Source organism: Lytechinus pictus, chromosome 16 (assembly GCF_037042905.1).
Source record: "Lytechinus pictus isolate F3 Inbred chromosome 16, Lp3.0, whole genome shotgun sequence".
NCBI lineage: Eukaryota > Metazoa > Echinodermata > Echinoidea > Temnopleuroida > Toxopneustidae > Lytechinus > Lytechinus pictus.
The window spans coordinates 11,962,614-12,034,702 of record NC_087260.1 but is presented as its reverse complement, the minus strand read 5'-3'; the positions used below and the strand labels follow the sequence as shown (position 1 = coordinate 12,034,702).

The 72,089-nt window shown below is 36.0% G+C and overlaps 2 protein-coding genes and 1 long non-coding RNA gene across 3 annotated transcripts; 2 read left to right on the top strand and 1 right to left on the bottom strand.

The window, feature by feature from the left end:
• Positions 1-24,195: 24,195 nt before the first annotated feature.
• Positions 24,196-26,067, top strand: LOC135157112 (uncharacterized). The gene is made up of 3 exons (XR_010296148.1): positions 24,196-24,273; positions 24,966-25,104; positions 26,009-26,067. It is a non-coding gene; the product is annotated as an uncharacterized LOC135157112 (long non-coding RNA).
• A 21,112-nt stretch (positions 26,068-47,179) lies between these two features.
• LOC135157122 (G-protein coupled receptor GRL101-like) lies at positions 47,180-57,664 on the top strand. Its single transcript, XM_064111682.1, has 4 exons — positions 47,180-48,035; positions 54,027-54,165; positions 56,577-56,800; positions 57,509-57,664. The coding sequence occupies exons 1-4, from the start codon at positions 47,229-47,231 to the stop codon at positions 57,662-57,664; spliced, it is 1,326 nt and encodes a 441-aa protein (XP_063967752.1). The 5' UTR covers positions 47,180-47,228.
• Positions 57,665-64,913: 7,249 nt separating this feature from the next.
• LOC129278813 (echinoidin-like) lies at positions 64,914-68,880 on the bottom strand. The gene is made up of 3 exons (XM_064111476.1): positions 68,728-68,880; positions 67,924-68,101; positions 64,914-65,154 (listed from the first exon to the last, which is right to left on the bottom strand). The coding sequence occupies exons 1-3, from the start codon at positions 68,856-68,858 to the stop codon at positions 64,924-64,926; spliced, it is 540 nt and encodes a 179-aa protein (XP_063967546.1). The 5' UTR covers positions 68,859-68,880; the 3' UTR covers positions 64,914-64,923.
• Positions 68,881-72,089: the final 3,209 nt, after the last annotated feature.

Here is a 72,089-nt window from a genome sequence, read left to right as displayed (position 1 = left end):
GAAATTCATTACACCTATGCCTGCGAATCGGCTAGAAAGTACACATTCAATATTATTTTGGATATCATTCTTTAAAGGTTTTGCTTCCGAGATTTCATGAAACACACTGCCTTTTTTTCATTTGGATAATGTGCGGGGTCTTTCTAACCGACCCAATCTTCATCTTATCTTTTCCCTCAGCATGTTCTGACCATTCGTAAGTCACACTTCATCTAATGAATATCTTATATTGTTTGCCGTCCTGAGCAACTGCGTTTGGTGAATATTGCATTCCACTTTGATTCGTGGCTTTTCATAATGTTATGTTTCAATACTATAATTCACCTTTATAAATCCTAACAAAGACTTTCATTGATAGGAATGTGTGGTGTGTCGGATGGCACGGAGGTTGGGATATTTAATCAACGGTTATGAGCTGTAATGAATAGCTTATATAGCTAGAATATATCATTTAGAATTTATTCCGCATATTAATAAGAATCTTCCTTTGATTGCGGAAGAGTAGGTAAATCACGTGATGGAACATAGTGTCACCCATCAATCTGAGAAGTGCTCTGTGTCTCATAGAGGCTGTTCTCACTCAGTTCCTTAAACTAGTTTAGTGGAAACTAGTTTAGTGGAAACTAGTTTAACGCTAAGTGAGAACGGTCGAAGCGCTCTTGGAAGCGCTCTTCCAAACCAGTTTGGAAGACCACCTCGCGATGTAGTTTTCAAGATCGCTTCGCATCGGAAAAGTGGTTTTAGCGTAAGTGAGGACACAACCGTTCTTCGGGAAGCGATCTTCGCACATTTTGAGCGCGCTACTCCACACGACAGGTGTAGAATGCCTATGCTGCGGTTTCGAATTTCGCGCGAAACGTGTCTCCCCACTGAGAGCGTTTCCATAGCAACAAGAGCGCTATACGTGAAGTGATTTTGAAAACCACTTTCGTGTGATCAAGTGAGAACGCTAGCAAAGCGATCTTCCAAACTGGCTTTCTGAACCGGTTCCCAGTAAACTAGTTTTAGGAACGTAGTGAGAACAGCCTCTTTGTACTATCTCGGCAGACAAAAAAGTGCGTTGAACCATGCACCATCGTACAGATTGATTTAATGTGCATTTATACACACGAGTCCACGACTCAATTTTTTTGTATGTATGCCTGTTTTCTTATTTTTATTTATAAAGAGAAATGTTACCCTTTCGCCTTTGAAGTGAAAGTTTCTTATGCGTAACACTAATACTAGTAAATCACACCCAGGCGATGATATGAAAATTAGTCAAAATATGATTACTTTTTCATCCCATTTCGATAATTGAGTTTAAACACACTATCCTTCCAAAGAGGTACATTTATATTCAGGAATTACATGAAAATGATATGTATCACCTGGTTCGAAAATAATCTTTTGCTTTAAGTCCATCTCAACAATAAGTTCATTGTAATCATTGGAAGAATATCAACGAAGTATAACCTTGGAAATTTAATCGAAATCGGATAAAAATAATGAAAGCTATATGGCATCGGAAAGTTTTGTTTATTTTTACAAAGGAGTAACATGCTCATCCTTGAGCTTTGCCACATGAAAGAGGCAATGATATCACATACTCACTATCTATTATCTATTAATTTCATGGTAATTCAACTAGAGTTAGTGATGACTTTATTTCTTCCGTGAGAAATCGAACCAATTTTGACATTATCGAGGAAAGTGAAATATTTGATATTTATTTTAAAGGGGGGGGGGGGTAATATCTATGTATATTTTGTATTTTGCCATTTTGGGTTCCCTCAGTTCCATACTGCCCTTGATGCGTTACGTCACTATTTGTTGAAAATATACGTTAAAGTTGGCATTGTCTTACCTTTCTTAATAATTTGCATCCGATGTTGATGATATCAAAAGTGCTTGCTTGCTTGCTGTTTCTATACTTTATTCAGCTTATTGTTGTTGGGATAGACTTGACCCTTTATCTATTTCCCATGCAAGGACTTTCTCCTTTTCTACACTCGACAATGTGTTAACCATGACCTTTTCTCCATTTTCATCTCTTCTAGTGGAGATGGTAGATTTTCTTCCCGAAGAAATACGGAATCAAACAAATGGACGTTTGTTTTTACAATCACCCAACTACCCAGACCATTATTTACCCAATACGCTGGTTTCCTATGTCATCGAAGCGCCAGAAGATTATTACATTCTCGTCCGTGTGTTGACACTTGATACTCAAAGGGGGTAAGTATTTTGTATATTATAGGAATAGCAATAGAGGAGATAACATCTATTTAATCATAATTATAAAAGCCGGAATCATAAAGCGCCTTTGTCTGAGGAACCAAAGCGCTGCTATCACTACCCGGACTTTAGCTGCGTTGCCTATATAGGCGCTCAAGCATTCGAGGAAATTCCTTCCTACCGCGGGTACTCATTCACATCACCTAAGCTGAGTGCAGCATAATGTCTTGCTGAAGGAAATCACTCCATGGCTGGGAATCGAACCCACGTCCCTCAGACTAAACGACGAGAGTCATAACCACTAGACCACGACGCCTCAACATTCAGTATTTGGTACTTTAAATACCCATGTAACTGGACATAATATAATGTTCTTTAAATTTTATTTCGGCATTGCTGAAATCAGCGTTTGTGTCGAAACCTACATCGTATATTATCAACCAATTGAAAGTTGATTACTTATATTCCGCTTTCCCTTCCTACAGATAGTTACGATTCTTAAAATACTCAAAATATATTGTAAGATTTGTGACGTTCTCTTTGCAGTTCTGGATGAACTTTAATACCGCTTTATTCATGTATAATTTGATTGCCTTTTTGGACTAAGACTACATTTATCCAATTAGCATTTAAATGTATTGTATATTTGTTGTGGCTTAAAGTCATTGAGCCATAGCAAATGGTGCATTTGCTTGTCAGTATTATCATGTTTTACTCATCCTTAAATCTATTCATGAATTTACTTGGGAACACGATGCATAATATATTCAGGAATCTAAAATAAATTCTCTACTCTGCTTCTACAACGTTAATTATTATTAATTTATTCCGTCTCACTGAGTGTCAGCATGTCTAGTTAGAATCAAATAGAATCAAATATGTACGATCATCTGACCCTTGAATAGTTTAATGACAGAGGCTCCTGTAAATACCACCACACCCCTTCGAAACACAAATAAATGTGTGTATTTTCATTGTGATTCTAATCACGCTTCCCCAAACTTAATTTTATTTGCTTGCATAGATATACTGAGTAGGCCAATACTTTTTTTATACTATTCCTCGTGACATCATACTTATCTAATTTCTATTTCTGGTTCTTTGTATATAATTATTTTCAAGCAGGTTCCTACCAAAATCATGCAGAAATTCGTAAATACCAAAAGGGAATCTCTAAAATAGCTTTATCCATACACAAGCAGGGGTTAACCATCGTCGTTTCGCTCTATTATCATGATTATCATTTTTCGTGCATTATATTCTTTCCAGGTTATTTTGTATATTTTTTCTCCTTTTATACACATCATTGAATCCAGTTTGCTTGAGTCCACGATGGCATATGTTCTACCTACGTTCAGCAGCACCCATCCATCTTCTCAGGGCATTCTCCCCTTTTTTCTTCTCTTTTTTTTTGGGGGGGGGATGGGGTGGGGAAGGGTGGATATATTTTAGGACGGGTTGTTTTGTCCTATATCAAACTATATTTTTTGATAACTTCGTATTTATTTTGTGAGTATTATTTCTCTCTCATTTATTTATTTTTTTTCTCATTTGATTACATATATCGGTATTTGTACTTTGTTATTTTGTTATTTGTTGTGTTATCTATTCTTTGAGGGGCCCACATTGTACAAGCATTGCTTTTTAGTGGGTCCCTCCATATCCATCTTAATTTAATTTCTTTTGAAAAATAGTATACATATTTAAAACCTACAATGTGTTGCCCAAATTGTCTAAGTGTTTTTTTTTTCTCAACATATGTATTGTTAATTTTTTTTTAATATTTATGTTTATATATGATATACAATTTATTTTTGTTTGATGGAAGTGAAATAAATAAATTTGAATTTGAATTTGAATTTTGAATTTGAATTTGAATTTGATTATCTCCAACATGGTCTATTTAAATGTTATGTTTTCATTTCATGTCATGTTTTCTTTTATTTCTTTTTCTCATATCATTGTCTCCTTCTCATCACTTAGTTACATCCCACTACACACATGCATTGCACTAGCTTGTCCCCATTTCCAAATATTAGGATCGTTATCTGGCTTGGTTAATTGGAATTTGAAAGTATTTAATACTAAAAATATTTATGAAGTATTGGGATTCTTTCCTCAGTCTCCCTTGCGTTAGCAACGGAATTTCCTTTCAACTCTATTGATGATGACGAGTTTTTGTTCCAGTTTCATGCAGATAGGTAAATTACTAGAGCTATAAATAATCCCGAATACGACAACAGTATCTCTTATGATTTAAAAACAAATTCAGAAGAGTTGCCCCTTAACTTTGATGACAATGACCCAGTACAACAGTTTGCATCATCTAAATACTACACGGTAAATGAATACAAATCAAATAGTTTGAACAATATCAATGAAAACACGTTTCTTTTACATTTAAATATAAGGAGCCTAAACAAGAATTTTGATCAGCTTGATCGACTTCTAGAACATTTTAATTCACATAATAGCCCTATTATTGGTCTGACTGAAACGTGGCTCCAACACTCTAGTAACTCTCTTTTGAATATTGATGATTATTATTTACTAACAAACAACAGACATGACAGACCAGGAGGTGGTGTTGGTATGTATATACCGAACCGACTAGATTACTCTTGTTTAAAAAATCTTACCCACATGACTGAAAGTCTTGAATCACTTTTTATAGAGGTTAAGAATAAACACATTAGGAATGTAATAATAGGGGTGATTTACCGCCCTCCTCAATGTCCCCATGATGATTTCTTAAGAGATATCCAAAACATTTTACAAAGTTCAATAATTCAAAATAAACACTGCTTCTTAATGGGTGATTTAAACGCCAATCTGTTGCAGTCTAATGCTCAAGGACTTCCTCACGATTTTCTTGAAATAATTCTTTCGGCTTCTTTTTTACCTACCATAACTAAACCTACGAGAGAAACAGACCGATCTGCCACATTAATTGATAATATTTTTACTAATATGCAAGATATGCCTTTAGAATCAGGAATCGTTATTTCTGATATATCTGACCATTACCCTATTTTTTGTATAACTACTCTTTTAAACACACGATATGATAGTCGTAATTCAAAAATAAAAACTCGAAGTTTAAATACCAGAAATTTAGAACGCCTCAATGAAAATTTAAGTACAGTTGACTGGCAACAAATTTATAATTCTGAACATGTGAATGAGGCTTACGATAATTTTATTGATATTTTAAAGGATAAATTTGATATTTGTATACCATTTAGAGAACGAGTGAGTAACTATTAAAAATACCCAAGATCTCCATGGGTAACTAAATCTATCTTAAGATCGATAAACCGAAAAAATAATCTGTTTTATAAATACAAAACTAATCCAAATAATAAGACTCGTGAAAAATACACTCGATATAAAAATATTTTGACCAATTTACTGCGACAAGCGAAAAAACATTATTATGCTTTGCAATTTGAGCTTAATAAAAATAATATGAGAAACACGTGGAAAATAATTAACAGAACATTAAACAGAATCAGTAAAACGCAAAAAAAATATTAAAATTAAATCAGAGACTAACGATTTTATTGAAGAACCTCAAGCAATAGCTGATACTTTTAACGCGTACTTCTCTCAAATTGGAGAAAAACTTGCAGAAATTATACCGACAACTGAAAGTAAATTTGATAATTATCTGGGTAATAACAACTCATCTTCCTTGTTTTTTGTCCCTACCAACCGTGAGGAAATTATCGGTATAGTGAATAGGTTAGAAGGAAAGAAAAGTTCAGGACACGACGAGATTGATAACCGTCTCCTCAAATCCATAACCTTAACAATAGCGACTCCGCTGGCCCACATTTTTAACTTATCACTAACTAGTGGCAATGTACCTAATAACATTAAAATTGCGAAAGTAATCCCAATATTTAAAAAAGGAGACACATCTGAAACAAAAAATTACAGACCAATATCACTATTTCCATCATTATCCATAGTTTTGGAAAGGATCGTATTTATTAGAGTTACAGACTATTTAAACAAACATAATATTTTTTGCGAATCACAGTTCGGTTTTCGATCTAATCGTGACACTACTCAAGCAATATTGAAATGCATTGATACATTATCACATGCAATTGATCAACATTTACACACTATTGGAATATTCCCGGACTTTCCAAGGCTTTTGATACAATTAATCATAACATCCTTTTAGTAAAGTTGTCACACTATGGTGTTAGATGGAAAGCCTTGGAATGGTTCAGGAATTACTTATCAAATAGAAAACAATATGTACAAATAGATAATCATAATTCAGCGTTACGACCAATAAATTGTGGAGTTTCGCAGGGAAGCATCCTTGGCCCCTTGTTATTTATCATATACATAAACGACTTTTATAAATCTTCAGACGTTCTATCTTTCGTTTTATTTGCAGACGATTCAAACTTATTTTATTCTCATGCAAACCCAATTACTCTTCTTTCTACTATAAATCTTGAACTAAAACGGGTAGTTCAGTGGGTTTAAGCCAACAAATTATCTCTAAACATCGTTAAGACAAATTTTATGTTAATTAGTAACACTTTGCGAAATCTACCCGAAGACATCATTTTGGACAACACGCCTCTCAATAGGGTCACATCAACCAAATTCTTAGGGCTCACAATTGACGATAAATTAAAATGGGACATTCATATTCAAAATATTTCCAAAACTGTATCGCGGAATGTTGGAATAATGAACAAACTTCGACATTTCTTTCCAAAATCAACACTATTTACACTTTATTTCTCACTTATACTTCCGTATTTTAATTATGGAATACTGGCTTGGGGTAACGCCTACTTGTAAGAGTCTCACCGACAAAATGCTTATTCTACAAAAGAAGGTTATAAGGATTATACATAATGCTCCTTTTCGATGTAATACTGATGATTTGTTCTACAAGTCGAATCTCCTCAAATTTCCGAATTTATTTCCTTTTCATACAGGACAATTTATGTACAAACTCAACACAATGAACTACCAAACATTTTGATGATCATGTTTACAAAAAATAACGCTATTCACAATTATCCTACCCGACAATCCCGACGCTTTCACCTTCCCCGTACCCGTACTCTCTTCGCACAAAAAAACAATTACCTTCTATGGCCCGAAATACTGGAACTCACTCAGCAATGACATTATAAATGCTGCCAGTTTGAACTGTTTTAAGATTAAATTGAAGAAACAAATTCTTGAATCATATAAAGCAAATTCCAATTGAACAGTCGGTAACCGATCCCCTGTACCCTCCTCTTTCTCTCTCCCCCTCCCCCTCCCTGACCGTCTCTCTACCTCGCTCTCGTCCGCTCATTCTCCTTCATCGGTCTTATCCCCTTCACTCTTTTGATTTTTTGTTACTCATTTATTCTTCTCTTCCTCTTTCAACCACACATGTGCACCACCTTATCCTCTTCTTCCATTATCTCGGTATTTCTTCATCAATCATCACATCAACCTTATTCTTTCTTTTTCTCTCATTCTCATTTTCGTTTTATACCTGTACCTACAAATCTTTATTTCATCCTTTGAGGGGTCCACACTTAACAAGCCCTGCTTTTTAGTGGATCCCTCCATTTACTCAACTTTATTTATTGAAAAAAGGGAGTTATAAAAGTAGCCTTGCAAATTATTTTATTGAGAATGGTATACATTCTGTTCTATTTCCATTGCATAAATTGTTATTGGTTAATATGATTATAACGTTGTTTAGTGTTTTCCATAAACATTTTACTTTTCTTGTATAGTCATATTGCTTGCATTGTATATTCATTTGTATTGATTTGTATGGTTATCATTTTATATCTGTGTAATTATTTCTTATGTTGTATTGAGTTGAGAAATGAAATAAACTTGAAACTTGAAACTTGAAAACTTGAAACTTGAAAAGTATGGAGTCGAAATGGGATAGAGTGTACATTGATCTTGAAGAACTAATCGTGACTAGTTGACGAAAGAGTTGCAATTAAATACAACTCCGAAATTCAATCGCAACTTGATTTTTGATCAATCAAAGCTCGCATGTGAGACTTGCATGTATCTGATTTCTTTCTGTGTTTGAACCATACCGTTTATCCATTGGTTTCATAGGTAGCCTATAGGCCTATATTAATATAATAGTCAATGATAGGCCTATTTGACCTTCTAACTACAATTTGATTATACACAATATTTGATTTTAGTGTACTGTTAGGTGTTATTTGGTGACTTCGGAATGTTAATATTATGCAGTGGTGGCACACATCTAAAACATGACCTCAAGTCACCAAAACATCAATAACTTGAGGTGATATTAATGTTAATTAATATCACTTCAATATGAATAAGAAATGCGCCTATTTTATGTTTTATACTCTTAATTCATAATCCCAAAGCAACTTTTCGCCTCGTATGAATGCTTTTTGTAATTCTGATTCTTGGTAATGGTATCATCATCAGTTAATGGCACAAACGTCTTCGAATTACAATATCTTTCCATCTGTCTATAATACGATTGCTTTTCGTTTAAAATTATAAAGGTTCGACATCCTATACATCGGCGAGGGGAAGGAGGTAGGTCGACGGGATACGATCCGGGTGACGCTGACCGGAGATAAACGACACATAACAGCTTACCATGAGTCTGAATCAAGATGGCTCTGGATATTGTTTGTCAGTGACTACACCAATGTTCTGTCGGGATACACCATGCAGATATCATTCGTCACACGTAATTAGTTGTCTCTGCTAATCTTGCGTATATTTTCCAATGTATAATGATATGTTGATATTCTAAGCCTCTGATTGGATAAAGCGCAGGCGTGCACATGCCTGCTGGGTGATATGGTGAAATTATCGCACGTTTAACAGCGCGCAAAAATGCACGTATACAATGTATGAACGCAGTGCGCGCACATGCCTGGTACATGTATCCATTTCCCGTTTTTGTTCTTTTTAGTAATTGTGCTTACTTATTCAAAATCGCAAAGTGCGATGGAATAAAAAACAAGTGCACACATAGAAAACAAGTGTCGCCAAGAATGGATATAGCATTTACATTTATTTGAATGCAGGATATAAGAGCAATGTCGATTAAATGCCTTGCTTACGGACTTTCAAAATTAATGTCTAGTCAGACGGTATTATGATGACACTTCCATATTTCCCAATCATGACAAATTGTGTTTTCTTGTAATAGCTAATTATCGACTATCACTGGACGAACCGATGCTCTTTCATCCTCTCATTGTTTACACATCCACCTGGAGATTTTACTTATCAGCCAACTGGACCTTCGAGGGACCCAAGGACTCCGTCTTCAGAATTCGATTCATAGACATGAACTTCCACGTGGGGCTGCAGTACTTCATGGTTGGAATCGGCCTGGATTTCTTTGATCTGGAGGCCTGGAGGTTCGGAATAAGCGGCCACGAAGAGCCCCTGGACATGATATCAGATTCCCACCGAATGACTATTCTAGTTGCTAGTTATACCGATGCGGTGAACGGTAGTATTTTGGCTGAGGTCACGGCTATTCCTAAACCTGGTAATATATATTTTTTTCAATTTAAATGGAAATGGACAATACATTACTACTTATACTACTACTACTACTACTACTACTACTACTACTATACAACTATACTACTAGGTTATATTTAGAATACAAAATTCAATTCAAAGTTAATTACTGTAATTACCTTCCATTATTCAGTTTCAAATTATAACTCATATTAACGATTTTTCTTAAATCTTACTAACTCTAATACATGTATTTTTGTGAACTATTATAAATTATATATGAATATATATATAGTGTCATTATATAAATATATGAATTATAATTATATGAAACTTCGTAAACACTTGTTTTTTAGCCGTTGGCTGCCGCATGTGTATTGTTGTTACTGAAATAAATAAACCATGAATATACTACTATTACTACTACTACTACTATTATTAAAACCGATACTACTACCGACTACTACTACTACTAGTAGTAGTAGTAGTAGTAGTAGTAGTAATGGCATTTTTATATAATAGCGACCTGTAAAGGCTTTTGGTACGCCTCACGGACATAATATTAACAGAAATGAAATCATACATCATAAATCTGAAACTGTGGAAATAGGTTAATTCTACCCTTAAAAGTCAACAACATTAATTAATTATGGATGACCAATCTACAAGATATTAAAAGCTTGGTTAAAAACCTTTGCCTTAAGTGGGTTTTGAAGAGTTTATGGTTATTAATATATCGAAATTGTTTCTATTCTCGTATGTTTGATAAAAATGTTGCTTGACCGTATATATTAATGCAGGATTCGTATTATTGCTATTTCAGAGAACATTGCTCCCCTCTTCGTACCGGCCGAAAAATCAGTGATCCTCACCTCCTCGCATTACCCTCATTCGTACCCTAACAACTATCAACAAGTCTGGTACGTTGCAGCTCCAAAGGGCTACGTCATCCGCAACCGCTTTCTGGATTTCGATATGCCTTATGACGCCGATCGCCTTTCAGTGGGAAGTGGTCTTTCTTACTATCAAGGTAATGGCAATAACATAGGCCCGTATTCTGAACTCGGGTGTAAATTCTGTGGTTCAACTACGGAAAGCCAATTGTGACATAAATCTCTAGAGCAGTGGGTGTATATGTTGAATTGTTAGCTCATCAGATACTTCAATATCTAATACCTGTCAGGCCTGTAGGGAATATTAACTGAAATGATATGCAGTTTCTTATCCATTAATACACGAGCAAAGAGCACAGTCAACATGATAATAATATTGATGATAATAATAATGATTATAATAATAATTTGTTATCTTACATTTTTCCTTGTCCTGTCATACCCGGCGAATGAATTCAATAAATCAACCACCCAATTAACCCATCAAGAGAATGGCGGAAGGGATCTCTTGTGATATATAATATTTAAAAAAAAATAATAATGAAAGTTAGATTCAGGTAGAAAAGCCAAATTAAAAGTTTTAAGTGATTCATGAGGGTGTATGGTGTGGCAGATTGATATTATTTTAATGAAGGTATCTGTTTATAATTATCGATCTACATAAAATACTTATATGTTGCATTTTTTTTTATCATTGTTGAGGAGAAATTTTAGTGTCTTTTCATCTCATTTAGTATTCCTTTTCATATAATACTGTAAAACATGATATATCTTGTGTCTTTTTTGAATTAAATATACTAGCATCATTTTACTACATTTTACTACTCCACATTAAAACGCTTTTGATAGGTATGAAACCATCCGAGAAAAGCCTAAATAGTGGGTTTTCGCCCAGCGTCGTACGACGTAGAACGTACGTGTGCAAAAATCGCCAACTTTCATGGAAACAGAGGCCCGAGCGTTCTTGAGCTCAAATCACGGACGGTTCTTCCGCAAATTAGCGGGCGTCCGCATTAGAACGTAGGATTTGTCAACAGCCGTCAACAGCCAATCAGATCGCTTGTAGAGCGAGCAAGCTGAGCCGATCGATGTAAACACATTCGCCCATCGCGTGCATGCACATGTTGTACTCTACTCTGACTACACTGATAGCTGAAAGCTTCAAAACATGGACTCGAATGCGAGTTTTTCGGTGAGTACCATTTCAATTATACTAAAATCAAGCTAAGTATAATTTCAAAATGTTACAGTAGAAGTTTAAACGAGTATGATTATTGAAATATGATTGAAAAGCCGTTGCATGGCTCGGTCGACGACGCGACTGCAAGACACATGGCACTGCCAGTTGTGTGCACATAGTAGGAACATATACAATGCACATGTTGGCGTGTCAACATTACATGCCAACCATGCCAGCCGGTCGATCCGGCCGCGTTCAGCGATTTGCGAAACTGCTTACAAGCGAGAGTTGAGCGCGACGGACGCACGAACAAAGAGATCGTTCTACGTCGTAGATAGCGTCGTACGACGCTGGGCGAAAACCCACTATTATCTAGGCACCGCGGGATGGAGATGCCCTTTGATACCGAATCTGATACCAATAATCTAAAGTGCTTTGACTTGATCAAACATGGATGTAATAAAAGTTTATTAGCAAAAGTTGTTTTTTAATCACTAATTGATAGCACGTTGCCTGTGAGCATATTTAGCTTTTTCAACATTGGTACAGAATCAATTACTTACTGACATACCAAAGTGCAAGGCCATATTGATATGATAGCATTCTTTTTCCATTTATTATCTGCAACAAACAAACAAAATAATAATAAAAAAAAACAAAATGAACAGGTTATAACCAAATATATTGATTGGGGAGCACCGATCGTTGCACCCTTTTTATTCATTAGGGATCAGAAAGATGAATAAATAGTTTTATTGTAATGGATCGCGTGTTTAACATAGATTTAAAGAATAGATCACAGATTGAGGTCTAATTAAAAAGAATTGAAGTACAAACCCTTTATCAGACCAATCACGTTAAGTTACTTTTCCTTCCTGTCTTTCCCACCGAATTTCAAATGCTCACTTTAATTATTAAGGAGTGGTCTGGCACCCTATAGAATTTACTCTATATGTCTGATGGCACTTGCATGGATGTGTGTGTATGTAGGGGTGTATGTAAGTTTGTGTGGGGTGTACATAGGGGTGTATTCATAGGTTGTGCGTGTCTGCAAGCGCGTGTGTGTGGTTTAAATACCTTTGGATGCTAATGAAATATATGGGATGTATATTATATCCTTTGCTACATGATTGTATATGCACCCCTTTGAATACCATAATACTTTTACATCTACCGAAGATCCATATCAATTTATCATAGAGGAGGTGTGCGGGTATGTACGAGGGTGTGTGTGCGTGTAAAGATTTTAAGTGTGTGTGTGTGTTTTAAGAACCTTTTCATGTGTGTGGAAGGGATGCTTGTGTGTGGGGGTGTGTGTATGTGTGTGTGGGTGAGAGAGAGAGAGATAGAGGATGTTTGTGTGTGTGCATTAAAAACTTTTTTTTTTTTAATGAATAATATGGTTTTTATACATCTATTAGTGCACATCCGTTCTCAACCCACATATCTCGCACAAACGTGTATTTATATACCATACTACTTCTATTAAAGATCCATGTCATTTTACAATAATGTTTGTGAGTGCGGGTGGGATGTGTGTGTGTGTTGCGTTTGTACCTTCAATCTCTTTTATGTTAATATCTAAGCATTCATAAATCCCTTGGTACCTATCCGTTAGCATGTGAGCCCTTGTACACCATACTACTTCTACATCTAACACAAATCCTCTCATTTTCAAAAAAAGTATTTGTGTGTCTGTAAGTGTGGGGTGGTTATGTGTATGTGTGTTGCCGTGCTTTCCGGTTGCTAATGAAATATAAGGCATTTATACATTCCTTAGTACATGTACATATCCAATTTCAACTCATTAAAATGCACACACGTAAAAATGCATATGATATACTACCTTTAATACATTTACCATAGATCCCTGCCATTTTACATTATTGTTTGTGTGTGTATGTACGTTGGGTACTTGTGCTTATTGATGCTAACGAATAATAAGCAAAATAAATAGTATCCCTCTTTTCAAGGTCACGGTTTCAATCACGTTAAGACAATACTTATCTCGCTAAATGTACCTCTTTGTTTTTTAAGAATTTACCGGTTTAGGAAGATGGAGTGGTCGAGTTTCATCAAATACTCTTCCAGTCTTTACGAGTACCACCAATGCCATGTATGTGTTCTTCGGAACCGATCCAAGTGATTCGGGACGAGGGTTTAAGATGGAATTGACAGCTATAACAAGTAAGTACTATTCACCTGAACCCAAAGTTTAAGTTCAAGTCTAAGTCACGGTAGAAGTATAAGGTTCTGATGACCTAAAAAAGTAATTATTAATACGAATAAAAATATAAGTACAAGTCCAAGTATGATTTCAGCTAGAATATAATGCGTTTTAAAATATGTACAAGTCATGCATAGATGAAAATTAAAACACATGTATAAAGCCGAATAAGAATAAGACAATAATTGTGTTGACAATTTTGCCCATTCTTATGTAATTGCTGCTTATTTTTTAACCTTACTGGACAATATGCTTCCCGCATTGGGTAAAATACTGTCTCAACTTGGTTGGACACATACTTACCCTCATGGAGCATTTTTACAGCGTAGGCACAAGTTTAGGTTCTTGAGCGTAAGTATATTATTAACAAAGAGAGCCTCTTCTACTTTATATGTTCCATCATGCAACTTTTCAGATATAATCCTAAAAGCATTGATACAATGATAACTTAAAGCATAAGCATATCGCCTATAAAAATCCAAGTATAACCATAAACATAATATACGAATCAGTATACATACCTTAATTGAGTTCCGCAAACACAGACTGATTAATTTAAACTATTTTCAAGTCAACTGTGGAAAAAAATTTCCACAAAATTAAAGTATACATATTTCTCTTTTTCCCCTTTTCTCAAAAAAAAAATCAAGAACCAATTATTTTGGAAGAGCCCGACGTCTACACGTTGACCTCTCTAAACTACCCCATGCCGCATGAGAACAACGCCTTCATCCTCTGGCATATAACGGTTCCTTCGGGTTTTGGCGTTCTTCTCCATTTCATCGAGTTCGACCTCGTTGACGAGGGCGACATCCTCGTCGTAGGTAATGGGGCATTTCCCAACGACACAGACAGTGTCGTCCAGGCGATCAACGGCCGTGTCGTACCGTCCGACTTTACGGTTTGGTCGGAGAGAGCATGGATTCGGTTTACCACTGATGGGAATGGAATCGCATATGGATTTAAGCTTGAACTGCGAACCGCCCTGGGAGATGGTGAGTGCGACTTTAATCAGCAAAATAATGAAGAATTTTGAAAATTCAATTTTCAATATACCTTAAAGACACTTCTTATTTTCTGGCAGGCGCCTGTTGCATGAAATGTGGCGGAATTAAACGCAAAAGAACACAGAAATCAGAATGCTCAAATCAGGTTTTGGTAGGACATTACACTGCAAAAACTCCGGTGTTGATTTAGCACCAGCCCGGAATATATATATGTCCACACCAGAGAAGTGTTAAACAACACCAGTTTCGTTTTGGTCTAACACCAGAAAGGTGTTTATACAACACCAATTAGTATTAAAACAGTATCGGTTTGATTCCAAACTGGTGTTGTTTCAATACTTCTCTGGTGTGGACATTCCGGGCTGGTGTTAAATCAACACCGGGGTTTTTGCAGTGTAGATGAAGTTAGGAGGTGAAAGTGTTTTCCATTCTCTTGGCCTGCTTGAGCCCGAATGCGTTTCTTATGTTATGGAAAACTTACTAAATATCGTACATTTTTCTTCTTCTTCTTCTTTTTTTTCTTCTTCTTCTTCATCATCATCATATTCTTCTTCTTCTTCTTCTTCATCATCAACATCAACATCATCTTCTTCTTCTTCTTCCGGGTCACTACACGTGTCCTGACCATGCAACGGAGGGTACAAGCAGGCGCGCCGGAACACTTTCAGTTTTTTTTTGGGGGGGGCAAAATCCCGAAGGGGGCACAATATTTTTGACAGCGTGAGATACCGAAGCAATCGAGCGGGTGAGGGTGTGGGACCCCCATTGTAAGGACTTTGTGTAAAAATGGAGTATAAAAGTTGCGTTTCTAAGAGCATTCAGCATTCAAAAAATAAATTTCTTGAGAATTAAACATAGAATTCACTACGAAAGACTATACTCATAATTTATGAAAACCTATGAAATCTACGCGCAAAGCAGTCGCTTCGGAATGTGGTTTTCATGTCTGATCAATTAAATTACGTATTACCCTTTTTTTTTATATTGACTCACAATACCAGAAATTACATTTTTCATGCAATATCCTTTCAGAAACATTTATTTATGTACATTTACATACACGGACGACGCGAGAGAGCACAATATAAGTTTCAAGTAATTCCTGTCAGAACAAGAAGCGTAACAACAGAAACACATGAAAGAAATTCTAATGACTGTCTTTTCAAATTCAAAATGTCATACTGTTCTGACGTGACAGATGTCGATAAGCACTTAATCCCCATTCTATGCAAATCATTTCTGACATCAGCATTGTAGATAGTCCCAGATTATCCATGCATGGGCAATACGTTTCATATTTTGTAACTGGAGGAAAAAGAAATATGACAAGCTTAATTGTCTAACAATTTAACACTTTTCTGAAAATCATTGAAGTTTAAAACGTTTCGATGTGTTTCCTTTTGCACGTTTCATATGGCCGGGAAGCACTTTTGGATGACTCCTTCAAAATGTTCATTTTTCTTTACATATTTTCTGGGGAAAATGTGACCATAACTAGGAAATGATGAATATCAAATTCCAGGAAATATTCATTTGTAAACAATCATGAACTGATTAAGAAACTACCGCAGTTCATAATGTACATTATGTAACATAATTTAGAAGAAAACAATTACATTCCAATAGCGGATGTAGTTGACGGTACACCATGTGGAGTTTTCGAAAAAGTGGATAGAGGAAGAAGTGAAATTGATAGAGGAGGAAGTAAACAGTTGGGAGTCGAGTATTTTTTTTAAATGAGCATAGTCCTGAAAAAGACAGTAAACCAGAAAAGGTTGAAGAGTTGAAGAGGCTTGAGTAGTTGATAGATGAGTACTCCTGCTCTGCACTCCATTCGCCGACTCAAGCTAGCATCTTCTCCCCGGGATCTCCAATAATCCAACTCAAGCCTCTTTAAATCTTTAACTCTTTTCTGTTTTACAGTCATTTTCAGAACTACACACATTTTCAAGAAATATTACTCTAGGACCTACTTTCAAACTTCGAATTTTTCGCCTATCAATTTTACTTCTTCCGAAGAAAAAATGGAAGATTGAGAGTATGTCCTAGAGTAATATATGACAACCTCAAGATGTTATGGTTTCTGGGCTTGACAGCTATGACATAGATTCCATATGTTGCTCGAGTAACTAGCGTTCACGCGCGTTAGTGACATCGGGTCCGGTTTGAGCGATTCTGGGCGACCGCGCGTTTGTTAGCCGACACAGCCAGCATGCATTGGTGAACCACTTTCAATTCGCCATTCGGTTTTAGTCTGAAATGTATTAATTAAAAGGTTAAACGTTATCAGAATGTAATAAGATGGAAAAGGGGCTTCTCAAAGGTATGTTTTACAGAGGGACATGTTCGTCAAAAGACGCGAGGCTTACTCTGATATGCAATTGCCCCGTCAGGGGCGAAATTTTTTCATTTTTGACAATGGAAATGACAATTTTTAGGCAGAAATGTGCCTTCATCGTTTACTTTTGTCTTTAAATATTTATCATTTTTCTACTTTAAGGGGGTACATGGGGGGGGGGGCAAAATCTCGTTTTGCCCCCAAAAAATTTTCTTTGGGGGGGGGCAAGTGCCCCCCCCCCCCCCGCTTCCGGCGCCCTTGGGTACAGATCTAGCTTTGGGGTTGAAGGACTCCAAATCTTTGGCAGTGCATGGCTCTGGGGGGAGCGGGCAGAGTAAGAGGTGTTGCACCGTCTGGTCCTCTTACATACCGTACATTATGGCACGCCTTTATCGGTTTTTTAAATCTTATTTCTTTAAAAATCACTTTGATGTAACCAAATCTCGTAGACATTTATATATTGCCTTCATCATCATGATGTTAAACAGGACATTGTCTGATACCCATGGGTCTTGAAGGTGGTTGGATTGATGATTCTAGTCTAACTGCGTCATCTCAGAAGGACAACCAACATGGTCCTAGCCAAGCTAGGTTACATGGACCGACATCTTGGATGCCTGACCCTGATAAAAGCGATTCGATCCTCCAGGTATCACCTTTCTCTAAAACCTAAATGATTCATGAAAATTTAAGTTAAGAGTGAAGAATAAGCAAGTAGATAAGATTGTATATTACTCTATATTTCGAGGTTAAGAGTTCGTTTCCAAACGTCGCTTGTATTCTCACCGGATAAAGAGGTCAGAGTACATCATAATAAGTATGCACGGATAATTCTTTAAAAAATAGTTCTCCCTGTATCAATAGCTATCCCCAGGAAAGAGGAAAATTTCCAAATTACAATTATTTAATTGAAACCATAATAACGATCAGTCAAAGTATTTTCATTATAGATGGAAATAGCAATTAATTGCAATACTCATTATTTCTTATCACATGAAGGTACATACGTATAAGATCTTTTTTTGTGGGGGGCGGAGTGGTTGTAAACAATTTTCTGAAAAACATTTGAAATAGATAATTGTAGTGAAAATACACTGTAAACAAACGGTAATATCTTATGTTAAATACATTAATAAATATTTTAATACTAAACACAGTGAGAGAGAGAGAGAGATGCCAAACATAAAAGAAAATTTTAAAATACATAATCAAGACAAAAAAGGCTAATATTTCCATAGAATCGATATCTGTATTCTTCATCTTTAAAATCCACCATCATTTTAAAAACATAGGTGTATTATTCTCTCGTTTATCTTTTGCGTTTCGTCCTTACAGGTAACATTTGGCCAATCATCCTATGTCACTGGGCTTCTTATCCAGGGAGGGCCAGAAAGCCAGGGAACTTGGATATCATCTCTCATTGTCGGATTCGATGACCTAACCGAAATCGTAATCGTAGTATATAATAACTTTGTCCTATATTCAATTGCTTATTTTATAAATAGAAACAAATGAGTTGATTGGTTAAAATCCCACAATAGTTATAGGGATGACACCTCTTTTCAATGATTATACACATTATGTGTTGTTCATGCTAACAACATACGACCTTCGTTGTCAGTTAATACGATTATGGAATATACGCGTCCCTCGTACGCCAATATTCTCTAGGATTTTTATTTATACATTCAGCCCTTCACTAATACGGAGTTCTCTTCAATCCATGTCAGAAAAGCTCACAATGTTTCCGATACAGATTTTATCATGATTATTGCTCATTTCTATATTTGACTGTTGAAATGATGTGCAATTGTTATTTAATGTTATTAATCGTTTTATTCCATAATTTTCTATGACTATGTACTAGATTTCGTGTTGTGCGTTTGCTGGGGAGAATAAGAAAGAAAATCATGCGGGGAGGGGGGGGGGGTGGCAAGCTTCTCCTTTTCAATATTTTATTTTCCTCTCTCTCATCAGTTGCAATCATAATGTCGTAAAGGAAAACACCGACAAATATTTCGTAAGGTATTGAGTATTGGAAATTATAAAGAGTCAAACTGTTTTTGTATTCTTAGTGGGAGTAAAACTCTGCTGTACTTGATATTTCTAAAGAAATTTGATCATCCCTGTCTTTTCCGTGAATTCTTCCATCATCTCACTGTCAGATTTGAGCTCGAATTTTCACTACGATTCTTTGGCTTTAATGATTGTGCAAAAGTGCGTGCAATATCCTTCCATTTATAGACCTATTCTTCTAATAACCATTGTGTCGACCAAATTATGCTGAATTATATTTTAATGGCACATTAATGATAAAATCTTGAATTAACTCCTCAGAGACGTCAAAAGGAGTGGAATCCGAGAGACATTTCAATGGTTCTATTTAATCGTCCTCGTTTAAGTGAATACTTAAAAATTCAACCTGTCTCAAAGAGCGCAGAACTGATCTCTCTTCGCTTGGAAGTAACTTGGTTGCAAGAATGGTAAATGAAGTTTAATTATCAATACTGCTTTTTGCGATTAATGACACCAACCCACTTTCTTCACAATGACTTGAAAAATGATTTTCAATTCATTGATGTGTTCTTATGAAATATTTTGTTAATCTGTTTAGAAACCAAACATTCATGAAGCACATAAGACATTTTATTGAGTCATCAAACAATGTATTAGATTGCATATTTCAGAAGCATTTCATTAAAAGTTCTTGAAATAAGTTAAATGTTCCATCATGAAGGAAGAGCTTTGGTGTGAATTAAAAATTCAATCTCACAACAAAAAAAGAGAAAATCTACTTTATGCAGAAGAGTAATGTCCAAGTAAATAAAATCTAATAGACTTCGAAATCATATTGAGTAGAGTCACAAACGAGAATGATAAAAAAACGAAAAATTTCAGACATTGCTTTATTTTTTCTTTAATGAATATTTGGGGCAAAATAATTATTTTCAAAGTTCCAATGATTCAAGAAAAGAAACTGCAGGCTGTCATACATAATCATTTCGCTTTCATTCTGACTACTGTAGATGTCTACAATGATTTATCAGAACAGTTTCTTTGTTGGATGTATCCAAAGTGCTTACTGAAGCAATTGCCATTTTATGATGAGAAAGTTATAAATGATTCAAACAAAAAAATACATCACAACCCTCAAGCGGTGAAATATGCAGACGGGCCAAGTGAATTTAAATTTGAGGCATTGTGTAAAAAGGGTCTGAAATGCATACAATTGAATATTGTTAGTCTGATAAAAAAATTTGATGAGTTGAAATCAATAATCTTGAAAAATGACGTTCATGTGTGTGCACTCAACGAAACCAGGTTAGACGAAGGAATTCAAGATGGTGAAGTACAAATCCCTGGTTATTCCATTGTAAGAAAAGACCGAAACCGAAATGGAGGCGGAGTGGCCGTTTATGTTCATAATAGTATATGTTTCAAAGTTTTGGAAAAGAGGTCCTTACTTGAGTTAGAAGCTATTCTCATTTCGATTGAATTAAAAAACTCACAACTCATTTTTTTCCTAAATTGGTACAGGCCACCTAGTTCTGGACGTGAAGTCTTAGATACATACGAAGATTTGCTGTTATTTATGGCAAACTTCAATCATCATTCAATTATTATGGGTGATACAAATTTTGATATCTACCGAAAACCCTTCCTTCTGCATACAAATAAATATGATCAAATAAATAACATTTATGGATTCCAGTATCTAAATACTACAAAATGCACCAGAGTTACAAATGAGACAGCCACTCTTATTGATCACATGCTGACAAATAATTGTTTGTATGTAAAAACATCAGGTGTTCTTGAAGTGTGTATGGGCATGGACCTACTTTGCTAGTAGGTCCACGGTATGGGTGATCATTTTATGAATTACTTAATTTGGAAAACAAACCATCCCCCCAACCATGATCATAATTATGTAACTTTTAGAAAGTCTAAGGATGTTGATTGGGATTCGCTTCATAAAGATCTCATTGAGCAAAACTGGAAAGAAATTGAGGCTATTGTTAATTTGGGTGATGCCGTTAAGAAATGGGAAGAAAAGGTGTTACTGGTTATTAACAAACACATGCCGATAAAGACAAAGCGCATGCGCAAAAAATACTCCCCCTGGCTGAACGAGTCAATCTATAGATTAATGAGAAAAAGAGATAAAGCAAAAAAGAAAGCGGTTTCTCAAAATGATGAACAGTTGTGGAAGGAGTATAGGCGGCTGAGAAATAAAGTCACTTATGTTATCAGGAAAACTAAGAAACAATATTATATTAATAAACTATCTGAGTGCATTGGTAGAAACCAAACGTGGAATGTTCTTAAATCTTTTTTGCCAAGTAATAGTGCAACATCCAATCTATCATGCGATGATTCCTTCAGTAAAGCTTCTGAATTTAATGAACACTTTGCTAATGTCACCACAAATTTGTTAAGTAAACATAAGCTTAGGGAGAATGAAGTGAATATTACTAGTTCAGAGTCAGTACCATGTCATAACATTATGTCCTCATTTACGGTTGTCTCTGAGGCTCAGGTAATGGATGTAATTAATAAATTGAAAAATAAAAAATCGGTCGGGGTCGATGGAATATCGGTTCAGGTTCTGAAAGCATGTGCTGATATATTGATTAAGTCTATAACTCATTTGATTAATAAATCTATTATAGAGGGCAATGTTCCAGAACGGTGGAAAATTGCCAAGATAATACCGCTACATAAAAAAGGAGATAAGTTAAACCCCGATAATTATAGGCCAATATCTTTACTGCCTTGTATCTCGAAAGTACTTGAACGTATAGTTTTGTTACAGTTATCACATCATCTTAACGCCAACAATGTATTAGTGCCAGTTCAATCGGGATTCAGGGCAAAACACTCTACTGTGACTGCCCTTGTTACGGTAACAGATGAATGGTTTTTGGCCATGGATAAAGGTGAATACACTGGGGCAATCTTCGTGGACTTACGAAAAGCCTTCGACACAGTCGATCACTATGTTATGTTGAACAAATTGTCTAATATTGGGATAAAAGGTGTAGTACTTCAGTGGTTCGGGAGTTATTTAACTGGGAGGAGGATATTGACTAAGGTCAACGATGCTTTGTCCAATGAACAATATTTAACCCATGGCGTGCCTCAGAGCTCACTTCTTGGCCCCTTGCTATTTTGTATTTTCATTAATGACTTACCTAACGTTTTTCAATCATGTCGTGTTCATCTTTATGCAGATGATACGGTTATATATTATTCCGACAAAGATGTTAAAGTTGTGGAATCCACTTTAAACACAGATATGCAAGTTTTAGATAAGTGGATGTCTCAAAACAAGTTATTGGTTAACTATACGAAGACTGTCAGTATGCTCTTTGGTACGAGATATATGTTGTCCAAGTGTAATGCACTAGATGTAAAAATAAACAATACCAACATCCAAAAAGTTAATACTACGAAATATCTCGGAATTCACATTGACGCTGAATTGAAATGGGATATTCATATACATAACATGTGTCAGAAAATCAGTAAACTGGTTAGTTTTCTTGGACGGTTCAGACATGTTGTTAACGAATCAAGCTTAAATTTGATATACAAATCCGCCATTTTGCCACATTTTGATTACGCAAACGTCATTTGGTATTCCGCTCCACAAGGTTCTCTGTCAGCACTTCAAAAACTCCAGAATAGAGATGGCCGTATAATTATGAAAATAAATCCCTACTCTTTTGTCTCCAATCAACATATTCATGAGACTTTGAATTGGGAATTTATTTAATGCCGCTATAAAAAGCATATATGTACAATGATTTATAAAATATTGCACAATCTTTTTCCAAACTATATGTCTGATAACATTTCTAGAAGAACTTTAAATTATTCGCTTCGTTCGAACCAAAACCTTAATTTACCCAAACCAAATTCTAACAATTGTAAAAAGACATTTTTCTATAGGGGCATATCAATTTATAATCAATTGCCCAATGAAATTCGTAATGCACCAACTTTAAGTTCCTTTCATACTCTATTATATGATTATTTAGATTGAGCATTTGTATTTCTTTTTTCTTTTTGTCTTAGTAATTTTTTTTTTTTTTTTTTTTCTGTCAATGTATTTTACTCTGAAATGTTTTTTTTTTTTTTTATGGTGTATATTACTTTGTATGGTAAATGTAGGACCCCAAGGAAGAACAGCAGTATTTTGAAAATACAGCTGAATTGGGTGATCCTCCGTTATTGTATGTATCTCTCTTGTATATTGTATATTTTTTTTATCTGATTCGGAAATAAAAACAAACAAAACAAACAAACAAACTCTATTTCACTCATTTCTTTAATTATGTTCATCAGGAAAAAAAAAGCTAAATATTAAGTATTTCAACAAGAGCATCTTTGACTTTCAAATATATGTTTCAAAGTGCAAAAATGGAAGCACATCTAACCATTTCTAATAAAGCTCTCAACAGCGATATTTTTGTTTTAGATATGAGATTCTAATAAATTACATGAATGATTATATACAATTTGACATATACCATGTTTATTGACGATGGAATTGCGAACAATATTGTGAAATCTTTACAGACTGCCATTTTGATTTGGGCGTGTCATCTGGACACCTACCATCCTCCAATATACGGGTCCCATACCATTTCAACCAATCAGGAGTTCAGAGCGACGACGTCAGAATGGAACCATCCAATCGCTACCCGCCAAATGAATGGCTAGGTCAATTACCCGAGGACGATGATAACTTTATCGAAGTGATTTTCCAAGAAGACGTTTTGGTCCGTAACGCTATTATCCAACAGTGCAATGGATCTAGGATCATATCATTCAGTGTTGATGTTTTCCAAGGCAATGTCACAATTTCGGCCGATTTTGTAAGTTTAAGATTATTGCTTTTCATCGTATCGCCAAAAACCTGTTTTGCAACGATCCTGGTGATACATTCAAATCAGTTTTATTGTTAGACCTCGTTCCTACTTTCGCGACTCGCCCCACGATTGAAACGGTGATCTTAATCGTGTAATAATCGTCGTGATCCTATCAGATCGTATCAGATCAGTGGTGGCAATCGTACTGAATCTACAAGCTTCATTCTTAAAATGTTTTTTTCTTAAAAGTTCAAGCTTAAGAATGGCCGTATCAAATTTGTGAAATGACACCATCCAGCCTGAACATCTAGCGTTCTGTATACGTGAAATCAGCTTAAAACATGAAGAATTCAGTAGTGCTGAGGACCTGTTGTTCAAAAGGAAAGACTCAACAAAAGATTGCGTAATCGAAATGTTCCTTAGATCTTTTGCTATTTTCCCTTTTACAAGTTTCCTTTATCAAATGACCATTCAAAAGCACCCCCCCCCAAAAAAAAAAAAAAAACATATACCAGCAGAATACCATCGTATGAAAACCGCGAACATTCCAAAGATATTATTCACAAATTAAATTTGTAATCCATAATGTTCCTTAAGCCTAATAAGAAAGGAAATGTCTTCCCCCACCAATTCAATTGATTTTTTAACCATTTGAACCAAAACGTCCTCTCAATATCTCACTTTTGTTTTTACCCTAGGATATTTCGGACTGTTTTTCTTCAGCCTGTAAAGTCTCGACAAGATGGACTGAAAGTGCCGACCAATATAAGATCATCCCAACGAGATGGGAAGGGGATTTATGCTTTCGATTTGAACTTCTCGGATGTACTAGCGTAGGTAAGCTTGTTAACTGGGACCCGTTACATATGGAGTTTCAAAAATGCAATTTGTGATTTATTGAAATGAAATCTGAAATAAAAAAAAAAATCGTGAAATTATTTCCCATTGTTACAGCTACTGTGGTAAAAGGGGCTCCGTAGCCAATCATGACCGGTGTTTCTACGGTATATGGAAGTCGTTATGGCAAAGTTGCAATGGTTGTAACTCTTTATAAAAATGGACCAATTAATAAAATGTTCTTTTCATCACCTAATCAGGGGGTAATATTTTTGTCAGCGGTTGTGTGATAAGATTTCATGAATGAAAGATTTGATTTATCAATGGCTAAGTATCAGGTCATTTATTCATTTTATTATCTTTAATGCTTACATAGTTATCCTGGTTATCGTTCCATTATTATTGGAAATTATACTATCCAGAAGTTTCCTAGTTTACCTTGATATACTTACCATGTTCACTTTGCAATCTTTCCCCTTGATTGATTTATAGGGATTTTTCGCAACTGCAACAGAGATGAAATCAAGAACACATTAAATTTATAAAAATGCCCATCAAATGACCACAAAAATCAGCTGGGAGGACTTTGTCGACAATTGATGAACCGGAACGGCAATTTCGTCCTGAGCTTCGAAGGCTGACGAGAAATTGCAAATATGTCGTTTGTAAAGAGTCCAGGACGAAACTGCTGTTTTGATTAACCAACTTTTTGACAAAGACTTTATGTGCTTTGTCATGAAGGGCGATTGACAATAGATTTTCTATGTTCTTGAATCCTTCGTGTGTCGTGGAAGTGAAAGCCTCCTATTCTGTATTTACGTATGTGTAATTTTATTCTTATTGTATATTCCTATGTTAATTGGACACGAAACAACATTTCGTATCAATTGATTAATATTTACAGACTGTTCCACCTCGTATTGTAATCTTGGTACTCATGGTAAAGGGAGCTGTTCATCAGGTTCCCTCTCGAAGAGTGCTCAGCAATTCACTCGAAATCTCTCCGTATCACTTCCTCCTCGCGCACAGTGCCAGGCCAATATCACCGCACCAATGGATGCCTATGTCTCTTTCATCTTTGATGGCTTTGACGTAAGTACCAACCGAATGAATTATGCCATACATGCATTTGGTGTAAGGCGGGAAAATGAATCCATTCACGAGTTCACATCATGGACTTGTTGCGCTGTTCAGGATGCAAATGAAAGTGATAGTTTACTCCAGAGTGCCCCCTGCCTCCTAACAGGTTTAACGATCCCCCAGCCTCTCAAGAATGCTTGGACTGTTGTTTTTTTAAACGTTGATGATGACTTTTTATCACTTGTTTTAGTTTTAGTTGTCAGACGAGATTTTCCAGGAGCGCCACTGCTGCAAAGTATAGATATCTATAATACATGTATGGACAGTATATCAACAAACCAAATAAATTTGCATTGATTTTTTTTAATAAGTTAATTGTGATTATTTATGGTATATCTAGGACGTGAAAGATATCAAGAAAATCTCAGACGGGGTTCTGATATTACATGACCCGAAAACACAATCAAAGACAAACTTTGACCTCGCCCAGGTTCCTCCGGTTGACATTTCCACCTCGTCTCATCTCAACCTGAAAATTCTATCAGGTCTCTTGACCGCTACATCAGATGTCATTGCTTCTTTTGGATATGTGGGTAAGTTTGTAATGATAAGGATATTTCTTTTACTCTAATCCATTGGTGCCATATATATATATGTGTTTAAAAAAACATTCCATAGGGGCGGAATCATCAAAACAAATGATGTCTGGGTGAAACTGTCAAACTGAGAGTGGTGAAGTTCTGAAGTGCTCCAGATTGTTAAAAGTTTTGCGAAGAGATCATGGGCGAGTGTTCAATAGTCTAGATTAGATGCAGTACATCCCTGAAATGAGTTATAAGCGGAAACCATTGGACCACTTCATGATTAATTTTAGGGCAAAATAATTTGGACATAATAATGACGTCATACATCAATTTGAATATGGAAAGTCAATGGAAGTTATGGTCTTTTTTTAGACGATCAGGGTCGTCAGAACTCACTCTCTTGCTACTATGCTCTTTATCTTGCAGATAAACCAGGCTGCAAGGGAAAAGAAACTGACACTGTCCACTCATGCACAGAGAGCACTGGTCTTTTCTTCTCACCAAACTACTTCGACCTGTACCCTCCGAACCTCGACCGTTCCTGGGAGATCAGTACTCGGCCTTGGTCTAAAATCGTCCTCCGTTTCATCGAATTCGACGTCGCTTCCCTCGATGAGCGGTGCCAAGAGGACTTTGTGGTTGTCACTGACGTATCGAATTCGGCAATCATCGGGCGCTTCTGCAGTCAGGCACCACCGTCGGGCGACTACATGTCTTCTTTAAACAGGATGCGTCTTTCTTTTCACTCTGATGGGATTGAAGGTGGCTCGGGATTCTTGGCAGAATATGATACAGGGCATCTGATACCTGATGTGTTCTCGGCATCTGAGTTTACCAGTAAGTACTAAATGCATTCATGGTATAAAACGTAAGTATATGTTATGTGTTAATGTGTCTTGATAAAACAAATGTAACGTAACCACAGTTTGAGCTTTACAAACTTTATGAATAGATGTGTCATCCTAAAAAGGGAAACAATGTGTTTTCAGCAGAAGTCTTTTAACAAGTTCTTCAATCTTTCTGTGGTAGAAAAAAAATTGTGTATCCTCAACATATCAAAAAGTGTTCTTTCAAAGACGAGAGAGTCCAATAAAAGTTACAGGTTTATGTTTATTTATGGCTGACAACACTGCTCTACTTATAATTATATTGTGCATGTTGTAGGGTTTCAGAAAACATTTCAACCAAACGTTCCGACACAATATCTGGACCAATTATAGCCGAGGCAAACTGAAGCATGCTTGAGTAAGACTAGCCTAGATTTCGGCGTAACATCGTCTACTAGGGACCAGTGATAATTACAAGGTAATGTTAACATGACGTAGTTGATATTGAGTTATCATTTTTTACGATTATAATCTCAGATGAAACTTGTCAGACGGGTTGGGACTACTTCCGGCAATCCTGCTATAAGCTCTTTGTCAGCTCTGACGTCATAACATGGAACGAGGCAGAGGCAGAATGTGAAACCGTAGAGGACGCACACTTGATCAGTATTCATGATAAGGATGAGATGACGATGCTGCACTATATGATCTCAACTCAGTGGCAGACTGCAGATACAAAGACGTACATAGGCAAGTTTGATTATTTATGAAAAAATACCGATCTGGGCTAACAGTCCACGTTTCCACAGAACGTGTTAGTCAATTTTTTGGTGACCTTGAATAATATCAAGTTTTCTGTTTCGTAAAAAGTGACCATTACAGTAACTTCCCTTCCATTGTGGCGACTACCATTGTTATGGGGCCCAGACATGCCAGTAGTAATTCAAGAATAAGGTTTCCATGTTTCTCACTTTTATCTCACAATACCTAGGGATTTCGCCAGTTATTTTCAGTTCTGTAAACCATTTCTGCTTATACTAAACAATAGCCCTCAAAGGGGTTATTATTACTGGTTCGAATTGGTACGAAAAGCGTTATGCTGTGCCATACGATAGACTAATAATAAACACACATTTTAACCAACAGTCTTGCTTATAATCACACTTTCTTCTTTATTAATCTTTGACACAGGCCTCGGACATAGGGACCAAAGAGGGGTATTCAAATGGACTGATGAAACACCCATGTCTTATACTGATTGGTATATTCCCCAATAGTAAGTTCTTATCATAAATTGAACGCTCATAAAGTAAAATAATTACCAGATATAAGCACTTTTTCATTATTTGGACCTATATTGTACACACATGCACGCACACACGCGGTATAGTGCAAACACACCCACACACCTATACATACACGCAATGAAAAAAAAACGTAGATAAATATCTATTTACCAAAGAAATTGATTTTTTTTATTCGGCAGTAAATGTTTTAAATGTTTTAATTTCACATAGTAATAATGCTGACAGTTATTATAACTTATTTGTTTCAATACGGTAAAAAAAAATTGCTATCAGCCGACAAGGCTGTTTTTCAGCAAGTCCTTAAAACAAAAGATACACAATAATATATAAAAACAATAATACATATCTATACCTTTATGAATAATGATAATATTTCATTACACGCAAATATATACATGTATCCACACACACACACATTGCCTCCCATACAATATACACACACATAAAATACAGCATATCAATGTGCTTAAAACACCATGGGAAATACGTTTGATATGCCTCTGATAAGTGAAGACAGATTTAATGAGATTTAAGTACTTAAGTACTTATGTATCATGTGTGAGGGTGTGGATGAGTGGGTGGCTGTGATTGTGAGCGTTTGGATGTGGTTGTGAGCGTATTTTTATTGTAATGTAACATGTTCAAGCACGTGATCTTTGTCATGTTTTTCATATTTTAGGGGACTGTTTAGCAAGATTTTTAACTTCCATTTTAGTCTCCAATTTTATCATCAGATTACATCTTAATTGTTTCATGTTACTTTGTATATATACTTATGACTTTATGATCGAAATAAATTGAATTGACCTGAACTTAAACTGAACATGAGATCCAAAAGTTAATCACGTGGTTAGACATAGTTTGCTCTAGTAATCAGTCAAGACAAAGGTTTCCTCACCTTTCTGTGTTCTCTTTCGCCGATTTGAGTGGAAGAAATACACAATTTGTAGACAAATTACCCAATCTGTTGATATTTCTTTACTATATAAAGCAATGAAGAAGGAGAAAAACAACCAGACGGCGGAATGTTAGAAGCATGTACAATGCTAGTCTTTGATCCAGCCACATCGACGGATCTTTCGACAGATCTTTGGCATGATGTTGCCTGTGCTTCTCCTGAAACGAGGCAGTTTGTTTGCAAAACCCAAGCTACAGGTAGGTTTTGCTTTTTGTTGGTTAAGCAATATGAAATTAAATACCATGTCGCCGTATCGATTATAACAATGTATCAGTTATAACAACCTCTTTGTGTAATTATTATCCTTTTCATATTGAAAGGATGCACAAGATAAAAATATGTCATATATTTATGTATATTGGTAATAACATTATTATGTGAGAAGTTATATTTTTTATATAAAGTCAATGGCGACAATAGTCAAATTTGACTAATCGCCACTCAAACCAACACAACAAGAAGATTATTCTTTTCAGTTATTACCTAACTTCAAGTATTGCTCAAGCGGTGATAATTTGTTACCATATTGATACTTGTCATATGAATTAGAAAAACACAGCTATTTTTTCAGGAAGATCCCACATAGCTGTAGGCATATTTTGTATTTGTTTTATCGAATTTCCATGTATGTTTATAAATATTGGCAATCTGAATTTAAAACAAAAACTTAGTCATGGAAATAAAAGATTGAATGCATAAAACGCATGCGGCGCTGCATGGGGGCAGGAATGATCGCTCCTATGTTTTTTTCTTTGAATAATAATCCACTTATAACTTCATACTCCATACTCAACACTTGTTTCTCTATTCAATTCATCCATTTCTGTTTGTATTCATTTCTAAAGGTTCGCAGTGGAATTTAACAGTTCATATCTACAAGCCAGGTAAACTGATGTTTTGAGCACGATAATATATAAATTACGTTGTATTATCGTCTATAATAGATCATATCGGAAAAGGAATTGTGCGTTTGTATAAAATTTGACTAGAAATGTTGAATTTTTGCATTATTGGTTAAAGCATCTTTAGGATAAAGTTATGAAACGCCATTTGGTCAGAATTCATCCAAAAAAGTAGCACATTTTGAAAACGACGGGTTTTTCAATAAAAACACCAAATTCAATGGTTTTCGTGTCATTATTTTCGTTGATCGTAGAAGAAAATGGTGTAAAGTTTACCATTTCACTTTTTATGGGACACCCGATCAACCCTTTAGTTTATCCTGAGCATGTGATATCCCTTGTAATATACATCTTCTTATACTTCTCTGTTGATATTGTTATTGAGGTTTCTGTTTCTTTTTTTTCCCCTCTGTCTTATAATACCCATTTTTTTTTCATAAGCAATTACATGATACATTTCTAGATCCAAATATATACATTTTTCTACCACCCTACGGTATCTAAAACACTCAAGAAATATCTAAAATGTTCATTACATCTTTCTGATACTCAGATTCTATTGGACAATGCGATCCCGGACTATTCCATTGTAGCTCTGGGGAGTGCATACGTGACGTCTTTGTATGTGATGGTGCCAAAGATTGCAAAGATTTCAGCGACGAAAATGACTGCTTTGCAGGTATGAGTGGTTTGGTCATTTCAAACATTTTATCAAATCAGATTTTTTAAAATATCAAGATCTTAAAACGGTTGCAGAAAAACTGATGGACAATGAAACCTCTGATGGTTTGAGTTACGGGGTCCGAGGTATTTGCTGATGCCGCACAAACAAAGTAGTGAAATAATGCAGAATTGATCGAGGGTAAAAACATTGGCGAGTGAGCAAAAAAGATATAGACATTAAGAAAATGAATTATGTAATATATTTTTTTCATAGATTTGATTTAAATTGCTCTCTTGATGAAAGTGAACTTGTAATCTAGCAATAATAAATTATCAAAAACGGTCGGATCCTCATGCAAATTCAATGAAAACTATATTATAATAGATACTCAAAATAGATTAGTTAATGAATTATGCATTTTCTTCTATCTATTTCACATTAGTTGTGATAAAAAAACACGAAAATTACAATTATTTATTCGTATATCTAAAAACGTTTTTGGCGGATAAAAGTCATATTTTACACACTACCTAAAAAAAAACAAGATGAAATCAGGATATTGATGACGGTAACAGCGAATTGCTGAAATATAAAATTCTTGGACAACTGTTCAGAACTATTTTCGCGTATTTCTTCCATTCGTCTATAACCAGGTTGCGATGAAAACCAATATGAATGTCACGATGAGACATGTATATCGATTTCGTTTGTCTGTGACATGCACTCTTAAAAATGTTGGGCAACATACGGTCCACACAACAATTGGTTAAAACTTTATCCAATTCTGGGTAGTTTTACACCAATACTGTGTAGTTTTCACCCAAAGCACACATTATTGGTGTAAAACTACCCAGAATTGGATAAAGTTTTAACCAATTGTTGTGTGGACCGTATGTTGCCCAACATTTTTAAGAGTGCACCATTTCTGATTGTGAGGATAATTCGGATGAAATTAAGTGCGGTAAGTACACTTCTAATTATACAGTCAAAGGAGATGAAAATTGAAATCGTCACTTTTATTGTCATCATAATTGTTGTGAGAATTGATTGTGAACATTTTGTGATACCATTAACCATTCTACCAATAACATGAAGACATTAAAAACTTGTCACTTCTCTCTGTTTAAGTTACTTCTTTCTGTTTGTTAAAGTAATAGCAAACTGTACTTCTAACGGATATATATATCATTTGATTTATGTTTAATCATATATCACAGTTGTGTAGACGTTGCAAGGTAACTTTTGCTTCCTTGACGAACGACGGATTCAAGAACATAGAAAATGTATTATCAAATTGCCTTCATGACAAAGCACAACCAAGAGGTCTTTGTCGAACATTAGTAAATTAATACAGCAGTTTCGTCCTAGACTCTGGACTAATGATAATATCTGCAATTTTTCGTCAGCTACGAAACTTGGGACAAAGCTGCTGTTCCTGTTCGATGAAGGCCTCCCAGCTGTCTTTGTCATTTGACGCGCATCATCAATATGTTCTTAAATCCGTTGCAGTTGCAAAAACTCCCCATTTTTATGGTAACTTTACCGTCCAATCTTATAAAAGAGGGTTCTGCACTCTTGTCTCGTATTGGAAAGCTTCATATGTTCCCTAAAACAGCGCATCTCAACCAATGGACCGCGAAGCTGTATCAGGTGGGTCGCAAGAAGCTCCAGAAGGAGAAAAAATAGGGGAAAACTATAGTATAATATTTCACAGAATTGTCCGAACATGTTATGCTCGATCAGTCTACGTGGGTCAAACAAATTAAACTTTGATGAGAACCTCAGGTGTATGCATATTGTGTATATAGTTAACTGTCGCCCATTTACCGGTCATTTGCGAATGCAGATTAGTTCTTAATCTGTTTGTTTCGAATGTGCTTCACATTTTGTGTTCAAATTTCACGAAACATTTTTTTTAACAAAATGGACGTTTTCTTTAAATTTTGGTAGGTGGGCCTCGACAAAAATCTGATTCAAAGTGGCCCTCGATTGAAAAAAAAAAGGTTGAGAAGCGCTGGCTGCCCTAAAAGGATCTCAATGACTTTAAACAGCCACTTTTGACCGTTTTCATGTTCTTTATAAGACCATTTAAGTTTCTTGAGCACATTAAGAACCTTTTTGGCAACCCGTTTGCTCGAGGGTTCCAAATACGCGACAAAAACGTTCAAATTCACACCCTTTTTTCTAAGAGTGTACCACATTGTCAACCTTCATGTAACGGAGCACTGAAATAAAAGCTAAATAAAACTGGATAAAGGAATTATTTCATTGCTAACGCGATAGGTTAATGTTGATTCGTACCTTATCCAGTGTATCCGCGGTGTTCGGAGTCGGAGTTTACATGTGACAGCGGTCAATGCATAGACTCTCTCCAGAGATGTGATTTTATTCCTCATTGCTACGACTCTTCGGATGAGGTTGAATGTGGTAAGTAACTTTGAGAAACATTTTTAAGTAGCCTAACAGGGGGTCGTTTCATGAAGCTGTTCGTAACTTAAGAGCGACTTTAAAGAACGACTGGTGAACCCTTCTTACGCGCTAAACCATAGCCAATTCAATATACCATTTCCCACAAGAAAGGATCACCAGTCGTTCTTAACTTACGAACGGCTTTATAAAACACCCACCCGGTTCGATGTCCTTGTCCTATCCAGAAAGTAAACTTGACTTTAACTATGAAAAGCAAGGAGCGCCATTATCTGTTATCAAGAGGGGGAATACTAGTGTTTATTTAGAAGAAAAATGAGCATTGAAGGCGATCGAAATAAAATATTTCATTTAAGTGTTTATTCCATGGATTTTCTTCTATAAACTGAAGAAAAAAAACAACAAATAATTGTATTTCTCATTTCCAGTCTTATATACAATAGGCCTACCACTTTTAAAATCTTTATCATGCCTGCCCCCCCCCCCACAATTTTTAAAACAGAGAGATCTCATTTTCTTTCTCTATGTGGGTGTGTGCGTGTGTTGTCACTGTTTATGTGTATTTTAATGCTCCTCGTAGCTATTTGTATTTCCATGTACTTACCAAATAGCTAACTTATAAGGCATTTTTTTCTTGTCGTTTTTTAAACAATTTTGTTCATTGTTCCATTTAGAAAACTTGACCAATTTGTGATCCTTGACCAATTTGTGATTATTGTATTTTTGCCATAGTTCTGGAGCTGTCATCGTCAGCATTCCAATGTTTTGATGGGTCTTTGTTTCCAAGCAAAGTTAGATGTGATGGAATGGTCGATTGCATCGGCAAAACAATAGAGGATGAAGATCGATGTGGTAAGATGGCGCAGATCAGATTTTGGCTAATTATTCGAATATGTTTATGAAGGCAACTTTGAATCAATTTCCTGCAAAATTACTTTCCAACAGATTTCCCGAAATAAAACAAAATTGTAAATTCTATCTTTCTGCAAGGTAAGCTATGATTATGTATATATATATACATATATATATATATATATTTGTTATTGTGTTCTTGTAATTCATTCCAAATAGTGTTCATTGAACTAGATTTTTAATAAGAAACTTGTATTTTCATCGCGATGATAGTAATATTCCATAAGGATGATAAGCCGCAGGATTTGGTTTGAAATCTCTAGGATTACATGAATTGAGTCACAGAGAAAGAGAGAAAGATAGAGATAAAGAGATCATTTAGCAATACATCATGGCAATGCGCGATCAACTTATACATGTTTATGAACAGGATTCGATGCATTTGCACGCATTTTAGGTGAAATATGTCGCTGAATATTCTGTAAACTTCCCCCCTTATTCTTTTTATTAAATGCAGGTTACCTCAACAGTGATTTTGCTTGTGACTCTGAGACTGAACTTACTTGTGATAATGGCGCATGCGCACCACTGGCCTCCATCTGTATGTATGAACTCGATGAAGTTGGTTTCCTCAATAGCTGCCGTGACGTCACAAATTTGAAAGAATGTGGTAAGAAATTCGATTTTTCAGGGGGGTGGCGGGGAGAGACTAAATGCGAAATTTGAGATTTTTTAGTCAGTATTTTGTGAATTCCTTGCAGCTTTTCCGGAAACTCTCCGTTTTCAATATTTAACTTAATGTTAACATTAGTTTAATAATAAATGAATGATGAATGCATACATGTTCATCGCTTTTTCGTGGATTCTTTAATTATAAGATTGTCTCAATTATAACTTATTTTTGCTCCTTTTCTATTCTCGTTTTATCGCTACTCTAGCAATAAAACAAAGCTGCGAATCCGTAGCTTCAAAGTAATAAATAACTAAATAAGGCAACATGTGTTTGAGAGCACGCGAATTTGTTCCATTAAAGATAATGCAAGTAACGTTAGGGAGAATGCTTTCTAACATCTCAGCCTATTGTTTGAATTCCCCTTAGCAAATAATCATTTCGCCCTAACAAAATGTCGTAACGGGTAAACCTATTCATATTAGTGGAATCAGTCCTATCGTCATGATCGTAAGAAAAAAATGTTTATGTATGTTTTTTATATCCTAGAGAATCACACTTGTCCATCTTGGACAATGAAGTGTCCAGACTCTTACTGTATTCCTCTAAGATACCGATGTGATGGGAAGTTGGATTGCCCAACAGGGTCTGATGAACAAGATTGTGGTATGACCTTCTAAATTATTGTTGCCGTTGTAAATTTCTATTATTATCATAATTACTTTTATCATTATTATCATTATTATAAATTTATTTTGTTATATAATAATGACAATAATATATTATTACCGTTATTATTAGAATTATCATTATTATTATCATTATTATTATTATCATCATTATTATCATTATTGTTATTGCTACTACTATTGTCAATATTATTCACCATCATCTTTATAATTATTACTATTCGTGTCATTTAAGATTTTTTTTTGTCGGCGATGTAAGGACTGCCATCCAGATCGCCAAGGAAGGAAATAGCAATATAGTTTAATCGCCTTCTTTTGGTTAAGCCTACCATAATTTTTCTTTCATCGGGTTATTTCAAATGGAACCAGAATTTCTTAGGTCAGGGGCCTCTATTTTTTCTATTATAACCCCCCCCCCCCTTCACAAAATTTGTGACTTTCCCCGTCGGGTTTTTTTTCAGGGGGAGGGAAGGGCGTAGATAATCACTGCTGTCACACTCCATCCCTTGACGAGAGGGGGGCAAAAAATTACATATTTATTCCTTTTCTTCCTCCATGGATGCCCCCTTCCTCCTAAGAATCTTAATATGCTTAGTTTTTAATATTGTCTTATTTCGCATTAGATACTTGAATGAATGTCCACCTGGTTCTTACCGTTGCCATGGTAGCACAGTATGTATCAGTCCTGATCATGTCTGTGATGACGTAATACACTGTCCTGGTCATGATGATGAAATATTCTGTGGTAAGTAGATAAAATATTTCATTTTTCATTCCTATATTTGAATTTACCTCACATAAGTACATACCAAAATTTCTGTAGAGTATGTGGTGTTTAGGTTCAAGTTTTACCTTAATGACAAAATGGGATCATTGCAGTGCAACTATAGAGGAGAGGACCCGCTTAAAATTCGCTTCATATACTAATAGGCATAGTAATCGTAATTATTATTATCATTATCATCCATCCACTATTGGTATTTATATCACTATCATAAGAAAAATTAGTAGTGGCTTAAGAAGAGGAAGTGGTATTAGTGCAGAAGTATTAAAATAATAGAATTTCAATATTGTAGCAGTAAAGTGGTAGAAGTAGAACTAGTAGTAGTAGTAGTAGAAGGAGAAGTAATGTTTTTCCCCATTTCGTGTATTTAAGTTATTGATTTTGAACAAAGAATTCTTTACCTGTTTTTCTGTATCATAGATGGATGCCCCGAAGGATGCTCATGTACCAGTCTTTCCTTTACCTGTCACGTCGGAACATTACAATTTACATCCCTTCCGAGGAACCTCCGAAAACTGTAAAGAGCTATTATCAACGAACGTAGAGGGCGTCAAAGTGGTGTTGCTGCCCTCTACGTTAATTGGCTATTATTCTAATATTTTACAACAATGCTACAGTCATACCAACAAAACCCAATTCAAATCGACCAATGTTACAACATTGGAAATGACATTAAGGCTTTGGTCGGTGTGAGGTTTGTCTCGCCGTGTGTGACTGTTTACTTGGGTATAGAAAGTACACTCTAAAAAACAAATCAGTCAAAAATGACTAGTCAATAGGGTCAGCTGGGTACAACTGTTATTCTATAGTCATATTTGACTATTTTATAGTTGTATTTTACTAGAACATAGTGATTTATGACTAGAATATATGTCAGAAATGTGACAAGACATATTAGTTCCACCCAGCTGACTACTGGTCTAGACAATTTGACTGATTTGTTCTAAGAATGTAGATACAGTAAAACTTTTCTATTAAGGCCATCCAGTTATGGAAAAAAAAAGTGGCCCCTTTATAATGGGCCTTTACAGACAGGTTTTATTACACATAATCATTTCAGAGGGTAGTAATTGTTGGTGCCCACTAAAGACCGGTTTCCACTTTAGACAGGTGGCTGCAGAGGTTTGATTGTACGTGTAAAAGGGGCAAAAATGTTTTTATTTTCTTGTTTTGAGTCTATCGTCACTAGTTAACACGGTAAAATCTCTTTTGAAATGTCTACACACACGTTGCTTTATTTACAATCAATTAATTAGCACCTGCAAGTCACTACCAGCAACTAACAAAACATTTATAACTTCTTTGTATTTAGGCTAATTTTGATATCACTTTTCAAACAAATTCCTGTGTTTCATCTTTTTGAAAAGGGTTCTTACGAATCAAAATGTGATTATTAAAATAATTATATCGATAAACAGTCATTTTATCTAAACCTATTACTCTTCCGCTGTGCTTGCCATTTTAGACATATATTGCAACCCTTTTACAAAAGTTCTTGTTGATTCACCTTTCTTTTATTGACATAATTTTCGAACTCGTTTAGGTCGCTTGGTTGTGAAAATGAGATCACATGTGTAAGTGGAGATACACGGGTTTCCTTGGAAGTGAATAAGACCGATGAACGTACTACGATCGTACCAGCTTCGTTACCATTCCTTATTGAACTGTAAGTATATAATGATAATAATAAATTGGTACTTATATAGCGCATAATCAATTGAAATTGCTCTATGCGCTTTGTACAAAATGCTCTCCAATATTACAGTTACACTACGACAAAAATAAATATGTTTTCAAATGTCTTTTAAACGATTAAACATACATGATTGAAGGTGAACTGGTAAACTATTCCATAATTTGGGACCGCACAAATCAAAAACTAGCTCCCCCCCCCCCCCCTTTGAAACAACTCTAGGAATGTGTAAAATTGTAGTGTCTTCACTAGAACGAAGTCTATAATGTGGCCGGTGTGGGGATGTAAGTAAACTATATAGGTATCCGGGTGCCATTTTATGCATACACTTATAAACTAACAGTGCAACTTTGTAAGAAATTATTTTGTTAACTGGTAACCAGTGCAAATGCTTTAACAAAGGAGTGGCCCGATCATACTTCTGAGTTTTCAAGATAATCCTAGCGGCGCGATTTTGAATGCGCTGCAACCTTAGAGAATAGAGAATTTGGGTAATCTTGACTACTAAGCACAGAGATCGGATAGCAAGGTTACAAGCTTCATCGGTGACCATTATTCGTATTCTATGTATATTATATAGATGAAAATTAAGAGATTTGCAGAGTGAGGTCACTTGATGAGACATGGATAAGGAGGAATCAATGTAAACGCCAAGGGTCTTTTAACAAAACTGGAGGGGCCAAAGTCAGTATTACCAACAGATAGTGATAACGAGTGAGGAAGATGATGACCAAATTTAGGAGAAATCATTGCCTCTGTTTTTTATTCATTCAACTGCTACTTGTTTATCACCATCCACTGATTCACATCATGAATGCAGTTTTCAATTGTTGATATCGCATAGTGCAATCTATCTCTATTCTTAGGATCAAAACTATGATATATCTGAATTTTAATCAGCATAAATATGAAATTGAATATCGTGATTCCTGATATTTCCAAGTGGTTTTACATATAGAGTGAAAAGCAGGGGTCCGAGAACGGACCCTTGAGGTACGCCGAATTCCAATGGATACTTATCCGACCTTTCATTCCCAATACAAACACTGAAATGCCAATCGGTAAGGTACGACCGAAACCATTGCAGCGCCGTCCCAGAGACAGAAAGATCGGAGCACAATCTATCCAACAGAATGTTGTGATCAACTGTATCAAACGCGGACTTTAGATCCAGCAGGACAAGTACAAAACCATGATTACTTTGAAATGCCTTATGGAAGTCATACTTAATGCGCAACAAAGCAGTTACAGTACTATGATTACACCTATATGCAGATTGAAACGTCTCTTGGAAATCATACATATCTGAATACGAGACTAGTTGATTTGAAACAACTGTCTCAATAAGTTTAGAGACATATGCAAGGTTAGAGACAGGTCTGTAATTACTAAATTCAGCGGCATCTAGGGTACGTTTTTTCAGAAGAGGGGCAATAATAGCTTCCTTAAATTCGGAAGGAAACTGACCAGACTGCAATGAGCAATTAATTATTTTCGTGATAGAAGGCAGAATAACATCTAGATTACGTTTTACAAGCCAGGTTGGCATCGGGTCAAGTGAACATGACTTATTAGCTGAATTGGAAACCATCTTTCTCACATCTGCTTCACTCACTTGAGTAAAATCTGAAAAATGACCACCTTGAGTATGGTCATGATGGTTTAGTAATGTAACATACGAGCGATCCGTCATGTTCATAGCTTGCTCATCAAGAGAACAACGAATTTTTGATACCTTTTCACTGAAAAACTGTACAAAACTATTTGCAAGCTGTTTATGGTTGGAAGAAAATGGAAGAATCTTCTGTGAGTTTCCAAGTAAAGAATGAATAGTAGCATACATAGATTTTGAGTCAGCCTCTAACAACTGATCATTGAAATGCCTACCCTTTGCTCGTAACAATGTTACGTTAAATATGATCTTCTGTTTTAGATAAGCTTCATGATCACTTTCAGAATTGGACATCCATTTTCTTTCTAATTTCCTTCGTTCCCTCTTAATCCTAATTGAAACAGGACAATGCTGATTCAAGACATTATTAACAGACTGATTGTAATGTTTCACCTGATCGTCTACACTATCGTCCCCAGGGATACATGGACCTTGTAATGACATTTTAAGCTCTGAGGCAAATGTATCTTCTTCTATTTGACGATAGTTCCTGGACTTGATGAGTATATTTTGTGCTTTAAAACTGAGATTACACTTAACAACGTAGTGGTCCGACATGCCTTTGTCAACGACGGTCAATTGTTCAAGAACATCATCAGATGTTCTTGAGATTACTAAGTCCAATGTATGTCCTCGGTTGTGTGTCGCCGAAGTCACATGCTGCTGAAATCCTGAAGCCTCCATAGAACTCAGGAACTGTCGACATGCAGGTAGGGTAGGCTGATCGATATGCATGTTATGATGGTAATTCAACAAATACCCCCAACTTGGCCAAAGTTCATTGACCCTAAATGACATTTGACCTTGGTCATGTAACCTGAAACTCAGGCAGGATGTGTACTAATACTTGAGTAAGAAGAGCTGTCCAAAAAAACTCATAAATCTCAGCCAGGAATGCATTCATCGTGAAAGCGTTAGCTGTAGATGGCGGTGGCCTGTAGACTGCTATAATATGAAGACATTTACTTGCACTAAACACATGGGCAAATTCAAATGTTGTTGAGGAAACACTTGAGTTCCTTTGAAGTTTGAAGTCCATTGTTTCTTTATAGAGAATCCCCATTCCTCCATGTGGATCTCCATGACGAGCGATGTTGAGGAAGATATAACAAGTTCTTGGATGACAGTAGGATCATCCTCCAACAACCAAGTCTCTGTTATGGCAAATAAATCAACATCATTTTCAATACAATAATCATAAATTTCAACTGTCTTGTTGCGCACTGACCTAGCATTCCAGAGATGAAGTGACGTACGGGAGGTTGAAGGAGTAAGATCTGCCAAAGTCAAGCAACGAAGAGTCATCAGATTGGCTCTGGTCTGCACTGAATATTAAAGTCGTACCTCCGTTAAGGTGGTTGGTGGTAACGACTCTGATATTTCTCTGCTTCCTCTGACCGAATCTCTTTCCCCGTTGGTGTGCCCTGATGTCGAGATCGGAAAGAGTTCTCCATACAGTCTCTGGAATTATTCCTCTATTACTTTTTCCAAACTTGTCTCGAAGGGTGTCCAAGCCAGATTCAATGGCTTCAAGAGATAGATGACACCAAACAGGATTAAATAGTAGCAAAGAAGAACGGTCGCACACTAAGCGTCCATCTCCACTGTCTTCTTTATGATGAACCGATGGTCCAGGATTAGGATTGATGTCACCCGAGACTAATAATCTACATTGAAAAGTGGCACTGGAATTACAATAATAAGCAACCCTAAATTTTGCAAATGCTCTATAAGATTTTATACATTATACATAAGGTGAATTTACTAGAAGGCCACTTTGTAGGCCAAAGACTAGTTCTGGTTGAATACCATAATTACTTAATTCAATGGGTTGTTGCCTTACAAAACATAAAAGCAATACCCCAAAACACAACCTAAGTACATGTAAGTACATTGTACTAGATCACCCAAATGCTATTCACTTTCTAAATACAATAGAATCAGGCACCTAGCTGACTGATCATCAATAGCAATCGGGTTTATACATACATAGTCTTGTACAGTGTGAAATGGCTACTACAACATTGAATCCAAAACTTACATGAAATTAGCAGCACTATTTACTCACAATCCTTTGCATCAAATTCCACAAAAGTTGTCTTACAGCATATACAGACATAGGAAATAATCCTAATACAATATATTTAAGGTGAAACACCACAAACAGTATGAAATAAACAATGTAACTTGGAGAGCAAAAATCCTTATGTGTCAGCCTGTAAGGCGACCAAAATAAAGTATATCAACAGTACTACTAATAGTAACATTACGCAATGTAACTAGGGATTCTACTCCTACTTTATATTACTACTAATATTACTACTACTTGCGTTTAAATGGGGACTGAGGGCACTGGACCCACAAAAGTTCCACGACCAGGAACACATGAGGAAAAGTGGAAAGGAAATGATTAGGAATGAATAATATTAATATCCAAACATTATGTCAGAATCTATCACAATTTTTTTTCACTCGCTTCGCCATCCAAAAATGTTTACTTTTCCCGAGGGAACTCCTACTTTATTTAAATTGTAAATACATCTATTGGTCAAATTATAACAGACAGCGACCAGTGTATTTGCTTGCAATACCATTTATTAGGTAAAAATACTTTGTCAATTTTTGCAAATAAAGAAAAAAAATTCATTCATGACAATGCAATTTTTCAACATCTTTTTTTTTCACAAAAGTTTACGTGAAGTTTTTCTATCCTATGTCCTTATACAGATCTCTTAAAAATTCAAGAATTTCAGATATTGCAAAAGGATCATTTTCAGAAAGTTCAAACGTCTTGTATCTGTAAGTATGCTATCTACTATATGGGCATTCATGTTACAATTCAGATAGTGCTACTTGATATTGGCGCTTATAACCCCCTGACTATTTGAATGACTGAGAATATTAATTTTGTAAATCAAATAAAATCTAGTGTATTTTACTTGTTTCGGTCTCTCAACAGAGTCTTTAAAGGAGTTACTTTTAAAATTAAATACTGATTTGCTACACAGTGTTCACTCGTTTGTTTAAACTTTTTTGTCGGGATTACAGAATAGGGACTTTCCTCTTCTACGACGCATGACGAATTAAAGAACACAGTAAATCTATTTAAAATGCCCGTAAAATGACAATGAACAGCTGGAGGTCTTTGTCGATAATTGGTTAATCGGACCATCAGTTTCGTCCTAAGTCTCGAAGCCGACGAAAAATCTCAGATATGTCGTTAATCCAGAGTACAGGATGAGACTGCTGTATTGATTCACCAATTTTCGACAAAATCGTCTCGGTTGTTCATTGTCATGTACGCCATTTGACAATACATTTTCAATGTTCACAAATCCGCCGTTCATCGTGGAAGCTAAAAAAATTACCTAATGTCGAGCTGCTGACTGATAATAATTCCAACAACTCAGAAACCCTACAACAACCAACTTTTTCGTTTGAAATCAACCAAACCAAATATCTATCCAACTTAATGGATTTTATTCGAAGCTACTGAATATTTGATGTATTTGATTCAATGAAAGTAAAATTTCTATATTCATTTTTAGGTAACCAAATCAAATTTCCATCATGATACATGTACTTTATTTGACGATACCAACATCAAATGTTAGTCAAAATTATTTATTATCGGTATCCCCGGAATAAAACATTTAATTTTCATTCACTTTGATTCTGTTTTTATTTATTGTCAGGGATCTTGCTTTTAATAACATCCATGCGTTACACCACGGCGTATTTAGAGGATTACATCGATTAGTTACTCTGTAAGTTTCCTTTAATCTTATTTTACATCATACTTGATTATCTGCCAAATCATGCTAGTGATTGTGTATGTATTGTTGAATTTTATTTTACTTTATCATGCGAATTTAAAAGCAAGATTTCAGCTATATACTTAATACTGCGTAACATTCGAATGATGTCACTGTTAAACTCTGATCCATAATACTATCCCATGACTCAAACAGCAAGGAAAACATTGCAACAAATTTTCGTAATTGAAATATATGCCATCTTTATCCGGGCAAGTCTCATTTTAATATGCAACGTTTATGTCCAAAAAGGTGGTAATTCCTTTTTTTGGTGAAACCTGAAGTTCACGCGTTAAGAGGACTTTAGACAAGTAATCATCACAGAAGAACGAATACGACGGCTGGCTCTGTATTAGTTTCCATAAATTATAGACACCTTAAATAAAATATTGTAAAATTATACATTAAATTTTCTTGTTGATAACAGATTTTAATTTAATTCTCCATTTTTTTCAGGAATCTTTCTAACAACCCTTTGCAGATGATTGAAATGGGAACTTTTGATAATCTTTCAACCCTTCTAGAGCTGTAAGCATTTTTTATCAAACATTTTAGAAGTAAGGAAGGGTTGCCTGAAATATGTTATAGTGACTCGAATGTACGTGAGTGAATGTGTGCTAGTGTGTGTGTGGGCGTGTGTATGGTGGTGGGACATGAGGCTGGTTCTTTAAGCTTTATAAGGAAAGGATCTTGGTCATATGCTTTGGATTGTAATTCAAGTGTTGACCATTTGTGTGAGTATGTGCGTTTGTGTGTCAGGGAGTGAGAACGTGTGGGTGCATATGTGTGTGGGTGTGTGTGTGCGTTGTATGCGTGTATGAGCGGAGGGGAAGGGGTGGGTGGCCGCGATATTTCAGTTTTTTAAGAATGAGGTTTGTGTCACTGTATTGATTTTTAATTTGGGTGCGTGTGCACGCACGTGTGTGCGTGGGAACCATAGCAAATGCCTTCTTTAAAATCTTACTATAAATTGATTAGTTCTTCATATTTGCATGTAGAAAAAATGATTTATGTACAAAAAATGTTTGGGAAAGTTCAGCTGCAAAGAAAGTTCGGTTATATGTCCTATTTTTTAAAAATTATTATTAGGCCTTCTTTTCCTTCGGAGACTGTGTGTCCTTAATTTTCAGGATTATTATCAATGATTTTCGTTTTTGCTATCGGCATGAAATTTGTTTAAAAAGTAATCTATGTTTCAATTTGCGAATCGAATAACACATAAGAAGGGCATGTGCATGTTTCTTTTTAGGGGGGTATTTAGAAATTATGTGATTTTGTCATAAGAATACCCTATTTGAATATTCACAAACCTGATAAAAAATAGGAGTTAATGAAAAGTTGCCACAACTATAACCTACTTCTTTGCTAGAGGTATAATGAAAAAGATATAAAAACTTAAACGACGCATGGCGTGTTTTCCTTCGACAAGATAGGGTATCCAAACTGTGTTGTACTTGACCAACGTTAGGTGAGTGGGTACCCCATAATTATTTGCATGCACTGAGCGCTGCTGATAAATTGGTAGCTCGAGTTGAAATGGGGTACCATTATTTACCGAATTGTATGCTACAAGATAAGAAATTAATATTTCTAGATCTACTCACCAACACCAGTTCCGGATATGATCCAAAATAAGAACTTGTGTTCACAACTTCAGAAAAGGCTCGTTGAACGTTCGGAGCAAATATCCACCGTATCATTAACCGAGCGAAGGGGTCGGTGAGGGTGCGACAGGTCGCGACTAGAGCTCTAGTTGAGCCGCGGATGATGCCGGTTATCACTGCGAAAGTGAAGTCCAAAGTTATTGCACAAATCACAACAATAAGATAAAACTTGTCGCGTTATTTCGCCGCGAAAAAGAACAAAATGAAGATTATCTATGACATACAGTAAACGGATAACATATTCCACAGAGATGTCCACAGAAGCTAATCCAAGAATATAAAATCCAAAGTAGAAACGTAACACTGTAACTCCAAATATAAAAAAAATACAATAAACCACGAGGTTGGGCGACTTTCTCCTATGTGCGACCACAAAGTTGACTCCTCGAGATCACGAGAAGACATGAGGCTGAAAATGTTCCAAATCAAGCCACGCCTTGAAATAAAATGATTGGTTAAACAAGTTTGCTAACCATAAATCAAAGCTGCCATTCGTCAGTAGTTTGTAAACAAAAACTTGATTGGTTGTTCAGGAAATCGACAAGGCGTGAAAGCTTTGGAATGCGCGTACATGTAAAGTACCACTGTCTGTACGCTTAAATATGCGAACAAGTTAAAGATGAATGCACATTACAAAAATGTAATTTTGTGCGATATATGAAAACTGAAGTTCTTAAAAATTGGCTTTGAGTCATCTGGCAAAATGCGCTATATAAATAAAAGTAAAATATTAATGGTCGTTTAAACTTCTAACCATATGAATAAGTTTTTAAATATGTATTTTCTTTTTTTCAGGGATATTCGAAGCACGTTAATATTTGAAGCAGATGACGCCAGTTTGAGTGCGTTCTCTGGCTTACACACTATAGAGACGTTGTAAGTCTAAACACTTTAACATCAACTAGTTTGAAATCATAAGGCGATGCAAGCACATTATTCATGCAAAGTGGTATTAAGAATTTACATGGGACGGTCGGACTCGCGGCAGGTAGTCTCAGATGATCTATGCAGTTTAAGAAAAATATAAGAATTGGAGTTTAATTGTTGTTAGATATTCTTTTATGTCCTATTTTGGATGGAAACCCAAAGTTCCATTGGTAGTCTCCTAATTGTGATCACGTCAATATCTTCTAGCTTATGCAGAAAAAAGGCGGGAAGACAAATTTTACGTACTATTATTTTGACAGTATATGCTTAGTGGCTGAAACTGAGCTACTAGAAATATGAGGGTTTAAAGATGTGCAAATGTATTTTGTGAGGCTCACACAATATATACATTTGTCAATTTTATCGCATTATTCATATTAACATTTTATCCATGCATTGTGGTGTTCCTTTACCATATTTACCTTCGACTTTCAATCCAAAATCCAGAGAACAGATGAATATTGTTCATATGAAGGTGAAAGATGCAATTGATATTTTTGTAACTTACGCAGGTATGCTGACAAATACCTTTTGTGCTGCCTGGCTGGATTAGGGGATTCCCCCAATTGCAATGCACCACGTGACCAGTTTTCATCTTGCAAAGATCTCATGGCCAACAACATCCTTCGAATCTTCATCTGGATTCTCGGAACCAGTGCTTTCATTGGCAACATCCTCGTCATTGGCTACAGACTGGTCAATTCCGGATGGGGGCGATATACGACAGTTCAATCTAGTATGATCACGAACCTAGCCGTCTCGGACTTCTTGATGGGTCTGTACATGATTACCATAGCGTCAGCCGATGTCTACTACCATGGCGAATATGCTGCCCATGCTGATGACTGGCAGAGTAGTGTCCTCTGCAAGCTTGCTGGAATCACTTCCGTTGTTTCCAGCGAGGCTTCGGTGTTTCTGATCATGGTCATCAGCGTGGATAGGTGTTTTCACGTAGTGCTGCCTTTCAAACCCGAATTCCACCTTTCAGTCCGCGGTGCCCGGGTGGTCGGACTGGTTATCTGGGTAACTGCAGCCTTTCTTGGTATTCTCCCAACTCTTATCCCGTCTTTCGTCGAGGGTCAGTTCTATGGTCAATCCGGAGTCTGTCTGGCTTTGCCGTTGACTGTGGATCGTCCTGCAGGATGGCATTACTCCATCTCCTTGTTCATCGGTCTCAACTTCGCCGCGTTCCTGGTGACTCTCATAAGCTACATAGCCATCTATTGCACATTCCAGCTGTCGAAGCAGCGTTTAGCCGGGAAGAAGAACACGTCAAAGGAGGATATGCGATTGGCTGAAAACCTAAAGTTGGCATCTAAGATGGCGCTGGTTGTTGGTACAGATCTGGTCTGTTGGTTACCGATCATCATCATGGGCTTGATGTCCGCAAGTGGAACTTTGACCATTTCTGCGCAGGTAAGTAGACCTCAGATCTGGGCCCAGTTTCACAAAACTAGTTATAACAGATTTGCAATAACAGTTAAAAGCTACTGAAATCCTTCAATCTCATTGGCTGATTATAAATTAGTTATAGAAATTGTGCATTTGTTATTATTAATAGTAAGTCTTTATGAAACGGAACCCTGATCAGATCATCAGAGGCAGCGGCGTAACAGGGGTCGGTGGCCAGGGGGGGCAAGAGCCAAAAAATTCCCGGTCATATCATGGAACAGGCAATGGCGTCATAAGGCAAAAATTTTGAGGGGGCGATATGGCGTATCGGGCAAAAATATATATATATAAATGCGAGCGAGCGAAGCGAGCGAGCAAAAAATTTTGACATTTTTATTGCAAAAATCAAATTTTGTGATAGATTTTGACATAATGTTAAACAGATGATATCATATTTCAACCTCCTCTCTTTTCCTTTTTTCTCTCTTTTTTTTTGTACGCCCGAGCGAGCGAAGCGAGCGAGATTAAAAAAAATCACCTTTTCATGAGAATCTAACATGAAGATAGATTTTAACGTGATATTCAGAAATATATAATACACTTTCCTTTGGTTGTAGAATTTTGGGGGCCTTGGTCCAAACTCATCCATATAGCAGTGCTTTATGGGTGGGGTCCAGGGCAGAGTCCCGGAACCTCTTGATATTAAAGCCATTTTAAACCTTAACAGATGGCCACTTATTTTAATCAAATTGCGTGTGTATTTGTATAGCTTTCACACAACACATAAATTCAATGCAGTTGTGTATCGTAATCATCCAAATATTGTGAGGGGCACACCATAGCAAATGTGGGAAAATTTGTAAAAAGTCACCAGCGAGCGAAGCGAGCCAGAAAGAAAAATGGCCTGTTAAAATTAAATTCTAATTATGTGATAGATTCTTACATCACAGCAAAGATCATGTCATATATCTCCTTTATTTTCTTTTCCGGCCCTTGGCTGTGGAACCACCCCCCCCCCCGTACGCCAGTGCTTCAACGCCCGCTATAGAACCCATTAAAGGTTACAGATGAAGAGCCCCCACTGCACGGGGTCTTGACTCTTGGACAGAGCCCCCGGTAGCTTTGGAGATTTAGCAAGTTTATGATAGACTTTTATACGAAATTATGCTATATATACCATCCATCTTTCTTCCCGCTCGTTATCTTAAATCCTCGGCAGCCCGGTAGTGTACGACGATATCTTGTCCCTTTTCTTTGTTTTCCAATTTAGATTTTGGCTAATTCCATTCTGCCTTCATTTCCCGCTTTTGTTTATGAGGCGCCGAATGTACCAATATTATATAGAACAATTATTTGTTATATAATCATTATTTATTAAATAATAACTATTATTTATATATAATTTACATTTTATTTGTAAATAACTACTATTATATAAAATATCATTTCTAATTATTTATATATAATTCCAAGTAATACTTCATTATTTGTAAATAATAATAGTTCGACATTCCATTATTTATAAATAATGATTATTTGTTTTTCATTATTTATAAATAATGATTATTTGTTTTTCATTATTTATAAATAATGATTATTTGTTTTTCATTATTTATAAATAATGATAATTGGTTTTTCATTATTTATAAATAATGATTATTTGTTTTTTCATTATTTACAAATAATGATTATTTGTTTTTCATTATTTATAAATAATGATTATTTGTTTTTCATTATTTATAAATAATTTGTTGAGTTTTCCATTATTTATAAATAATGATTATTTGTTAAATAATGAAAACGTCTACTTCATTATTTATAAATAATTTTTTCGAGTGCACCATTATTCTCATTATTTATAAATAATCATTATTTAATGTTCGAGTTTTCCATTATTTATAAATAAAGATTATTTGTTAAATCTACTTCATTATTTATAAATAATAATTTGGTTTCAATATCCCATTAATCATTATTTATAAACAATTTTTACAGTTTGCCATTATATACAAATAATCATTATTTATATACAAATAACCATTATTTATTAAATAATGCCATTATTTATTAAATAATGCCATTATTTATTAAATAATGGAAAACTCCTATAACATGCAAATGTGGGACCGCCCATGATATGAATATTCATGATGCGATTTCCTTTTTCGTGATTTTTCTTCACAAATTTTTGTCCATTTCCTCTTCATAAAGACATTTCTTGAAGCAATTTTCTAGGGATATGGTCTGATTGTAATATTCTTCATTTTCTATATAACTTCGTCTTCGTAGAAATATCAAAAAGTGTAATTTTATACGATTTTTCCTACAGTTCACAATCCCCATAGGCGCGCGTGTACGGTAGGGACAACCGGTGAATCGACGGAGTGCTCTTCATCGAAATACTACGTTGGTTGGTCCCCGGAAGTGGCGGGCGGAATTTAGCCCGAATCCTCGATGGAAGTCGATCAAGTGCATATGAGCTGAGAGAGTGAAATATCAGTGTACTTGTACAGGCCCTTCTACTTTTTATAAATATTTCTTGTTGCTTTTTTTGTTAAGTTAATTTTTCCTGGTGTAGAGATAAGTTTCAGTTCTAATAATGCACTTCAAATACATTTTGGAGTGTCTGTTTGAGGCGTTTGGGGCGATTTCACCCTGGCCCCAAAATGCTCGCAACGACAATACAGGGGCATCATGACCCCTAAATTTTCAAAAACTTATTTTTCTATTGAAAATTATCACAAAATTCACCAAAAGTGTGCACGAAAGCCTTCGTATTTCACTTTTAAAACTCCAAAAAGTGCCCAAATGACAAGCTTGGTCGCTTCGCTGTGTCGCTTTCAACTTGAGAACGTTTACGCGTCTGCTTCGATATATCCCCCCCCCCCCCCTCCTCCGAAAGAAATTCTGTATACGGCCATGCTCTAAAGAGCCTGGCACATTGATTTATGTATACTTTCATTTTCATTATTTTTATCTCATTATCAACATGGCCTAGCTTACGCATAATTTTTTCCAGGGGGGCCGGGGCCGGAGCATGACGCGCGTAAACTTTCTCATAAAAATCTTGAAAAAGCGAAGCGACCAAGCTTGTCATTTGAGCTTGGTCGCGTCGCTGTCTCGCTTTCAAGATTTTTTTGAGAAACTTTACGCGTGTCCTAGCTGCTCCCCCCCCCCCCCCGTAAAAATTCTGTGTAAGGCCATGATGATAATGTGATAAAAATAATGAAAATGAAAAGTACATATAAATCAATGTGCCATATGCTCTTATGAGCATGGCCGTTCACAGAATTTCTTTCGGGGGGTGGGGGCAGACGCGCGTAAACGTTCTCAAGTTGAAAGCGAGACAGCGAAGCGACCAAGCTTGTCATTTGGGCTTGGTCCCGTGGCTGTCTCGCTTTCAAGATTTTTTTGAGAAAGTTTACGCGCGTCATGCTCCGGCCCCGGCCCCCCTGGAAAAAATTATGCGTAAGGCCATGTTGATAATGAGATAAAAATAATGAAAATGAAAGTATACATAAATCAATGTGCCAGGCTCTTTAGAGCATGGCCGTATACAGAATTTCTTTCGGAGGAGGGGGGGGGGGGGATATATCGAAGCAGACGCGTAAACGTTCTCAAGTTGAAAGCGACACAGCGAAGCGACCAAGCTTGTCATTTGGGCACTTTTTGGAGTTTTAAAAGTGAAATACGAAGGCTTTCGTGCACACTTTTGGTGAATTTTGTGATAATTTTCAATAGAAAAATAAGTTTTTGAAAATTTAGGGGTCATGATGCCCCCGTATTGTCGTTGCGAGCATTTTGGGGCCAGGGTGAAATCGCCCCAAACGCCTCAAACAGACACTCCAAAATGTATTTGAAGTGCATTATTAGAACTGAAACTTATCTCTACACCAGGAAAAATTAACTTAACAAAAAAAGCAACAAGAAATATTTATAAAAAGTAGAAGGGCCTGTACAAGTACACTGATATTTCACTCTCTCAGCTCATATGCACTTGATCGACTTCCATCGAGGATTCGGGCTAAATTCCGCCCGCCACTTCCGGGGACCAACCAACGTAGTATTTCGATGAAGAGCACTCCGTCGATTCACCGGTTGTCCCTACCGTACACGCGCGCCTATGGGGATTGTGAACTGTAGGAAAAATCGTATAAAATTACACTTTTTGATATTTCTACGAAGACGAAGTTATATAGAAAATGAAGAATATTACAATCAGACCATATCCCTAGAAAATTGCTTCAAGAAATGTCATTATGAAGAGGAAATGGACAAAAATTTGTGAAGAAAAATCACGAAAAAGGAAATCGCATCATGAATATTCATATCATGGGCGGTCCCACATTTGCATGTTATAGCGAGTTTTCCATTATTTAATAAATAATGGCATTATTTAATAAATAATGGCATTATTTAATAAATAATGGTTATTTGTATATAAATAATGATTATTTGTATATAATGGCAAACTGTAAAAATTGTTTATAAATAATGATTAATGGGATATTGAAACAAAATTATTATTTATAAATAATGAAGTAGATTTAACAAATAATCTTTATTTATAAATAATGGAAAACTCGAACATTAAATAATGATTATTTATAAATAATGAGAATAATGGTGCACTCGAAAAAATTATTTATAAATAATGAAGTAGACGTTTTCATTATTTAACAAATAATCATTATTTATAAATAATGGAAAACTCAACAAATTATTTATAAATAATGAAAAACAAATAATCATTATTTATAAATAATGAAAAACAAATAATCATTATTTGTAAATAATGAAAAAACAAATAATCATTATTTATAAATAATGAAAAACAAATAATCATTATTTATGAATAATGAAAAACAAATAATCATTATTTATAAATAATGAAAAACAAATAATCATTATTTATAAATAATGGAATGTCGAACTATTATTATTTACAAATAATGAAGTATTACTTGGAATTATATATAAATAATTAGAAATGATATTTTATATAATAGTAGTTATTTACAAATAAAATGTAAATTATATATAAATAATAGTTATTATTTAATAAATAATGATTATATAACAAATAATTGTTCTATATAATATTGGTACATTCGGCGCCTCATATTTGTTTGCCTTTTTGTCATCTTTAATTTATTTCCCTGTATTACTGATCAGGCTAATGTATTTGTATATCGGGGAGAATTTATTTTTTCTCAGTTGTTCTTCTTTCCTTCCTTTTCCCGTTTTCCCTTTTGATGTTTTTTTTATAGTTTTCTTTTCTTTTCTTTTCCCTTTCTCTTTCCTTTTCCCCTTCCCCTTTCCTTTTTCCCCTTTCCTCTTTTTTTCTTTCCTTTCCCTTTCCCTTTCTTCCCCCCTTTTTTTTCTTGTTCCCGTTTTTTTTTTCCCGGTGAGCTCCGCCAGGGGGGGCAGCTTGCCCCCCCTGCCCCCCCCCCCGCCTGTTACGCCACTGATCAGAGGCAAGAATAGATTGGGGACTAACCCAAATTACCCGATACTACACATAACATGATGAAAATGAACGTTATCTTCAATACATCAAAACTAGGTAGACCTATTTATTGACAAGGGGTGTATGCAAGAGTGTTATTTAATATGACAATCTTTTAACTGATTGGTGTATAGACTTTTCAGGTATATGTTAGAGTGGCATTCAATATGACAGTCTTTTAACTAATTGGTGTATATCAACTCTTCAGGTATATGCAATAGTGTATGACAGTCTTTGAACTGATTGGTTTATATTTACTTGACAGGCATATGCAAGATTGTTTTTTAGTATGTCAGTCTTTTAAATGATTGGGGTATGTTTACTTTTCAGGAATACGCGGGAGATTTATTCCATACGACTGTCTTTCACTGATAGGTGTAAAAATGCGAGCGTTATTCAATATGGCAGTCTTTTATCTATTTGGTGTATATATACTTTTCAGGTATATGCGAAAGTGTTATTAAAGATTACACTCTTTTAAACTGATTGGTGTATCTTCTTCACAGGTATATGCATGGACAGCAGTGTTCGTGCTCCCAGTCAATTCATCCCTCAATCCGTACCTCTACACCCTCGCATCAATACGCCAAAGGAGACGTAAGTCCGCGGCTAGTCGAAGTATGAAATATGAAGACAAGACCATGGGTAAGTACGACCCCCTCTCTCTCTCTCTCTCTCTCTCTCTCTCTCTTTCTGTCTTTCTCTCTTCCCCTCTCTTTCTCTTTCTTTCTACAGACGTTCACTTCTTACCATTGGGGAGTTTTCGCAACACGACGCAGATGCTTTCTGGAACGTAGAGAATCTATTGTCAAAAAGCCTCTCATGACAAAGCAGTCTTTGTCGAAAATCGATGCATCAAAACAGCAGTTTCGTCCGTGACTCTGGACAAATTACATATTTGCAATTTCTCGTCAGCTTCGAAACTTACAATGATCGGCTCTCCCGGCTGCGAAATTATTTTTCCCACCGAGTTCTGGACCAACATATGAATATTCATAACTTGCGTCTTCGGATTAAGAGTACGCATGCGCGTGGACTTTGCCACGACCAGTGCCGGTCGTAAGCATTCACGTTGCTCAGAATGAATTAGCATCGTCAAATTACCGGTACCCTTACATAGTTACGTAGACCATATCTATATCCAATTCTTAAACACTTATCAAACTAGCTGCCATTAATGACAAGACATGTGCTAGGGTAGGGCTCGCTTAGGCTAGCGCATTAACTTTACCTCAAATCTGGACCTGTCTAATGCCTAGTACTAATCAGTGTTGTAGTGCCTTAATGATGCTCGGCCTTGGCCTTAAGGCGCATTAAGGCCTACTTTTTCAAAGCCTTTGCCTTGAACATTCAAGCCTTGGCCTTGAGGATTTGAGCCTTGAAATTTCAAGGCATTTTCAAGGCTTTGTGTACTTTCATTTGTTTTAAATAAGTAATTACAAATGTTTCAATTTATTGTTTTTTATATTTATTGACATTAATGGTCAATACTCCCAGTTACCAGTAGTAGCAGCAGTAGTAAGTGTACTAACAGTGTCATCTATTGTAATTGTCACCATTATCAAGATTTTTCAAACAAAGAATACATCAGTTATGAAAAATAGCACTATGTATTGGTAATGTGTTGTAATCGTGACTAATGCCAGTAAATAATAATGATCATGATCAAGATAATAGTGCTTTGATGACAAGAATAAGTTTGACATCTGACTGCAATTTTGACAACAATTTTCATACTTTAAACATAGCTAACTCTAAAGAACGATAACAAGGTTGATTTCTATTCTAATAGGATTTTTCTTTTATTATTTTCTTTGGCCAACAAGAATGTTTAAGTCTTAATGATATTCTAAAAAGATTTGGTAAACTTGAACACAGTCTTCAATTTTGTCATATCCATATTTTTTTTTTTTTTTGGGGGGGGGGCTTGTCACATTTTTTCGCGGACGAAATATCCTCAAAAAAAAATGTGCCCCCTTTTGGAAAATCCTAGGTACGCCAGTGCGTGCATGGAATGTATTCTAACGTCAGGAACAAATTAACGTCAGTGATCTTAATCCCCGTCTTCACCCCAAATTAAGGATTTCTTAGCTGAAAAAATTGACAAAAAAAGAGAGAAGATCTTCACGTTCAAAAGAGGGGACGTCCCCTGGATCAGTTGTGACTCGTCATGGGGGCAGTCTGCTCCCCCCCCCCCCCCCTTTGGTATACCTAGTGGTTCCATGCTGATACAGCGTAGATCAGAGTCTAGATCTATAGAGACTAGACTAGAACTAAGATATTTTTTTTAGATCTACAACTGGTTCTGTATACGGACTAGACATATTAAACCATGGTAAATAAGCTAATATTGGTCCAAACCTATAATCAAACGTAAAATTCGGAATTAACCAGTTCGAAGTTAACCATGCAATTAGTCGGCTATTCCTATTATTAGGCATTAGACAGGTCCAGATTTGAGGTAAAGTTAATGCGCTAGCCTAAGCGAGCCCTACCCTAGCACATGTCTTGCCATTAATGGCAGCTAGTTTGATTAAGTGTTTAAGAATTGGATATAGATATAAGCCTAGTATAAGGTCTACGTAACTATGTAAGGGTACCGGTAATTTGACGATGCTAATTCAGTGGCAAAGTCCACGCGCATGCGTACTCTTAATCCGAAGACGCAAGTCATGAATATTCATATGTTGGTCCAGAACTCGGTGGGAAAAATAATTTCGCCTCCCGGCTGTCACCTATTTTCGACAAAGACCTCTCAGCTATTCATTGTATTTTGACAGACATTTTTCAATAGATATACTATGTTGTAGAATCTGTCTCCGATGCATTTGCGAAAATTCACTATTCTTCCGGGTCACGGCCTTATGCTACAGTGCGTCACACGTACGAACTGGACTCCAAACCGACCAAATCTGTTACGTCATTTCGATTGGCACAATCTGTCAGTTTGGATTCGGTTTCGTTGGTGCGACTGTTCAGCCAGTTCTCACTCAGGATTTACTCTCAAAGTTAGTTATACTTAATACTATATTCAATGGTTCATCGCTCTGTTACAGAAGGTAGTATCTTTGACGACACCTCAATCATATCTGCATTCACGTCCTTGCCCGACCCTTCACCAGAACGGCTTGGGGAATGGATGAAACTTAACAGACGCCCTCTCGGACGCTTAGAAGCCAATGCGATTCAACGTGACGTCACAAAAGCAGTGGAAAGATTGAAGGAATCGGGGCTGTGGAATGACGTCACACTCAACATGAACCGAATTGCAGTCCAAACAGTCAGTTATATTTTAATTATTTCTTATTCATTTTCCCCCAATTCATTAATTTATGTACATGTTACAGTGAAGTATTATCACTCGATTACTAATATTTGTTGTATTTTCATTTTGTAATGAAAATTCCACCCAATTTATCTTTGGGCTACTATGAGCTTTTTTAATAAGAAAATCATTTTCAAATCAAATGAATAGGGCCCGTCGGGAACTAACTGAAAATCCCCACGGGTAATTTTAAGATAAATAAATACAAGGAATATACCCATTTATGCATTTTGAAAATTTTCATTGATGTGCACAGAATCTGCACATTTTTAGAAATGAAATGTTTAGAATTATTCAAACTTACATTGATTTTTACATTAATAAATCTTTATAAATCTGGTCGTGCTATGCATCCCTTTTCTCTTTTTATTTCGTCAATCAGTGCTAAAGATCAAGTAATTGATTTAACGGGGATTCATGTTTATTTTGTGAAGATAATTCGCAGAACACATCAATGTTTTTTTTTTCTTTTTGTACACCAGAATTACAACAGCTTCACCTCTTGGTCCCGGTATTAAGACTCTCAAAAAGATTAGTAGTAATAATGAAAGTTATTCACTAGTATTCTATTACAAAGAAAACAGTATATATATTTCATTCTTGTTAACCAAGTATAAAATTGATTTTGATTTTAAAAAATATAGTTTTTTCCCCTTTCCTCAGGATAGCGGTGGAAAAATCGTACACGCCTTTATTGTGCTCGACTCACCTTTGACCTTTCTTGAATCACGTGATGATGATCAGGTGACCAACTTGAGCAATGACGAAAACACAGACATCGTCCTCAATATGATTGCGCGGGTAAATACACCAAAATGAAATTGAATACGATTATGTTTTTTTTTTTAAGTATCGTATTTTTGAAGAGATTCTTTCCCATATTGTTTACCTTTCTTGAATCACGTGATGATGATACTTATCATATGAAACATCATTGTAACGATTCTACTGGTCGGGGACAGGTCTGGGTTTGCCTGTGAAAGGTTGGGGTGGTGTTATCAGATTATATTGCCGTGATTACTTAACTAGTTCGAACTGAATTTCATTTTTTTTTCATGATATAATTGTTTACAGTAATTTATTGTCATATTTCAGTAGCTAAGTAATCTCATTTCTTCAATGTCTTAACATAATTATTTACAGTATTTTTTATTATATTTTAGTAGCTTAGTTCAAATATTTATATGTATTTTGCATCATGATATTATTGAAACTTTATATGTTTTTATCCCTGTTAAATCAGGACATTGATGTAAAACAGCAATTCAGCTGATCTTTTTATCCTGAATAAATATTTTCTAATAAATAAATAAATAAAATATTCAGTCGCTGCAACTTGGTGAAGATTCAACTTTCATTTGTAACATGTGTGTAAGATTTTATTTCACTTTGCCTCAAACAAATCAATGTAGAAATGAAAAAAAAATACTTGTTACTAAGTGAATATGTAATCAACTGAAAATGAAAGAAAGAAACCACAAATTTCTAAGTACACTGTAGATGTGCTGCAAATTTATTCCATTGTGTTAAAAACTTCAATTTAAATAAATATTTAGGAAGACATGATTTATTTATTTTAATCTAGTCATCTATTTTGCACTGTTCTATCGGCTTATTATAATCACTCGGGTCGCGTTCGCGTTCGAAATCACTCGGGTCGCGTTCGAAATCACTCGGGTTTTGGATTTTTGGCGATTTTTTTTTTTATTTCGATGCGATATTTTTCTAACGGTGTCTTCAATGGGACAAACACGCTGGGCAAATAAAATGAAATTGAAATTCTAGTTTCGTTTTAAGCCAGCAAATGCCTTAAATAAAATGCATCATCTTAAAGGCGCAAGTGCAATTAAAATGTAATAGAAGTCGCAAGCACGCGCGATGATTCGGAACATGTTATTAAAATGCTGTGGGGAAGTAACGTTTTCAAATCAATTTATCACTATCTTCAGAAATTAACTTTTGATAACCAAGAACAAATATAAAAGAAGCGGGGTCCGCTATCACCACGAGGTTGAAGATAAGTGTCTATCATCATAAAGGAGGTAAGAGAGTAGTGCAGTGATGTCCGTCGGTAATACGACCTTTAAAAGTTCACGGCGGCGTCCGCTATCACCACGAGGTTGAAGAGAAGATATCTATCCTCGTAAACATCGTCAGAGATAATACTGCGTCTTTCTTTCTGATTAATGCGACCTCTAAATAGCTAGCACCTCAAAAAAATCTTGAAATATGTTTTGAACGACCACGCACTGTAACTAGATCTACGCCGATATTTTATATCCGATTTTTCCTTCAAGGGGCATGATCGAAGATTGGCAGGTGATCGCGCCGATTGTGGTAAAATCGGGTAAAATCGGGAGCCGATTTTAAAATCGGTTAATTAGAACAGGTACAATTACGATTTTAAAATTAATTTAAAATCGATCTAAGATCAATTTTAGATCAGTTTTAGTATTAGTTTTTAAAAGCCCATTCACATTTTTACCGATGCTGACGAAAAGTTAGTTTGGTTGTCAGAGCATTATTTGTCCTGCGTCTAAATAACTATGTCCGATCGAAGGACCGTTTTAATTTCGGAAAGGTAGGAGAGACAGAGAGAGAGACTGATCCCCGTTCAGCTCAACGTATACGTTTGGCACGCGAGCACAAAGAAGATCAATTAAGCACATCACCTAATGCAATGTTTCGAGAATTTAGGTAGGGAATTTTTTAGGTCTCCAGTTACTTAAAACATGATATGGCCATTTTATCTATAAAATAAGACAAATTTTATGAGAAATGGACAATAGTTAAGAGCAGAATTTTAAAACGCCTATCGGAAAGATCGTCCTCAATGCTCATTACGTATTAGAGAGCTGGCAGCCGTCTGTTTCGAGTTTTTTAACATTTTTATTTCTCCTCGTACACAGACGGCTCGCTATGGTGCAACCATCATTACGGGGTTAACAATGCAAAATCCCCCAGACGGCGCTCATCGATTTTTGTCTTTATTTCATAAAAATATATGGAAAGAACTGTATCAAATAAATATTATTATTCCTTTTTGTCCTAAAATGCACCAAAAAAAGAGAAAATAAACTTAAAAGGGGAAAAACAGTAACTAATTGCTTCGGCTGTCGCGCAACTTCACTTCCCCGTTTTATTGGAACTTAATGCATAAACATATGGCCATTGAGTCCCTGTACAGATCGAGCTAGAACTTCGGTCTCTGTATTGGTGAGTGGAGCTAAAGGAGTTCAGCGGAACAACGAACATTACAGATTGGAGACCGAAGCTTTTGGTCTAATTACGTATATATGCATTAAACCACGGATGGCTGGCTATGCATACCGCTGAATAAAATACTTTCGGACGAGCTGCAGACTGACTGGCACTGTAACGTGGGATCTAACTCGGCTGGACTCACGTTACCTTGCTCCATGCTACCGATGCACGCCGTGTCCGACCGTGGCCGGGTCCCGCCTTGGGGCCATTGCATGCAGGCATACATGTCCGTACATGGGAATGACGATGTAATATCGATGTGGCAGATATGGCAAGTTCCGACTCGGAGTCCTCGTATAAAAACAGTAGAAGTCTGGATGTATTCTAGGATAGTTGAGCCACATGGCTGATTTGCTTGTTTGTTATGTTAAGCAGTAGGCGAGTGCCTTTTATTTAAGGCACTTGCCGGCTTAAAACGAAACTAGAATTTGAATTTCATTTTATTTTCCCAGCGTGTTTGTCCCATTGAAGACACCGTTAGAAAAAAAAATCCCATCGAAATAAAAAAAAATCGCCAAAAATCCAAAACCCGAGTGATTTCGAACGCGACCCGAGTGATTTCGAACGCGAACGCGACCCGAGTGATTATAACAAGCCGTTCTATCTCTATGGAATCGATAATGCATCAGGGTCACCTTAATATTTCATGACAATGTATTGAAACATAAAATTGAAAAAGGTCATTCTGGAACGATAGTTTGCTTTATTTTCAGTATGATCCATTAAGCATATATTTATGATCAAGGTTAGTTCATAAAAACCCGAAAGAATATTTAACAAAAGAAATAATTATTTAAGAAAAGAATGGGTTTTGAATGAGTATTTTGAGAGCTCCCCGTTGTCAGCTAGTCCAGTCTGATCTCTCTGATCATGTAAATCACGGTGCTTTCGCAATTGCAAGGGGGTGGATTCAAGAATACAGTGAATATATTAAAAGTGCCTTTCAAATGACAAAGAACAGCTGGGAAGTCTTTGTCGAAAATTGGTGAACCGGAACAGCAGTTTCGTTTCTGAGCTGACGAAAAATTGCAACTATGCCGTTTGTCCAGAATCAAGGAATGAACTTCTGTGTGGATTCACCAATTTTCGACAAAGACTCCTTGGTTGTTCATTCTCATGAAGGGCATTCGACAATAGATTTTCTATGTTCTTGAATCCGACGTGCATCGTGTAAACGTAAACACCTTAGGATATGAAAGAGCGACGAACAGTTATTTCAAGAAAGATGTTAAATGATTGGTAATGCTAACAATTTGGCATTTTAGTGAACAGACCCAATTGTGAAAATTCTCATTTTGTATTTTTTGCCGCACAACACGTAGAGATAAATCAATCAAAAAGATATTCATGGTAGTCAAAATGGTATAATGTGGTTTATTTTCACAGTAAATATGAATCGTGATGTAGATAAAAATCACTTTAGATTAAGTATAGCCTATATATTACACCTTGCACAAAAGATTTTAAAGCGTAATATTGAACTAAGTTTACTATAATCATGTAAATGAATATTTCAGATTCTTGTACATTCTTTGGGTCATCGATTAATCTTTGATTTAATTCAATTTTTCATTATGGCAAAGGGTTACTGGTAAACTCAACTATAATATTAAGCCAACAAAAATAATGACATAAAATGGCCAAAGCACGCTTCGAATCAAACCAAAGAATAAAGTCAAGATAGAGGATATTAGAATGTCAGGTTATATTTCCTTTATACCATAGACTGTAAAAAAAAGACAGACTTACTTCATTCGCCTAAAGAACATTGAGATTGGATAGAAAGTCATCAACTATAGGTTTTGAGAGGATTATTGTATAATTATTGTTATTTAACAAAAAAGGAAGACATTTTGATTATTTCTGCTCTAAATAAGAGAATGTGAACTAATTATCAAACTTTAGGGTCACTACTGCACTGTACAATAAGTCTGTATTAAATACCAATAAAATGTAAGCAAATACTTTGCATTCATTATTTTGTGTTTTCCCTCTGTTTCCTTGTTTGGGGCGCTGCAAGAAACTTGCGATCAGTTGCAAGTTTACTTGAAATTAATTGCGAACTGCCTCTCGAAACAAGCAGTGTAATCTGATTTGCTACCGTTACAATTGATTGAAAATATTTCCTTGCGACCCCCCCCCCCCCCCCCTTTAGACTGTTCATGTGTTTTGATTCAGAAAAAATGAATTAATACCTGATTGAAACCTTGTCTACTATATGGCATGTTCACCAGGGCCCTTTGAACAATATTTTACTGGGGGTGCTGATGTAAATTTAGAAAAAAAAGGTTTCACTACAAAATGAAGGTCAAATTGGTCCCGAGGAATTAAAAAAAAAGAAACAAAACAAACATTAAACAATGTTTCATTACAAAATGTAGGTCATTTTGGTTACAGTTTTCCACTTTTTTACACATCTTTCAGAATATCTGGCGGTGTTGCCGATCGAGAAAAACACACACAGCACCCCTAAGAAAATTTTGGGGGGTGCTTAAGCACCCATGCTTCCCAGGGCCATGTTGTCCACGCCCATATTTGGTCTCCCCTCGCCTCATGTGGTTTATCCCATTTCGTCTACAACCAATTCGTGAACTAACAATTTGTTCAAATTGCCATTTAACGTTTAACTCATTTACCATTATCATTTACCATTACATTTTGTCTACTCGGGCTATAACAAGTCTAATATTTACACCACAATATCTCTACTGGAAAGAACACAGTGTGTTCACATAGTGGACTGTGTGAAAATATTATTCACACTTTTAAATGCTCAAATTCAACAGTGTGAAGATATTTCCATACTGTGGACACTTCGACAGTGTGACTGCATGCTAACAGCGTGTTCACATGGACGACGATGTGAATAGTTATTCACACTTTTAAAATGCTCAAATTTAACAGTGTGAGTGTGAATTCACATTGTGTTCCACGCTGTGAACACACTGTGGCACACACTGTAGGACACTATGTTTTTCCCCTGTACACTCTAAATACAAATGCGCTAATCTGGTCCTTATATCACACTCCTCTCAGAGTGAGACGAGGGGCCGGTCGTTTTGGAGTGGGATTTACATCTGTTGAGAGTGCATTTACCTCTTTTCGGAGTGAAAATGTCTCAAGCTATACACTGTTCACTCCAGGAGCTATAATTCACTCTCAAAAAATGTAAATCCCACTCCAAAATGACTAGTCCCTCGTCTCACTCTGAGACCAGATTAGCTCTTTTGTATTTAGAGTGAAGGGACGATTAGATCAACTGTTATTTGAAAGGGGTGCAAAATTAGGAGTAGACGAAGATCGAGATCGAACCATCTTGGCATTAGACAGATGGATACTAGTATTAGACCATTTGTGGCCCTGTCTCATACCACAGTGTGGTCACGCTGTGGAACATAGTGTGTAACCATCGTGACACTGTTTAATTTGACCACTTTAACAGTGTTTTTAACATATTCACATACTGGTAGTCCATTTTGTAAACGCACTGTGAACACTCAAACTATATGTTAATCCACAGTGTGGAGGTGTCATCACACTGTAAATCTGATCATTTAATCTGTGTGAATCGGAACTTCACTTAGTCCGCTATTTGAACGGTTTATTTCCAGGTGGTCTAATGCCAATTCGTCCAATGACCAACTCGTCTACTATCATAAGGTCTAACATCATTTCGTCTACTATCCACAGGGTCTAATAACCATTTCGTCCACCACATTTCGTCTAATAACCAGTTTGTCCAATATCCATTTAGTCCATATACCATTTGGTCTAATTGGAATGTGTTAATTGGACCAAATTAAATGATTGAAAAGAAAATGGGTATTAGACCAACTGGTTATGAGACAAAATGGTCATAGACGAACTGGTGATTACACATAGTGATTATTGGACTAAATGGTTATTGGACCAAATGACTGTTAGACGAAATGCTGATGGACGGAATGGCATTAGACTAATTAAATGAAGGTAGACCACGTGATGAGTGGACGAGTTGTTCAGTAGACGAATCGGCAATTTACTCTTTGAACACACCATGAATGTTCACACTGAAGGTGTCCTCAGTGTGGAACTGTTTTCACACTGTCACATTTGAGCGATTTAACAGTGTGAATCACAATAGTCCACTATGTATACACACTGTGAACACACTGTGACATTGTCTTCTTTCCAGTAGGTCAGCAGGTAGTGTACTGTAGACCAAACGGAATTATACATGCAGGATGATGAAAAAATTGAATTACTAAACCAGATGGCATCCAGTGTGCTAAAAAGTTTATAAACCCCACCAGAAAAATGCACTCATCATGCTGAGTGGTGAATGTAGACAACAACGCTACAATGTCCGGCGAGCTCAGAGAAACAAGCTATTCTGAATGTTATAATTTATCACATGACTTGACAACTAAATATCTAAAAGATGGCAGAATAAAAAAAAACTTTTACAAATGTTCATATTCTGGTGGGGTTCACTAACTTTTTAGCACAACCTGAGATACAGTTAACAAATTCAGATTCAGAAACGTCGAATTACGACTTAATTTGAGAATCGCAAAGCTACTTTTGAAACAGTTTCAACCTAAGGCCATTTTTCATCTGATGTGAAAGAAATTCAGATAAAATTTAAAATTTGCAATTTCTTAATTTCTTTCTTCTTGGTTTTGAACAAGTGTCATGTTCATTCAAACTGGAAGAAATACCACACAAAATTCACATCAAATAGTTTGATACTAGACACTCTTTCCTAATGAAATGAGTAATTATATAATATTCGTAAACTATTTGAAAATGGCTGGCCCATCACGCCACTGATTCTAATACCACGATGGTAGTTTACAGATGAAGCAACTCGCTCGGGTGAATGTGCATCTCACGTCGTTCCAACCATCACTTCGCGTGTTCACTATCTCGCTACAGTCTTCGCGCCCAATATTATCAGGCTGGCCCGGGATCCAATTGGTGTATCCAACGTCCGTGCCGTCTACCCAAACATGGATGCCATCTAATGTCGCATCGTGAAGTCCAATCCACATGTACTTGAGCACCTGGGAGAGAGAGAGAGAGTAAGAAAGGGCAGAAGAAAGATAAATAATGTGGAGCGTTGTGGCCCAGTCTAGTCTTCTGACTTTGAAACAGGGTCGTGGCGTAATTTTCTTCAGCAAGAAATTCATCCACATTGTGCTGCACTCAACCCAGGTGAGGGGAATGGGTACCTGGCAGGAATTTATTCCTTGAAATGCGTGTGCGCTGTAATCTTAGTAATTACGGCTGCCAAGCTACAGCTGGGGTAATAATATCCAAGTCCTTTGGAAGCGCATAGAGACATTATTCATGTGATATGCGCTATACAAGAACTGTATATTATTATTATTATTAATAATAACTACCCACTACACATAAAGAAAAATAGGTTAACTTTGCACCTTTAAAGGTGCAGACCAGGGGCCCGTTTCATAAAGAGTTACAACTGTTGTAACTTTGCCATTATGGCAACTACCCTTGTAACCTTGATTATGATTGGCTGCTAAGCCCTGTTGCCATGGTAGTTGCCATAATGGCAAAGTTACAACAGTTGCAACTCTTTATGAAACGGGCCCCAGATGTCTCAATGGGAGCACGTTTAAAGGGATGGTCCGGGCTGAAATTATTTATAGCTAAATAAATAGAGTAAAATTCACAGAGCAAAATGTTGAAAATGTCATCAAAATCAGATAACAAATAATGAAATTATTTAATTCTAAAGTTGCGGCCGTAAGTGAAAGGTGCAACTATGCACCTATGCTCGGCCTGCACCTTTTTCCGCAAAGTTGCATCTTTCTTGCACCCCTTTTTTTTAGTGTGTTAGGGTGTTTGATCCTTTTAATTTACAATGTATGCCTATGCAGGGGCCGCGGAACCGGGGGAGGGGGGCTGGGGGGCTTCAGCCCCCCCCCCCCCCCCACTTTTTTCCAAAACCGTGTACAAAAACGTAAAAATTACCATATGATTGTGATTTTTAGCATGGTCAGCCCCCCCCCCCCCCCACTTTTGGCTCAGCCCCCACACTTTGAAAACCGTTCCGCGGCCCCTGCTATGTACAGGGTGCATTTACACAGGATAATTTTAACTATAAATAATAGAAAGAAACTTATTTGAATTAAAAAAAAAACGATTTGATAATTGAAAGCGGAAAAGCGACATGTAATAGCTGGTTACATATAGAAAATGGAAGAGAGAGAGATAGCAAATATTACTTATGGTCTATCAAGTCCATTGCAGCCATGAATCTAAATCATTGAATTATGTACACTAGGTCCCAAACAATGGGATATGATTCATCAGTTGATAACTAATTCTCAGACTATATCTTAGTTTAAAACAGTGCAAAAGTTTTCTAGAAAATAAATGTTTAATTTTCACAGTTAAGCGTCATTTTATGTTTATCTCCATCTAGTGTTTTCTTACTTTAAGTGGGTTTTGTTACTACACTGAACTTTTTACTTTATAATCATCGTTATTGGTGTTGTGTTTCACTATGTTTTGGTGATCCAGCCTTTTTCTCTAAACCTTCGTGGAAAACCCCACACATTTTTTGTAATATTTCAATGTTATATTACAATGTTACCTTGTATGTTGCTTGTCATCTTATTTGCGAAATAAAAATTGAACTGAATTGCGTAATGTCCTTCAGCAAGAAATGTATCCATATTGTGCTGCACTCAACCAAGGTGAGGTGAATGGGTACCCGACAGGATTAATTCCTTGAATGCTTGAGCACCTAGGCAGCCCAGCTAAAGGCGGGGTAATAATAGCAGGGCCCGCTGGGAGAAGAGTTTTCAGAACTGAAGTGGCTTCCCTGAGTAAATATACCTATATCATTATTATATATTTTATAATAAAAATGAACTGAAGTGAGAGAGAGATATTGACTATAATATGTGCGCGCGTGTGTGTGTGTGTGTGAGGGTGTGTCTGTATGTGTAACTGAACTTCTCGTTCAGTTTAAACAAATATTGTCATAAATAGCACCTTAATTCGCAAGTGACTATTAAAAGTTGTTGCTATCATTGATATTATCATCATCGTCGTCATTATTATCATCATCATTATATCCTCACCATTATTAATATTATTATTATCCTTATTATTAATATCATTATTATCATTATTATTATTATTACTATAATTATTATTATCATTATTATTATCATCATCTTCATTTTTATTATTTAAATCACCTGGGTCAAAGAATAGAAAACGACTAGAATAAAATAATCATTGTATCAAATACTTGGAGATTAAATTATACAGCGCGTCCCAAAAAAATGTCCCTCTGACAGAGGGCCGAATTAATTCCAAAATGTGGTAGTATTCTCAATTAAATGTATGGGAGTAGAAAGCTCATTTCATAATCTAACTTCTTTGAAAATTTCATTGGTCTCGCTTCAGCGGTTTTGAATATACACTTTGTTACGTAACAGTGGTGCATTTTAGCCCATTCCAAGTTTGCAGCATTGATGTATTTTTGTATTGTCTATGGCATGTTAACCCCATTTTTACATCCATGATCTGAGCATTGACACTTCCCTAATCCTATCAAGACTCTTCAAATCATAATTTTGGGCATGTTCAGAAGGGCAAGAAACTTCAAAAATGAAGTTTAAGGGGAATCAGTGCACCAACTTGAAAGAAATTGTGAATGATGATAGAACATGAGATGAGCTTCCTATATCCACACATTAATAATTTTCAAGTTTGGAAGTAATTCAGCCTCATATCAGAGGGACTTGGGGACGCGCTGTATTAAACAGAAGATAACAGAATAGTCGACCAACTTCTTTTGGGGCTGAAGATCTGAAAAGTGTAAAAACGAAGTCGTTTTCCGCTTGAGAGTGAATAGACACAAGGTGACCAAGAGTATCCATATCCGGGTCACCCCCTCCAAGAGAAGGTACTGAAAACCCACGACAAAACTGTTCAGCTCGTTCCCACGTCATATTGTAGGAGAAATATCTGTTAATAGAAGGGAAAATGGGAAAAGTGCAATGAATAGTTGCCCTGAAAACGGCGGTAGATATAAAAAATTTGATTCAATTCGATTTATTTTCTCAGGATAAAACAAGGAATATAATATACAGTAAAAAAAAACATAATTATCAACGCGAATTAAAAAAATAATACTATTTGCATTCTAAGAGGGAAGCAGCCAAAAATGGCTCGATCCCTTTTTCATCAAATTTGATTTGATTTTTTTTGGGGGGAGGGGGAGGGTGGTACTTTGGTTGTAGTAGTTCTACTTTCTTTTCGAGATTTTTTAAGGTAGTTAAGTTAGAAGAAATGAAAATAAATCTTTTAAGTTTTTTTTTAATGTCTCCAGGAAGGCTGTTCCATAAGAATATGATTACAAAATTATCTTTCCCCTCAGATTTTGGACACTTTGGGGTATAAGAAAGCTGGAAGTGGAGGAACGTTTAAGAATCTTGAAGAGGTGTCTGTGTAGGCCCTATACGGTTCTTCTCCGCAGTACTTCATTTCAGTGAAATGGGGTGCTGCAGAGAAGAACCGTGTACACAGAGGAACGTTGACAACAAAATCTTTAAAAAAAATTACAATAGGCCTACATATATCCACAGGCTTACCTGTAACAATGTTGACCAAACGAAGTCCAGAGTGAAGGGCAGCAGCATCCGGATTGCACCCCGATCGGGCTGGCGATCATGATGGTGAGAAACCCGACCAAAAATCGCACTGAATTGCGTTTGAAGTCCATAGTAGATTTTAGTTCGTGGATCGAGTTCAAAATACAATGTGGAAAAAATAATACAAAATCTTCCCGTTTTATAACCTCGTGATGTCTATATAGGCTTTTGATGTACTTTGGACAGGTAATGTTAATGTACTATCATGATTTAAGACCTCACTGGGGGGGGGGGATTTCTTCTTCGAAAACGAGCTTTAAATAAACTTCCCGGGTAAACTTCCTTGTCCATGTTTCTCCATTTGACATGTTTTAAAACAAGAGTAATCCGTTTATGGCTCTTTTCTGGTGCTTCTCTTTTCAGTAATTCAAACGAACAAAAAATAATTCATTTCGCAGTATAATTGGCCTATAAAAATATCAAATGTTATCATCAGAAAATCAGGATAAGGGCTGAAAGGGTGATCTTGTTAAAGATTAAGAAATATTGACCCCTAAGATCAAGGCTGTCCTTCTACAAAAATCCTGTGGGGAATGGGCGTTATTCCTGATTTCCTTTCTTTTTTTAGGGGACTTAACATGATTCTTTAAAAGTCTGTGAGGCCATAGACCTATTACACCATGGTGAGGCTGACTGAACAAGGAATTTTTTTTCAAGAAAAAGCTCTTCTGCATGGGGTGGCCAATATGGGTGCCAGGAACATTCGTTGTTTTGTTAATACAAGCATTATATATATCATATACCATCACCACCATTAAAATGATAATATACTTTTCACTATCATTGACATTGTTATTTTTTTTTATATAGGCATTGTTATTTCATTTTTATAATGATATTATCATTATCCTTATCCTTCTCATTATGCTCAATTATTTGCTGCTAACTGATGATGATGATGATCAGTGGCGGACCGTGACCCGGAGGAGGCAAAGCATTGGAGGGTTTATTGTTTGTGAACAATGCCGTGCCCCTCCAATGCTTTGTCTCCTCCGGGTCACGGTCCGCCACTGATGATGATGAGGAGGAGGAGGACGATTTTGGTGTAATTATGGATGAATTTTTGTCTTGGAACCAACACATACACCATGTTACAATGTGCGTTTCAAAAAGTATTGGAATCATTTCAAAGATAAAATTCCATCTTCCTCATAAAACTTTGTGTTATACTATTATTCGTTAGTCCTTCCATAATACTGCAATGTCGTTTGGGCAAACTGTTGCTCTTCTAAACTATAAACTCTATTTTCCCGATCGGCCGCTCGAAGATGATTTTTGGTTTCTGTGAAGGGGTAGTCTTCTTGGCTTTATTCTTATAAATCAACATAAATATATAATATCATAATCCTTATTTATACAATGTGAGCGCGAAGCTTATTTTTTTTGGGAAATCTTATGTATATTTTCCAAAAATTTGAACATTCTGGGCAATGTTTGTTTTCCTAAAAAAAGATGTGTATGCAAATAAATAATTACTACGAACGCGAAGCGCGAACAGAAATTAACTGGTGGAAAAGGTAGGCCCTACCTGTTAAAGACTGCACGCAGTTAGCCATGAATACATTATGTATTTAAAAAATCAAATAATGCGAGCGCGATGCGCGAGCTGAAGAATTTTGACATTTCTACATAAAGAATGGAAAGTTTTAATCAATTTTTATAATCGTAAACAGGATAGCTATATAACTAAACAATTGATGCGAGCGCGAAGTGCGAGCGGAAAAAAATCGAGATTTAGACCTTAATACGGGACACTCTATTCATGTTTTGTAAATTTTGAAAAGAATGAGTAATTCCTACATTAATAATGCGAGCACAAAGCGCGAGCAGAAAATTGTTTATATTGTGATCTGAAACTGGATAATGATTTAAATAGAGAACAATTTGAATATCTGAATAAACATGCGCGCACGTGTTTCATATTTAGACCTAGAATCTAGGCATTCTTAATACATCTTTTATCATGAAAATCAAAGAGAGCGCGAAGCGCGAGCTTAAACTATTTGATATTCCGATCTGAAAACAAGAGTCGATTTCAGCTCTTTATTTCAAGCACTTTGTAAGAAAATTGTAAGGTGGATATGGATCGCACTTAATAAAGAGCTGATTTTTTTCATTATAATTACTTTGAGTTTTGACATAGGACCGGTACATCCTCAGGACATGAAGGACATGTCATCATATGAAAATGATGACTGTCTTCCTATTTCTCTTGCTATGCGCGAGATGAAACAAAAGGGACAATTCAATTATTAAATTAATATCTTATTCATTAATTCCTAATAAGGGCGCCAAGTCTCATGATATTATAGCTTGAAAACTGGACCTTTCAAGCACTTTTGTAATTATAAATAGGATGCATCAGTTAATATATTTTTTTTAACAATTAATGCGAGCGCAAATTGCGAATATACATTGTCATGGAAAGGGGATTGTATAATCAATATTGAGACATACAATCAAAATGCGAGCGTGCAGCGCTAGCTGATACGTTTTGACAATCAGACCTGAAAAGGGATATTTTGAAAACTTTATTGAATACACGAAAATAATAGGTACCTGATAAATCGAAATTTGCAAACGCGCAGCGCGAGCGGAAAATGTTAATATTCAGACCATAAAACTGTCATATTACAGAGCACTTTTAAAAAATCAATTTGTAAATCACGCAAAATAATGAAAGTTTGATTTTCGAGATGAAATATGTTCTGTATATTGACTTCCAAACTTGATATATATTTAAACTCCATATTGAACAAGATATGAAAATCACCTAACAGGCAATGCGAGCGCGAAGATATAGTGACATGAAAGATTCTTTTTATTTCCATGTCTTCCCCTCATCTTACTTTATTCACTCGTTTCCTCCTCTTCTTCTTTTTCTACTCTATTTTCCCTCCTTTTTTTTTTCTTTCCCTTTTTCCATTTTTTTGCTCCGCCAATAGGGGGGGGGGGGCCTCGGCCCCCCTCCCCCTGGATCCGCCTATATGCATATGGATATTAGCAGTGGACATCGTTCTGTCGTTTCAATGGTTTATTTTCAATTGGTCTAATGTCAACTCGTCTGCTATCATTTGATCTACCATCAGTTCGTCCACTATCCACATGGTCTAACTGCCATTTCGTCTAATATCCAGTTGGTCCAATTGCCATTTATTCCATATGCCATTTGGTCTAATTGAACTAAGTGTTAATTGGGCGAAATTAAGGAAAATGAAATTGATATTAGACTAAATGAGACGAACTGGTGATTAGACGAAGTGATGACTGGACCAAATGGTTATTGGACCATACGGTTGTTA

Excerpts from the sequence above, each read along its gene's own strand:
- LOC129278813 (XM_064111476.1), bottom strand. The coding sequence starts at position 68,858 with ATGGACTTCAAACGCAATTCAGTGCGATTTTTGGTCGGGTTTCTCACC. Across the intron at positions 68,102-68,727 it reads TTTGGTCAACATTGTTACAG|ATATTTCTCCTACAATATGA; the intron begins GTAAGCCTGTGG and ends TTCTATTAACAG. Across the intron at positions 65,155-67,923 it reads GATCTTCAGCCCCAAAAGAA|GTGCTCAAGTACATGTGGAT; the intron begins GTTGGTCGACTA and ends TCTCTCTCCCAG.
- LOC135157122 (XM_064111682.1), top strand. The coding sequence starts at position 47,229 with ATGGCCAACAACATCCTTCGAATCTTCATCTGGATTCTCGGAACCAGT. Across the intron at positions 54,166-56,576 it reads ATATGAAGACAAGACCATGG|AAGGTAGTATCTTTGACGAC; the intron begins GTAAGTACGACC and ends GCTCTGTTACAG. Across the intron at positions 56,801-57,508 it reads ACCGAATTGCAGTCCAAACA|GATAGCGGTGGAAAAATCGT; the intron begins GTCAGTTATATT and ends CCCTTTCCTCAG.